Below are 71,010 nucleotides of genomic sequence, written 5' to 3'. Positions count from 1 at the left end.
AGTTTAATATTGACTCAAATTATAAATGTGAAATTTGTGTTGAATCAAAACTAACGAGAACATCATTTCATAGTGTTGAAAGAAGTAATGAATCTCTCGACTTAATCCATACCGATTTATGTGATTTAAAGTTCATGGCCACGAGAGGTGGTAATAAATATTTTTTGACTTTCATTGATGATTGTACAAAATATTGTTAATGTATATTTGCTTAAAAGCAAAGATAAGACAATTGAGAAATTTTCCATGTACAAATTGGAAGTTGAGAATCAACTTAATAAGAAGATTAAGAAAGTGCGAAGTGATCGATGAGGTGAATATGTTGAACCATTTGATGCCTTTTGTGCACAACATGGAATTATTCACGAAGTCACTTCACCTTATTTTCCTCAATCAAACGGCGTTGCCGAACGTAAGAATCGCACTCTCAAGGAGATGATGAATGCGATGTTATTGAGTTCTGGGTTACCCCAAGAAATGTGGGGGGAAGCGATCTGGTCTGCAAATTACCTTCTGAACAAGATACCCCGGAAGAAGAAGGATAAGTCTCCGTCTGAGCTATTTATAGGAAAGAAACCTTCCTATAAAAGCGAATGTGGGGGTGCTTGGCCAAAGTTGTTGAAATTGATCTAGGGTTTAAGAAAAAGATTAAACGCTTCGGGAAGCGGCGGAATTTTAAAAAATTTCTTTTCAAGTAAAAACAGTTTTTACTAACCTAGACAAAGAAGCAAGTACATGTAATTAAAAATCAATATGAGCTAAGAGTTTACTAACCTTTCTTGAAGCTTGAACTTTGAAGAAGCTTTTGGAAAGTTCGCAACGCTCGTCTCCCCTCGCAGCACGTCTCTCTTTCTTTCCTCGGCACCTCGAGCAACCACGAAAGTTTCTATCACTAAATCACTCGGAAAGAAGGAATCAGTGAGTGGGCACTTTAAAACACTACGACTTAAGAACGAGTCTCGAAGTCGCAGAGCTAAACACTAGGTCGAGTGAGGACCTAAGTGCCAAGACAAGAAAAAATCGAAAATAAACTAGAGACAGAGAGAGAGGATTTTCGGCCAACAATGTCTAGAGAGAGAGTCTCTCAATCTCTAACTTATGTGGGATGAGAAAACAATGAGAATGAGGGCCCTATTTATAGGAGAGGGATTACCTTCAATAAGGTAGTTTCCTCTTCTACAAAATATCACATATTCATGAGCAAAAAACTAGTTTCCTCTTTACCCATGTTGGGCGCCCAACTCATGCCTTTAAAGGCTTGGATTTGTTTCCTATTTTGTTCCATTCTCTAGTTGGCCGATTCCCATGTGCATCCATATGCAAATTTGTTTCCTCTTTTTCTTTTGGCAAGTATCTAAATACATTTATGCACAAAATAAACTCTCTTCTCTTGGGTTTGGGCGTGTAAGACTTTCTAGAAGCCTTCTAGATTTTTCTTCATTTGTTCATGACAACATGAGAAAAGCCCATTAAGAATTTTCAATAAAATTCTTATGAAATGAAATTAATTCACAAGGCCCAATAATCAAGTTATGGCCGAGTGACATTAAGTCATCAAATGAACTTGTCAAAAAATTTATTGACATTCATTTCATCATATGTCTCAAAAGACAAAAATACCCTTTTGACTATTTTCGTTCTTGTTTTGACTTAGCTTCCAGTTTAACTATTCCTATCGATGTGATTCGTGACAGTGACCTCATGGACCCAAATGAACAAAGCTTGAGCTAAACACTTGGACTCAAAAGTTCACAAACCTTTTCCAAGTTTAGCTTAATGCCAACTGACTCCACTAAAGAGCTGACACTGAAAATCTCTCGGTTCAAATGAATTTGTTTTCTACTCAAGAATTCGACCTAATTATAATGAGCGGATCCACTGAATATTATCTATGTTTACCCTTCATGAATGTCATCAGCTAGTCGGGATTTACTAAATTACCATTTTACCCTTCTAGCTGTTATTTCCTCAACTCCTTTGTCGCTTGTGAATAAGTTAGAAACAATGCATTGACGAGGAGCTAACAAGTCACATTGTTTCATCCAAAAGAGTCAGGACTCAATTTGGACACTGGCCAGTTCATTTATTCACACTCCAAGGAACAAAGCATGAGGTGACATACATTGCATTTCAGCAATCTTGTACATGAATTCCATATCTATGAGAACTTCACAAAGTTACTCATGACAGACTCACAACTTAGTACTTCACCAATAGGCCTTGTTCGGAATCACATAGTGAGTCCGAACTTTGACTTTCTCAAATGAGAATACTAAGGTGTGAAATGGCATGTCTCATTTCAGGATTAAGGTAAGCATGATGCAATTCATACATAGTGACTTCGAGACATAAGAGGTTAAATGGTTTGTTCTTATATTGTCTCTAGAAGTGCACTGGTCAATTCAGTACCTTCGGAAGATACCTAGAAGAACTATAGAGTCCCCAACTCTCAATGCCTCATAACCAGACATCATAGATTCTTCTAACAATCGTACTGAGGTCAATAGTCCTTTGACCCTAAGATTGCGAATATATCGTTTTAAGCAAACTACGAAGAGTTTGTTCATGCAAATCTACATTTGTCTCTTCGTAAGTTGTTAAGTTTGTTTATGGACTAAAAGACTAAGGTTTTATCATAAAGCTTCAAACAAAGAAAGAATGAATGAACGTTTCAACTTTATTAATGAATAGATAGGCAATTACAAGCAAGAGTCTTCATGAGACTTTATTACATCAAATGTACAAAATAAAGACTACAAATCTTCTTGTGGGCGCCATTGACAACAAACTCCCACTTGACTCAAAGAAGGTGTGTGTAGTCCTTCATGCCTAATCCCTCACGATGTTGGTCGAAGACCTTGTTCGCTAGGGCCTTGGTGAATGGATCTACGAGGTTGTCCACCGTTGAGATCTTCTTCACTTACACGTCTCCGCGCTGCACGATCTCTCGAATCAAATGGTATTTCCTCTCAATATGCTTAGAGCGCTTATGGCTTCTAGGTTCCTTTGAGTTAGCGACAGCCCCACTATTATCACAATAAAGGGTCATGGGCTCGTCGACGTTTGGAACAACTTCCAAATACTTAAGGAACTTTCTAAGCCATACAGCCTCTTTGGATGCTTCACAAGCAGCCACATATTCTGCTTCCATTGTGGAGTCAGCAATGCAAGATTGCTTAATACTTCTCCACACAACAGCTCCACCATTAAGGATGAACACAGATCCCGAAGTGGATTTCCTGGAATCCTTATCCGCTTGAAAATCGGAGTCGGTATATCCCGTCATAGTCAGGTCAGTACCTGAGTATGTAAGCATCAAGTTCCTAGTTCTTCGAAGATACTTAAGAACATGCTTAACAGCAATCCAGTGCTCGGGTCCAGGGTTGGATTGGAAACGGCTAACTACGCCAACGGCGAAACATATATCAGGTCTAGTGCAAAGCATAGCATACATGAGGCTTCCTACGGCAGAGGCGTAAGGAATCTTCCTCATGTCTTCAATCTCTTGTGCAGTCTTGGGAGACTGGTCCTTAGAGAGTGAAACTCCATGCCTAAAGGGTGTTTGACCCCTCTTGCAGTCTTGCATCGAGAAGCGATCCATCACCTTATCAATATAAGATGCTTGAGAGAGCGACAGGGTCCGGTTTTTCCTATCTCGAAAGATTTGGATTCCCAGAATGTATGCGGCTTCTCCTAGATCCTTCATATCGAATTGCTTTGCCAGCCAGACCTTAACCTCAGATAACTTACCCACGTCATTACCAATGAGTAGTATATCATCGACATATAGTACCAGAAACACAACTTTGCCTTCGTGTATTAACTTGTAAACACAAGGCTCATCTATTGACTGTTCAAAGCCGAAGCTCTTTACAGTTTCATCGAATCTAATATTCCATGACCTAGATGCTTGCTTTAGTCCATAAATGGATTTAAGCAACTCACAAACCTTGGTCTCTTGACCTTCTTCCACGAAACCGTCTGGTTGAGCCATGTAAATGCGCTCGTCAAGATTGCCATTCAGGAAGGCTGTCTTGACATCCATTTGCCAGATCTCATAGTCGAGAGCTGCAGCTATGGATAGGAGTATGCGGATGGATTTAAGCATCGCGACTGGCGAGAAGGTTTCTTCATAGTCAATCCCTTCTTGTTGGGTATAACCCTTCGCCACAAGTCGTGCTTTGAACGTCTCGACGTTCCCATCAGGACCCCTTTTCTTCTTGTATATCCACTTACACCCTACGGGTTTAATCTCTTCAGGAAGGTCTACAAGTTTCCAGACTTTGTTGACATACATCGAGTGCATTTCAACTTTCATGGCGTCAAGCCAAAGGTTTGATTCAGAACAAGCCATCGCTTGGCTATAGGAAACAGGGTCATCCATGTCGGAGACGGCTACAAGAGAGTCTCCATAAGACATGTACCTGTCAGGCTTTTGAGTAGCCCTCCCACTACGTCTAAGTACTACTTGACGAGATTCTGATGAGTTAGGTTGTGTTTCAGTTGGGGTAAGAACAGTTCTTACAGATGATGTAGAAGCTTCCTCACCCAACTTTTCTTCAAGCACAATTTTGCTTCTAGGTTTTGCATCTTTCATAAAGTCCTCCTCGAGGAAACGAGCATTCGTGCTAACGAAAGTCTTATCGTCATCGGGACTATAGAAAGTAAAACCTTTGGTTTCCTTCGGATATCCTACAAACAGGCACAATTCTGACCTACTAGCCAACTTGCTAGTCTTTTGCCTCAGCACGTGTGCAGGGCAACCCCAAATTCGGATGCGGCCAAGATTCACTTTACGGCCAGTCCATCGTTCATAAGGAGTACCAGGAACCGTCTTGGACGGAACTTGGTTCAGAATGTAGGCGGCTGTTTCCAGGGCATATCCCCAAAAGGAAAGCGGGAGTGATGAGTAACTCATCATTGATCTAACCATCTCCATAAGAGTTCGGTTTCTTCTCTCTGACACTCCGTTTTGTTGAGGTGTGCCAGGCGCGGTAAGCTGAGAAGCGATACCTTCTTCTTTAAGAAAGTCATCGAACTCTCCAGACATATACTCACCACCTCGATCAGATCGAAGGGTTTTGATCACTTTGCCAGTTTGCTTTTCCACTAAAGCCCTAAAGACCTTAAATACGTTAAAGGTCTCGGATTTGTGTTTAAGCAAATAGACAAACCCATATCTTGAGTAGTCATCAGTGAAGGTAACGAAGTATTCGTATCCTCCACGTGCCTGTTGGTTGAGCGGACCACATACATCAGAATGTATTAGTTCCAGCAACTCAGTGGCTCTTCGACCCTTATCGGAGAAAGGTCGCTTAGTCATTTTTCCTTCTATGTAGGATTCACAAGTAGGTAGTGAACCTATTGCAGAGGCTTGGAGTGGACCATCCCTCACAAGTCTCTTAATCCTATCTAGACTGATATGACCAAGTCTTAAGTGCCAGAGGTATGTTGATTTTGTTAGATCGGAGGATTCAGAAAGTTTGATCCTCTTTGGCTCCCTAATTAGATCGTTATCTATTTTGGTGTCTAAGAGAGAAGGTTGAGTAGGATAGATGTAAAAAAGACCATTCTTCATACATGCATCAGTGACAAAAGAATTAGAAAAAGAAATACGAATTCCATTCTTTATAAACTTTAAATAATAATCTTGCTCGAAAAGTTGAGCAACAGATACTAGGTTTTTCCCAAAGGAAGGAACATAATAAACATTATTCAAATTTAAAGTTCGATCTTCAAAAGATAGCGTCACGGATCCCACAGCCTTCGCAGACACCACGCTCTCATCACCCCACTTGAAGCAGAACTCACATTCCTCTAAGCTTTTGGTTTTCTTGAAACCATTCAAGGAACAAAAAATATGGTTAGTAGCAGCGGAGTCAAGAATCCACGTTGATACATTATCAGCTACTAAGCATGCTTCGGTAACTAGTACAATACTATGTTCCTTTGCTTTGAGATAGGCAGGACAGTTCTTTTTATCGGCTTTGTAAGGTCTGTTCTTAGTTCCAGAGGCGGAGGCCTTTTGCTCAGTAGCATGTGCCTCTCCTTGATTCCTCTTTCTCTTAGTGAGACCTACAGCAGTGTGAAGTTCCTCCATAAGCTTGGTAACAGTATACTCTAGCTTGTTTATGAAGTAGTTCATCTTGGAGGTATCAAGAGATGCGGGGAGAGTTTCTAAGATCATATCTATGATGTTCTTCCCATCAATCTCAGATCCTAGGATTTCCATTTTATTCAGAAAACTAATGATCAGTATCATGAAGTCTCCAACAGGAGTCCTAGCCTGCATATGACAGTTCATAAACTGTCGGACTGCTTGTAGCCTTGTTTGACGCCTTTGCCCTCCAAACATCTCAAGGAGATTGTAGAGCATGTCAGCGGCAGTCTCGATGTCACGATGTTGCTCTTTCAGCATATTGTTCATAGATGCCAAGATATAGCACCTCACAATCTCATCGGATCGAAGCCTGGCCGCTAAGGCGTCATTGTCCTCTTGAGTTGAATCATCATTCGTCAGAGGAGGACACGGGGTGGTGAGTACCCATTTGTGCTTGTTAACGGTAGGTATTATGTCGATGTTACGTTTCGAATCTACGTAGTTTTCGTTTTCGAGTTTGATCGAGGAAAGAAAGATAGAGAGATGGTTGAGAGACATATTGCCTATATAAGTTGAAACAAGTTTATGATTAGTCTTTGGTTTAGGATTTAAGTTTTATTAAGACTTTTATAAAATCCAAAGGTGTTATAAACCAAACGATAATTTACTCCCTCAAGAGAAGGCCGCAAAAAGTCTCCTTTTATAAGTAAATGACACATCATTAATGCTTAGCCAAGATGTCAATACATCAGCTTTGACTAGCCACCTTGTAAATTGGTTTGATCACTCACATCCTTTCGCAGGGCCTCGAGGGAGGATTACTAGGGATTGAGCCTAAGTGTGCAACCAACCACTTAGTCCAAAAGATCAACTTTGAAAAACAATCCCCCAAGGGGAGGCCTTGCCATCATTGTCTCACTCTCGGACGTAGCTCATTGAGCAATGATCAGAGCAAAGCGCCCTTGAGTACTCTCATTTAAGAGAGGGCCACGAGGGTGACTCTTAGTCCGGCGACACTTGCACTTTTCATTAGTGTTGGGGATCGTGGGTTACAAACAACAAGTATAACCCTCCCACTTAGTTTTTGAAGTTGGTTCATCGACTCTTATAAGTTCGGAAACAGATTTCCTAGTTAGAGAGCGACAGAGCGGACAACTAGAAGAGAATCCTAGATCGACATGTTCAGAGTAGTATTAGTGCATAAAGGCACAAGGTACATACTCGATCTTTTCCTATTTTCTATTTCGGGAAAGTGCGTGAGGGAAGTGTGAACTTCAACTCACTCGAACACTTGAAAGTCTGAGATTACACATCTTTTTATTTTTCGGCTTGTCTACAAGGAGACCTCCCACTCAAATTTTCAAGAGCATATAGATTTTGAACATATGTGATATAGATATAGTTTTGAAAACATTTTGAAAATTTATTTGATTTGGATGACAAAATATTTTCAAGTTTGAAAGTGAAAACGGTTTTTCAAAATTCAAACTAGTTTTGTAAAAATTCAATTTCAATTAATCTTTCAAAAATCAAAACTTTTAATCTTACACATCATGTTTATAATCATATGAAAAACATTTTTGCTCAAGAAAGTTTTCTCATTAGAGTTCTATAACTCATGGTAGTGGGGTTTGAAAATCCGGATTTCTAAAAAACTGGAGTTTCAGACAGCCGCGCACCTCAGAGTAAAATCGCCATATCTGGCGGCTCCAATGTACTTTTGAGCCGAAACCCGTGGCATTGGACAGAGGACAGATAGAGCTTTAATTTGATTCAAGAATCATTAAATTTCGATTTCTGAGCAGAGAGTTATGCCACTTTTAATGCGGGTTTACTCCAGCTCGAAGAAAAAGAAATAAATTAAAGCTTGGTCCTTTTTAGGTGCGAAAAAGAATCGAGTGTAACGGAACGTTTTAAGATGTTGTTTAAAGCTTTTATTTGTGTTTTATTAGCAGGGTAATAACATAGAATAAAAGAAATAACAACAAGCATAAAACGAATACGGTAAATAAAAGAAACTAGAAAGACAAGGTAACTAGTCACAAAATTTACCGAAATTTCTCAAACTTTTAAAACACGTTTTTCAATATAAAAAATTAAAAACTTTTAGAACTGATTCTAATGTGTTTTAAAAACATCCCAAACTCATAGAAAAACAACATGCTTTTTAATTTAAAGACAAGAGCATTAAATTAAAAAAAATCTAAGATTACAATTCTAACTTGTCACAAAATTAGTAAACTTTCGAAAACGATTTTCAAGCTCATAATTTTAAAAACATGTACATGCTAATCTTTGACCATAGCTCTGATACCATTTGTTGGAATTGATCTAGGGTTTAAGAAAAAGATTAAACGCTTCGGGAAGCGGCGGAATTTTAAAAAATTTCTTTTCAAGTAAAAACAGTTTTTACTAACCTAGACAAAGAAGCAAGTACATGTAATTAAAAATCAATATGAGCTAAGAGTTTACTAACCTTTCTTGAAGCTTGAACTTTGAAGAAGCTTTTGGAAAGTTCGCAACGCTCGTCTCCCCTCGCAGCACGTCTCTCTTTCTTTCCTCGGCACCTCGAGCAACCACGAAAGTTTCTATCACTAAATCACTCGGAAAGAAGGAATCAGTGAGTGGGCACTTTAAAACACTACGACTTAAGAACGAGTCTCGAAGTCGCAGAGCTAAACACTAGGTCGAGTGAGGACCTAAGTGCCAAGACAAGAAAAAATCAAAAATAAACTAGAGACAGAGAGAGAGGATTTTCGGCCAACAATGTCTAGAGAGAGAGTCTCTCAATCTCTAACTTATGTGGGATGAGAAAACAATGAGAATGAGGGCCCTATTTATAGGAGAGGGATTACCTTCAATAAGGTAGTTTCCTCTTCTACAAAATATCACATATTCATGAGCAAAAAACTAGTTTCCTCTTTACCCATGTTGGGCGCCCAACTCATGCCTTTAAAGGCTTGGATTTGTTTCCTATTTTGTTCCATTCTCTAGTTGGCCGATTCCCATGTGCATCCATATGCAAATTTGTTTCCTCTTTTTCTTTTGGCAAGTATCTAAATACATTTATGCACAAAATAAACTCTCTTCTCTTGGGTTTGGGCGTGTAAGACTTTCTAGAAGCCTTCTAGATTTTTCTTCATTTGTTCATGACAACATGAGAAAAGCCCATTAAGAATTTTCAATAAAATTCTTATGAAATGAAATTAATTCACAAGGCCCAATAATCAAGTTATGGCCGAGTGACATTAAGTCATCAAATGAACTTGTCAAAAAATTTATTGACATTCATTTCATCATATGTCTCAAAAGACAAAAATACCCTTTTGACTATTTTCGTTCTTGTTTTGACTTAGCTTCCAGTTTAACTATTCCTATCGATGTGATTCGTGACAGTGACCTCATGGACCCAAATGAACAAAGCTTGAGCTAAACACTTGGACTCAAAAGTTCACAAACCTTTTCCAAGTTTAGCTTAATGCCAACTGACTCCACTAAAGAGCTGACACTGAAAATCTCTCGGTTCAAATGAATTTGTTTTCTACTCAAGAATTCGACCTAATTATAATGAGCGGATCCACTGAATATTATCTATGTTTACCCTTCATGAATGTCATCAGCTAGTCGGGATTTACTAAATTACCATTTTACCCTTCTAGCTGTTATTTCCTCAACTCCTTTGTCGCTTGTGAATAAGTTAGAAACAATGCATTGACGAGGAGCTAACAAGTCACATTGTTTCATCCAAAAGAGTCAGGACTCAATTTGGACACTGGCCAGTTCATTTATTCACACTCCAAGGAACAAAGCATGAGGTGACATACATTGCATTTCAGCAATCTTGTACATGAATTCCATATCTATGAGAACTTCACAAAGTTACTCATGACAGACTCACAACTTAGTACTTCACCAATAGGCCTTGTTCGGAATCACATAGTGAGTCCGAACTTTGACTTTCTCAAATGAGAATACTAAGGTGTGAAATGGCATGTCTCATTTCAGGATTAAGGTAAGCATGATGCAATTCATACATAGTGACTTCGAGACATAAGAGGTTAAATGGTTTGTTCTTATATTGTCTCTAGAAGTGCATTGGTCAATTCAGTACCTTCGGAAGATACCTAGAAGAACTATAGAGTCCCCAACTCTCAATGCCTCATAACCAGACATCATAGATTCTTCTAACAATCATACTGAGGTCAATAGTCCTTTGACCCTAAGATTGCGAATATATCGTTTTAAGCAAACTACGAAGAGTTTGTTCATGCAAATCTACATTTGTCTCTTCGTAAGTTGTTAAGTTTGTTTATGGACTAAAAGACTAAGGTTTTATCATAAAGCTTCAAACAAAGAAAGAATGAATGAACGTTTCAACTTTATTAATGAATAGATAGGCAATTACAAGCAAGAGTCTTCATGAGACTTTATTACATCAAATGTACAAAATAAAGACTACAAATCTTCTTGTGGGCACCATTGACAACAAACTCCCACTTGACTCACACAAGGTGTGTGTATTCACACCATAGTAATGCATATAGATTCCTTGTGTATGACTCAAAAAACCCCGATATACACAACGATTCGATTATGGAATCTAAATTTTTTTTGTTCTTTGAACACGTATTTCCTTATAAGTCTAAGGAAGATGAATCGAGTTCATCGAACTAATTTCTTGAGGATATTGAGTAAATAAATCAAGATAATGATGAAGAGTCCGAAGAAGAGATAGAGTCTGACGGACTTAGACGAAGCAAGCGAGCGAGGGTAGAAAAATCATTTGGTTCTGATTTTTTTCACCTATATGGTGGAGGCTCCACCTCTAAATTATAAAGAGGCAGTGAACTCCGTTGAGGATCACTTATGGAAAGAAGCCATAAGAAGTGAAATAGACTCTATCATGCAAAACCACACTTGGGAGTTGGTTGATCTTCCTCCTGGAAGTAAAACGCTTGGATCAAAGTGGATCTTTACGAGGAAGATGAAAGTCGATGGCTCTATTGATAAATATAAGGCACGACTGGTAATCAAATGGTATAAACAACAAAAGGGTGTTGATTACTTTGATACTTATTCTCCCGTGACGAGAATAATATCTATTAGATTGATAATTGCAATTGCCGCATTACGCAATCTTGAAATTCATCAAATGGATGTAAAAACTATCTTTCTTGATGGAGATCTCGAAGAAGAGATCTATATGAATCAACCTAAGGGTTGTATTACACCTGGACAAGAAAGGAAAGTCTGTAAACTAGTCAAGTCGCTTTATGACCTTAAACAAGCCCCAAAGCAATGACATGAGAAATTCGACAACGTTATGATGTCAAAAGGATTTAAGATCAATGAGTGTGACAAATGTGTGTACATTAAAATCACTGAACATGGATATGTGATTCCGTGTTTATATGTAGATGACATGCTCATAGTGGGAAGTAATGATTGTATGGTCCAATCCATAAAAGATATATTGAACTCAAGGTTCGATATGAAAGATCAGGGAATTGCTGATGTAATTCTGGGGATCAAGATTACCCGAACACCCAATGGGATTGTACTGGGTTAAACACACTATGTTGATAAAATTCTAGACAAGTTTAGAAAGGACAATTCTGGAGTCTCGAGAACTCTCATAGACATTAGTCAACACTTGTCTAAGAATAAAGGTGAGAGCATATCTCAAATTGAATATGCGAGGGTGATAGGCAGTCTCATGTACTTGATGAGCTGTACGAGACCGGATTTAGACTACACCGTGAGTAGACTAGCTCGGTATACGAGTAATCCAAGTGTTGAACACTAGAAAGCAATAGTAAGGGTAATGAGGTATCTACGATTCACTCGTGATTATGGTCTACACTACACTAGATATCTTGAACTCATTTAAGGTTTCACTGATGTTAGTTGGATATCTGATATTCAAGATTCGAAAGCCACGAGTGGATATGTATTCACTCTGGGAGGTGCGGCTATATCTTGGAAATCCTCCAAACAAACTGTGATAACGAGATCCACGATGGAGTCTGAGTTTGTTGCATTGGACAAATGTGGTGAAGAAGCTGAATGGCTAAGGAACTTTGTGGAGAATATTCCTAATTGGACAAAACATATGCCTGTAATATGTGTATATTGTGATAACCAATCTACTATTGGTAGGGCACATAATGTGATGTATAATGGTAAGTCTAGACATATCCGTCGATGACATAATACCATCAGACAACTTCTCTCGTCTGGAGTCATTAGTATTGACTATGTTAGGTCCAAAGAGAATATTACGGATCCGTTAACCAAAGGGTTAAATAGGGACCAAGTAGAGAAGACATCTAAAGGAATTGGGGTAAAGCCCATGGCAAAGGAAACCCAACCATGATGACTGGAGATCCCAAGATCTTGGTTCAATGAGACAACCTAATTGTCAAAGGCTATGTGAGGTCACTGTGGGGGAAAACCCCTAGTCCTATTCCTATATTAAATAGTGACACCCGTACGAGGTTAAACTTTGAGTTTTTAATGATTCTATGAGATTGGATATCTGAGATTCCGAATGAGTAATGCAAGAATATTTTTTATAAAAGAGTCACCTATGTGAGAGAGAGAGAAATGGGGCCGCTTAGAAAGAGAATTAATTGGGCTTAATTCTTTAGAAACTCTTGCAAAAGCAGGCGAATGTTCAGGGCTAAAACGAACATAACCATGAGAACTGAACCTGTGTCAGGGAGATATCAGTGGGCGATATGTTTATCGTGTATACAAAACGACTAACAGTTCAAGGACAATGTGTCTACTGAGTAGTCAGTGAAGATGGCATATCTTTCTGAGGGAAGGTTCAAAGGCTCTGCCTATCTATCCTATATTGGTATTGACCGTAGAATCTATCACCACATCGAGTCGTGTCTTTATAATTGTCATCTTACAATTTCATTCATGTGGGGGATTGTTGGAAGACTTGGTATTTAATACCAATATAATGGTTGATTTGTGAACCAATTTGAGTGGGATCCACTAATCGGAATTTGATAATTCCAAGTGCTATATATTCCTTATACCGAAGGGTATAAGATTGAATATTTATTTGTTTATTTGCCAAAATCGGACCTAGAATGAATGAGAAATTAATGCTCAAAGTATACTAAAAGAACACATTTGTTATGTGTAAATGAAGTGGAAAACAAGAGTCCCACATGAGTGGGTAAGTATGAGTGTATATATACTCTCTTATTTCTTTAGTGGTCACGCAAGTGCAAGAGAGGAGCGTGTGAGTGGGTTATCTCTTAACCCCTCACGCGCACACGCACACGCGCGCCGCCGCCGAGCAGAGTCGGGCCACGCTGGGCTCGGGTTTCGGGAATGTCTCGGTCTCGGGCTTTCTTTTTATTACAAATTTCACTTCTCTGAAAGTTTTAATTTCTCAAATAACTCGTGCGTTATGTTGGGAATTAAACTTGTAACCGTGCATTAAGGCTTGGATGGTTTGTAACTGTGCATTAAGGCTGAGCGTTTTGTAACCGTGCATTAAGGCTTGGACGGTTTGTAACCTCTCATTTATCACGAGTTATAGAGCTTTATTGTATCCGTTTTGAGCTGTTGCTCAGGGTATGTGTATGCCTATAAAAGGCTGAGCTTTCTCTCATTTCAAACACACCGAAAAAACAATAATTTCCCACTGTTCCCGAGCTTCATTTTTCCCCAAAAAGTTTTTCATTTTGTTTGTCTTGGTGATAGTTCTGACACAGGTTCTAGTTCGCCGTCGATACACTAAGTGATGCCTTCGTGTGTCTTGTTCGTCGTTATATCCTGGAAGGCTGTCGCTTACGTAATCCTGCACCTGAGGAGGGTGATAAAAAGCTTCAACGAAACCGTACAACGGGCCTCGACTTTTTCCTGCCGACTTCTTCTTCTTTTTCGTTACTATTTCTGGTTTTGTGTTTATGAATTGAGCTACCCTATGTTTGTAGATTATTTGACGACCATGCCCTGAAAATTCAAGTCGGTAAGCCAAATTAAATATGGCATCAAACACAAATAATCATTAAATCAGCGTGTTTAATAGAACAAGATCGATCATTACAATCACACCGTAGATTAAATAATACACAGGTGTTTTTACTTTTCTTGATCAACTACGGAGTAACACTGCTAATGATATTACTTCTCTCATATATCTCTTATCAATCATACAACATATTGATTGTTTGAATTATTTTTTGTACCTTTTTCTCATTTTCATTGTTTTTAAGCTTTAATTAATGTATGGCCATATATGCATGCCCTACTTGATTTGAAATAAGGAAGGAACATAGGGTATGCATATATATATGCTGTCTCTAGAGAACGTATACAAGTTTTCCACACAGAGAGCGATGTAAATTAAATGTTGATCAACGTGGGATGTGTATATAATTGATATCCACGTTGTATATTTTTGCTTTTGCACCGCTTTTACATTTTGTCACTATATCAGCAGATTATGCAAATAATAATAATGAATCCTGATTCCCTATCTCTTTTGGTGTCTCATTAGAGGTCTTTTTTATTCAATCATGAAACATATCATTAGTGAATAATTGAATAATTTAACAAATTTTTTAGTAATTAAACCACTAAAAAATAATGAATTATTAAATAATAAATCTTTTATTAATTATAAATAAATAACCATTCGGATAACGTGTCATCATGTGGACAATTCGAGCATTTTATATATATTACATTTGTGTATTAAGTAAATGTGAGTATTTACGTAAATTTGCCTAAATCAATAAAAATATATGACTATTTACTTATAATTAACGAAAAATTAGCCATATGACAATTTTGTTACATAATGTATATATATTGACAAGTCATAATTTACTTAATCGGATGTGAATTACCCAAAGATCAGATTGCCATTCAACAAATTTATAATATTCAACAATTTATGTAGTGATATTTATAGTATTCCTTAAAAACGTGAATGAATGAACAGTATAGTACTCGGAATTTAAGATGACGCCCTTTTCTCTTGACGTATAATAGAGATAGCGACTATTCTATTCTCTATATCCTTACCTTCTAGCTATAATTATGTCTAGTATCGCAAGAAAGGAATGCGCTGATATTAACATTTAATTCTCTTGTTGGCCAGCCGTGTCCTACCATTTTATTATTATTATTATTATTATTATTATATAAAGTAGAAAAAAAAAAAACTCTACTCACAAAACACCATTCAACTGTTTTGGTTATTTTTTTTTAGAAAAACTTTTTTTAAGCAAAAATAAGAGATTGGACCCTAAAACAAGTAGTGTTCATGCGTACTGATTTAAATATCTCCAAAAAAATTTAAATACATTTTTTTCAAACCTAAATATTTTTGGACATGTCTTTATATATTTCTTCATCCAGATTAATATATATCAATTATTCCGCAGCAACGCACGGAGGATACTGCTTGTATATATAAAGAAGAGTTAGGGTATACTATTCACCTAAAATTGATTCATTATTTATTTTATAGTGTAATGACGAAAATATACCCTTTATAACTTTTGAATTCACATTTATGTCATTCTTAATTGTCCGTACATAATTATTTTATAGAAGATTATAAATTACATAAAATGCCATTGATATTCAGACAATTTGGATTATTTATGTCAGCTCTGTAGGTTTAATATGATAGAATTATCCAGAAATATCTGAATTGCTTGCGTCATTCAAATATCTGAAAATTTCTACAATGAGTCTTTTTACATTCATTTTAGCTTATATATAGCTACACCAACCACATTCATTTACTCATCAAATCTGTATAGAAAATTATTATTATTATTATTATTATTATTATTATTATTATTATTAAAGTAGAGTACAAAATCACTATTCATTCTATAGTGTAATAACGAAAATACTCTTTGTAATTTTTTAACTTACATTTATGCCATATTGTATCAACGCGTGGGTATTTTACTTATATATATATAATTTGTGTGATGGATTAATTACATAATTTTCTCTTGAACTTTTACGCGTTTAACAAAGTACATGTGTCGTCATGTAAATGTATTTAGCCACAAACTTACTATGATACCCCTCTTTTATTTATTTATTTGATTTTTCATGGTTTTCTATTGTTAATAATAAAAATAATATTTTTTTTCTTCTCGAATATGCAGATGTATCAAGCACATATGTCTTTGTTGTTCTTCATCCAACACGCATCCTTCTCTTGATGTTTACTCCGCCGCCGTTCATGGCGGAGACGACCCTTAACCAACCATGTGGCGGCCGCCTTTCTCTCTCTCTCTCTCTCACGCACATATACACACGCAAATCGTTGTGTTCGTCTTCAATAAACGCTTGCTGATTCTCTTAGTGAATCAATTCCACAAACATGATCAGAACTCAAACAATGGAGGTCCTTCAACGGAGGCCACAAAGCAAGGGTATCACTATCGGACGGCCCCGCTGCTCAAAAACCATTATTCTCACTAATTCTATTATTTAATCAAATAAACAGAAAAAAGAAGAAAAAAAAATTGAATGATCATTCTCTGTAGCACGGGCGGACGGTCAGAGAATTCCAAACTTGGGGAAGAACCAGCCATGGCGGTCGGTCGGTATTAGAAATCTCACATTGAAAGTGAATGAAAACTAACAAGTGCTTATAAAAGTCATGGGTTACTACTCTTATTGTCAGTTAGTCTTAAGATGGAACATCATAATACTTTCACACGGTATTAGAGCCCATTAAACACAAAACGAATATTCAGTCCAATCGTTGTGATTCGGTCCAAGATGAACGAACGCAAAAGAGCCGCCATCCTGAGGGGGTATGTTAGGAATCCCACATTTAACGTGAACCCGACCCAAGTAAAAAGGGGCTGAGATGGAGGCTCGCGAAACACTGACTCTCCGGGCTTGTGCGACGTGAAGGAGAAGAAGCTCCACAACAGATTATTTAGATTCGTCAGGATTAATGGTGGATCTTGAGGTCCTTAAGTTGCGTCATTGTTTCGTCTAATACTTGTGTTGTGCCTTAAGGTCCCATATTATTTTGTTTCGTCGGGATTAATATGTGTGTTGTGTTGTATATATGATAGACTGTATGTAAAGCAAAATCAATGCTGCGAATCAGATTATTCATTTAAAAAAATAAGCTGTATACACTACTACAAATTAACATATTGGGTGCGGAATGGTATTAGGTGCGACATGTCGCACCTAAGCCCATATTATGTGCGACATGTCGCACCGGATACTCGTCTGGATGACTAAAAATTTCGCTAATGTTTAGTGTTATTCGGTGCGACAATGTCGCACCTAATATGAAATTGTCGCACCTAATACCTTTAGGTGCGACAAATGTCGCACCCAATGAGTTTTAAAATTAAATTTGTCAGCGAATCCCGCCGAATTTTTTTTTGGATCTGGGATTTCATATTGGGTGCAAGGTTTAAAATATCGTCGATATCTCCCGATATATCGCTACCGAAGACACCTCGGTAAAAAAACTTCAATAAATCGTTTCGTTTTATAAAATATCGCTTAAAAATCGGGATATATCGACAAAAAGTCAAAATATCGCGATATTTTAAACGTTATAAAACGCAAAATATCGTCCAATTTCGGGAAAATATCGTCCGAAATCAGGAATAAAAAAAATTTACAACTTTAAATAATCCCAGTTTTGAGCGGGCCCAAATCACAATAAAGCCCAATTCACAAGGCGTTACTATTTGTTGAGGCCGGAGATCTTTTTCATGATTTATAGGGGTTTTAACTAACACATTTTCTTATTATAAATCGATGTGGGACATTTGAAAATAAGCAATTGCCTATGTTATCACTTGTTGTAACTTGTAAACTTGTATCTGTCTATGTTCGCACATCAACTTTTTATTTCTTTTTAATGAATATACCTACTTTATTTGACTTATGTACATTACCTTCAAGATTATAAATACTGTATATGACAATGTACAGTTTTTATTTTTAATAGATTCGTGTAAATATTTTATAATACATGTAAGTGTATATATAATCATATATATGGAAAATACTTATTTATATATGTATATATTTATTACAATTTAACTATATATATTTGTAAAATAAAATAAAAATCAAGCTTTTGAATATATATATATATATATATATATATATATATATTAATATGTAGCATTTAAGAACTATTTTATCTTTTAAATTTGAATATATATATTTTAGATTTTTTAAAATTATATTTTGTTATAAGATTTTTGTCGATATATCCGTCGGTATCCGATATATCAACGATATATCACCGATATAATCGGTAGTCGGTATTTAAATTGTTATAGAATATCCGTCGATATATCCGTCGATACTCGATATATCCGTAAAATCAGAACCTCGGTATGGATATCGGTAACGATATTTTGAACCTTGATTGGGTGCGACATTGTCGCACCCAATATGATTATTAGGGTTTTAAACCCGACTTTTCTCATTTTTTCACACATTCACTCACTCTCTCTCTCTCACCGTCTCACAAGGTCTCTCTCTCTCAACCAGCCCCCGCCGCCGTCCTTCCCCGCTCCGCCACTGTCGGCCCATCCTGGTACGTCCCCATCTCTCTCTCTATATCTCACCAGCCGTGTCTCACCGTCTCACTCTGTCTCTCTCTCTCTCAGCCAGTCCCCGCCGCCGTCCCTCTCCGCTCCGCCGCTGTCGGCCCTCCCAGGTACGTCCCCCTCTATTTCTCTCTCTCTCTCTCTCTCTCTCTCTCTCTCTCTCTCTCTCTCTCTCTCTCTCTCACTATGTCTCTCTCTCCCAGCCTGCCCTGCCGCCGCCTGGACCAGCCCCTTTCCCGCCCGCCCCACCGCCGCCTGGACCAGCCCCCCGCCCCGCCCCACCGCCGCCTGGACCAGCCCCCTGCCCGCCCGCCCCACCGCCGCCTGGACCAGCCCCCCGCCCCGCCCCACCGCCGCCTGGACCAGCCCCCCGCCCCGCCCCAACGCCGCCTGGATTTTGTAATTTTTTTAATTTAAAAAACATATTAGGTGCGACATTGTCGCACCTGATATGTCGCACCTAGAGGTATGACTATTAGGTGCGACATGTCGCACCTACTACCTTTTTCTACGGGTTATCCGGTGCGACGCCGTCGCACCTAATGTCGCACCTAATAAACTTTTAGGTGCGACATTTGAAGTATTCGGTGCGACATTCGTCGCACCGGATAACGTTTTTTGTCCTAGTGATATATTGTAAGTTTGCTAAATAAATAAAGAAAAATAAATACATAAATTATTAATAGATTGATTATATGTTAATTGATCTATTTACCCTTAATTTTTAGCTCACATGACATGTATTGTGTTGTGCCTTAAGGTCCCAGGTTATTTTGTTTCGTCGGGATTAATATGTGTGTTGTGTTGTGTATATGTTAGACTGTATCTGTATGTAAGGCAAAATAAATGCTGCGAATTAGATTATTCATTTAAAAAAATAAGCTGTTTATATTGTAAGTTTGCTAAATAAATTAAGAAAATAGAGAAAAAAAAATGAGTACATAAATTATTAATAGATTGATTATATGTTAATTTATCTATTTACCCTTAATTTTTGGCGCACATGACATGTACATGTTGAAATTCTGTTAAATTTTAAACCGAAGGGGTAATTGTGAAACAATTTCAAAGATTAAGGTAAACATTTTGACACAAATTATATTTACAAATTTTTGTGATATTTACAAATTTGGACTAGGGTAAAATGATGGAGCGAAATGGGTCACACGTTTAAACATGGACAACATGATGACACTCCACATGCATGGTCGCAGAGGAAGGTAACTTGGCCTTGGCAGCTAGCGAGGAGTGGCTACAGAAAGGTTTTGTTCAAAGAATATGGATAAACAGAAACACATTAAAATATAATATTCTTATTGCTAAATTGTCTTTTCCAAAGTCCATTGAGTATTAAGGAATTTGAGATTATTTGTCATTTACTAATTATAAGCTGTAATTGTAATATAAAAACATAATATATATATATATATATATATATATATGTATATATAGTATGTTTGGTAGTAGGATAATAATTATATATGAAAAAATAGTGCCCATGTCCAAAGTTTTATCATTTATTATCGAGGCTATGAACTCTATTTGTGACATGGAATGGATAAACGCGTTACTATTTCTTCCAACTTCACTAAAACATTTGGCAAACAAATTTAAATAAATAATATAAGTAAAATATCACAGTAACTTAATTAGTCTAGCTATTTTTATTCAGTTATTAATTAAAGCTAATCTGAAATTAATATTGCCGCACATTATATTTTCTGAAAGTGTATTAAGAAATAATTTTGTCTCATGGTCGCCCTAATAATCTCAAGGCCTTGAATGCATAAAAAGGATAGTATATGAACCCCTCTTCAGAACCGCCTTCTCCTTGTTGCGTGACTGCTTATTCTCATCCCGTTGAACTCAATCCCACTATAAATTTTGTCCAGTGTAAAATGCATTACTCTAATTCATATTTAGATTTATTGATAGGAAAATTGAGGAATTACATGTATATCTCGCCTCACAAGGGATATCTTGTCACATTTAGATTGGTTGATGTGTGCTGATAACAAATATGACTTATTTCAAATGTATGACTAAATGGTTCCTATTTCTTATTATCTAGTTACAATATTTTGTTTTTTCGATTTTATGACAAACATGTCATGAAAGATGGTATTTAATGACGAATATGCCGTAAAAAATTATAGTAAAATAAAATCTTCCTAACGGATGATGGAAAAAAGTCGAAATAATCTCTAAATAAATTTCAATTCTATAAAAGCAAGTTACATTCGACTCATAAATTGAATTGCGAATTGCTACAAAAACTCTTCTAACTTGTCATCTCATTCGCATTGGGTCCCGATTGGTGTTACTCTGCTTGGCAATTTGCAACGGGGACTCTAAAAATCGTAGATCACAATAAGAGCAAAATTTTGTCGGCTATTCGAGAGATATTTGGGGAAGCAAAGAGCATTTAATTTGGTAAAATAAGAGAGATGAGAGAGTCAAGGAACTCTGCGGACTTGCACATCCTTGCATGGTTGGTTTGTGGAACATATATATATAATATATATATATATATATTATATAAATATATAATATATATATATATTATATATATATGATGTGGCTGTTGTTGTCGGATTACGTGATCTTTACACCTTGTTGTTATTTGAGGAATCAAAATCAACAAACCATGATTCTCAAAATAGTTTTAAAAATCTAAAATAAAAATCAAATAACCATTTCATCATGGCGTGTGGTACCCTCAAATTGTTGGGCCTATTATTTTGTAGGCCCATTTAGCTTATCAGTACCACGTCGCTGTCTAATCTCTGGCCCAGCAATTCCAGTTTCATACCCTGACCCATCAGGTTTTGATTATTCATGTCGTTTTTGCGGTCCACATCTAAAGCAACACTAGTCACCACTTTCATTTTTTTTTCTTTTGGTATTTTAGGTAAATACTCGACTTAATACGTGCATACATGATATAACTATTCGTAATTTTTTACAAATTCAGAACTATAATTTTTATATGGAGATTGTAGTTTTACTTATTTACGTGGTTGTAAGACCTTAACCATAATGATTGAAGAGCATATAAGTACTATAACGACTTTGTAACTTATAAATGGGACTTGGTTCTAGCCAAATCTTAAATAATCAATAATTGAAAATTTTCATGGTGTTCAAACTCGTGCGATATATTTTTTTTTTTCATAAAAGAATACCAATAAGACATACAAAATATCAAGCACAACATTAATTCTTACAATAATATTTCCGACTTTAAACCTGGACTAACATGAATCTCTCAAAAAATTCATCTATTCGCCTCTCTTCCATTGTTCTTTAAAGTCTTGCAATAGAACGTATGAATCGTATTTTTAGCTATCGAAAACACTATAGGGTTTTCCCACAAGACAAATCTTATAGCCAAATATATTGGTTGATTTATAAAACCGGAGATTTTCCAAGTTGCAGTCTTCGCGTATATGACCAATCTTGTCAAAAAAAAAAAAAAAAAAAAAAAAAAAAAAAAAAAATTGGTAGTTTGTGGTGTTGGATTGTGAACTAGGTTTAATATGTAACGTTTCTCATTTATACGTTGAGGCCCGTCCGAAGAGGCTTTGACACGTATAGCGTGACTCGCACGTAATCAAATCCATCACGGCTTCTATTGTTATTAATATTAACGAAGTTATACCTGAAAACCGAGGTTCAAGTTTAGGTCATCGTTCATAAACAATGTTTTTAGGCACGGTTCAAGCTATTTTTGAGACCTAAAACATCTTTATTTTTTGAGACTTTTTTAATCTATCTAAGTTTATCATTAATCATTGGAGTCCTAAAGCAGTTGATCAACCTTCCTCGAGGTTAGGCCGGTCCTGATTATTGTCTCATCTTCATTTGTGATGTTCATCTCACCCCACCTAATGCATAGTTCATCTATAAGATTTTATCGAATAATTTGCACTAAACATTGTCCTAGCGAAAGATATTCAAAACTGGTATTATTTCTCACAAGTTTAGCTTGATCTGTCACTGTAATTAGAGTAAATGAATAATTCCATGACTTTGTAAGATAAATTTAATTTTTATGTGTATAAATATATTAGAATTAAGTTTGTATATGTACAAAATGGCATAAATTTAAAAAACTATACACATGTTTACCAAATTGCCGTCAAAATTAATAAAATCCTTTAATACCACCACATAGCACCGCATTAATAGTTCAAGTAACTTTTATTTTATTATATTTTTTAGGGAGTACCGTTCAATGCGATGAAGTGATGTGAGATTCAATGAAACAATTTTATTAATACTAAGGATAATTTGATAAAAACATGCATAGTTTATATTTTATATGATTTTAGACATATAACATTTTAATTTGACCTATTCTCACACATATAAAATAAAATTTATCTATTTTAAATGCATATTTCGTTCTCGACATAAATCATCAATAAATGACTAGTAATCGTTGGGAAATATTGAACAACTATTACAATGGCTTTTAACTCAAAAAGGGAGTTTCAATATTTCAGGTTACCTACTAGTCTCGGCGAGAATTCTAATGCAATGTTGTTTTTAAATTATATTTAGCCATGTTCTTTGGTGAATTTATTCATTTTTTTTTTATTTTGGTGAAGTTAAGTACCAAATATTACACCAAATTAATAACTAAAACCTGTTAGATTTCATAAAAATTATGGATTGAAAGTTCGAACGGCATTTAAAATGCAATATTGGCCCTGTTTGGGATAGTTTTGTTTTAAAAAAAATGATTTTAGTTTTTTTTTTCAAAAACTAACAGGTGTTTGGTAAACTGCTTGTAATAAAACATGATTTAGCGTTTGGTAAAATATATATATTATAGTAAAAAGACTAAAATAGACATGTTCTTAAAAACTAAATAATATTTATGAATAATATTTTTTTCTTAAAAAAAATCAAAGAGAAAAAAAGATAACGTTGATAGGTGCATGTCGTACGTAGAAAATTCCTAACATCCCAACTAAATCCGAACATGTTCTTGAGTAGTTTTGAGGTTTAACGTGTGTTTTGAAGGTTTTCAGGTCAAAAATGGGATTTCTATGATACTTTGGGCAAATCTGTACAAATCGAGGCATCCGGGATCGAAAACGAGTCAAAAACGAAGGAGTCAAGAAGACATCCAAACCTCGCGCCGCGACCCTCCTATCGCGCGCCGCGAGGTCTGGAAATCATCCCGAGTCATCTAAAAGCAGCTTGCGCGTTCCGCGAGGGTGTGGAAGTGTAGACCTCGCGCCGCGACCCCCAGACCGCGCGCCGCGAGGTCAAATAATTTTAGCGTCGAAAGTCTCCGAGCGTCAATCGCGGAACGCGACGTCCCGAAAGTATCTACCTCGGGCCGCGACCCAGGCACCGCGCACCGCGAGGTGCGCCAAAACCAAAAGAGTAAACGCATTTTTTTAGTCAATCTGAGCCGTTGGATCAAGTTTTATTACCCAGTCTGCTCCGAAAATTAAGAGAAACCCAAGAATTTCGACCTAGGCCTATAAATACACTTCTCAATCTCTTGTTTAGGGATCTTAGCACTTTTTTTTTTATTGTTTTCACAAAGTGTTTAGGAGAGATAGAGAAAAAGAGGAGAGTCGTTCTTCATCAATTCGCGCCAATTACAGTTTTATTATTTTCCTTTACTCTTGAACTCCCATATTTTAATTTGCAATTGAGTTTTTAATTATGGTTTCTTATTCCTATTCACTTATTCTCTTTTTGTTTTCTCGCTACGCTATGAACTAATTTTCATTAAGGACTATGGCGTAGCGGGTTTAGGATTCGGTTATGGATATGATTTAATATATTGAAGTTCAATTTTCATTCTCTACTACTTTGCTTAATTCAAATCCGTTTTAATGCTTGATCGAGAGTAGCTACCTTGTTCATGATTTTATACTTCAACTTGATGCTTTAGAAAAATTAGGTTGTTAGTGTTTTGGTTTGAATTACTATGATGCATGCCTAGGCTAGAGATAGTTAGGTTGTCTTAGAATCGTGTGAATGCTCTTGATATTAATGCATGTTGTTGTTAGGGATTGAGATCGAGAGAAGATTTTCCTAATTTTGACATAGGTTGTTAGATGCTCGAGAGAGATTTAGCCATATTATTCTGTGAGTATGATTAGCAAAGAGTAGTGAGTTGATTATTGATTGTGCATGAAATTCGTGTATCAAAACCGTTGAATAAACCCGTGAAGACTTGGTCCTTAGCCTCTTCGTCTGCTTACAACTGTTATTTGAGTGTTTTGCTATTTAATTGCTTTAGAACTTGTCAATAATTTGTGACATCTTTCCATCTCCTCTTTAGTTCAATTCCTACTAGTTGATTTGTTTGCTAATTAAGATTTTTCCTCGTGGGATCGACACTCGTACTTAATTCACTATATTACTTGAGCGACACGTGTACTTGCGCGCGTAAAAATCACAACAAACGTAACAAATCATTTTTTTTAACAAGTTTCACTCTTAGATAGAAAAAAAAGATGAGGCAGAGAAAAAAGTTATGTATTACGGTACAAAAATCCTCACAATTTACGAGGGGAGATAGAATTTAGAATATCATACTGGCCAAAGTACATATGAATTAGAAACACTTTGTACGATGATATTACAGTAATTTGTATAGCAAACTTAAAAACATTTTTTCCAAAAGCTAGGAATCTTAGGTTGTGTTTGGTAGTTAACTCAAAAAGTTTTTGTTTTCTGTTTTCTAATTTTTGTAGTTGTACTGAAAAAATGTTTTGTAGTTGTTTTCAAAAAGCTGTTTGGTACAGTTTTCATTTTTGTTTTTGAGAAAGTAAAAAAACGGAAAAAAGTGTTTGGTATAGTTTTCATTTTTGTTTTTGAAATAATGAAAAGAGAAGATGAGGAGAAAGATGAGAGAAGAGAAGAAATTTTTTTTCAAAAACACCTTTTATTTGTTTTTAGTTTTCTTTACTTTTTTCCAAAACAACTTCAAAATTTTTTGAAATTTTTTTCCAAAAACTTAAACCAAACATGTTTTCAATTTTTGTTTTCAATTTTTTCAACTCAAAAACTAAAAAAATTGTTTTTGAGAGGAAAACCAAACATGGCCTTAGCTTTTCCATCTCGTGTACAAAATCTAAAATCGTTTTTGAAGTTTTTTGTATAAACAATTTTGCCAAACACTGAATAAGCAGTTTAGTTTTTTCTAAAAACAAAAATAAGGCTTTTTAATCTCAATCAAATACAGCCATTATCCGTTTTCTTTATAATCATTTCTTAACCTAAACAATAATGATTAAAACTCTTTATTTATGTATTGTGAATTTGTGTAATTAATTGATCAGACTCGTTGCCAACTTGCCATGCCTCTAAAATGCAGGCCCCCGAAAAAAAAAGGGGGGTTTAGATTAACATTAAAATAAAATAAAAAAAGGAAAAAGAAAACAGAAAAGATGATTTTACACTTCACTACGTCACCTTCAATAAATATATTATAAATCGTAATCAGCTCTTTATAATTTATCAAAACAAAAGTAATCAAAGACTTTTCTCTTCTAATCTTCCACAACTTCTTGGTTGGTTGAGAGCTTAGGTTATGGACCCATGTTCCTAACCTTGAATTTTATGAAATTAACTGTTTGCAAAAGTCTTCTTGAGTGGGTCCAATAACATGATTTTGCCTAGTTCTCCCACTTTATTTTATAATCTAAATATCTAAGAAAAAGTAATTAACCGAAAGTTTTCCATGATCATGGGAATTATTATTATTATTATTAAAATATGAAGGGGCAAGGGATGAGCATAGGAAAAATCGTTAATCAAAGTAAAAAAAAAAAAAAAAAAAAAAAAAAAAAAAAAAAAAAAAATTACTTGATGTTCAATTTAAACTTTTAAGAAATCGTAATAATAGTGTTTTTTGAGCGCAGTGTTTTTGAAATGGTGGTCGTTTTAATTTTTTTTAAATAATATTTTTTTTCAAAGTATAAATAAATATTTAAGATTATTTTTTCTTATAAATGAAACTGTAAACAATAAATAAAGTCAAATAGAATACAAAATAGTAAAATTAAGAAAAGACTAATTATTTACAACGTGAAAAATATTATTTTCTTGATGAAAATTATAAACATATTATTTTTACGATGAATTTTAAAAACACGTTATTTGAACTTCATCATTTATATGGCTATGCCATCCCCTAAGTTGCTGTTAAATGGAAGGATCTTTATTTTGGTTATACTTTCTATATTTTGTGTTTATTTATGAATATTATGTTTAATGTTTCAGTTTCATAGGTATAACTTATTTAATATTATTCGCAATTTCTCTATTTTATTTATGCATATATTATATGTATTTTTCTAGTTATATGCTTTTATATTATTTCATCCTCTAACCATTTTGGACACTTTTTTTTTTTTTTTTTTAATTCTATCATACGTGTAATTTTCACGATCAAACAACATTTAAAACAAAGGTTAATTGCCACCACCTCGAGTTTGTTTTTTGTTTTTTTGTTTTTTTGTTTTTTTTTTTCGGATACCTCCACAAGTTAAATCAAGCTGATGATGGTTATATACTTTTATATATTATTTCATTTTCTAATCATTTTGGACACTTTATTTTCGAAAAAATATATGTTTTGAATTAGATCATACATGTAATTTTCATGACCCCGACAACATTTGAAACAAAGGTTAATTGCTAGTGATGGTTATATAATTCTATATTATTTCATCTTCAAATCATTTTGGTCAATTTTTTTGTTTTTGTTTTATATAAATATTTGAATTAGATCATACGTGTAATTTTCACGACTCGAGACAACATTCGAATCAAAGGTTAATTGCTATTGACCTCCACAAGGTACACCAATCTGGTGATGATTTAGTAACAATGTTTATATTATGATTTGAGCCCTAAATTTAACTTAATAAAAAAAAACCCAAAATAAATCTTAATACAAGAAGTACATTTACTTTATCGTTGTAGATTTTGACTATAGCTCAAATTAAAATTGTGTTTACAATTCTCTTTTGCACTCTCTAAATCAATGACGAAAGTATAAATAGAGAAAAACTATGAGTAAACCATACAAGTTCGAAATTTCCAAAAATATTCTCCATTAAATACTTTTACAATATAGGACATGTTTGGCACAACTTTTTTAAGTCAGTTTTTGTTAGTAAAAACCAAACTGCAATTCGGGTGTTTGGTAAAACCGTTTGTAAAAAAAATTTCAAAACCGCTTTTTGAAAACGTACGTGAGTGTAAAAAGCTAGGAATCCTAGCTTTTAGAAAAATCGTTTAAGCCTCCTGGTATACAATTACTTAAATGTCCTCATGCATTTGTCAAATCCCGAAATTAATCTCCTAAAATCTCTCTAACTAATCGGACACATCTATGGAAACCCAGTCGCAAAGAAGAAAACGTGAACATATCCTAAATTTTCTCAACAGAATTCTCACATCAGATGAAATAGTGAAAACGTGAACAAATTTCATATTCATAATTATTAGATGATAATTTCACATAAGGTTCTGAAAACGTGAACATCTCCTGAAAATTTCACATCTCCGAACTTCAGAAAATACAGAGCCACACGAAAAATAAAACTTGTACAATGCTAACTCCAAGCTATTTATCCTAATCACTCTCTGAATATTTCTCGTGGTGAAAATCCTGAAAAGAACAAATCCAGGTTAGTAGTTTCACATTATTGCTCTAATATTTCTCCTTGTGCACTGTTAATGGTGGAGCCTAATTTGAGGAATTGGAAAAAGTCTCACATCAGAATTCCAGAAGAGGCGTGGAATGGGAAGAAGGTAAACCTTTCTTATTTGAAAGTGTTTGGTTGCTTGTCTTATGTTCGTATTGATGATGCTTCTAGAAATAAACTTGATCCGAAATCTAAGAAGTGTGATTTCATTGGTTATGGTGACACTGAGCTCGGCTATCGTTTCTGGGATACCGATGCAAGGAAGATTGTTCGGGGCAGGAATGTCGTCTTCAACGAGTAGACGATGTATAAGGACGAGCTGAAAGGGAGCTCGACGAGCAAAGCTCATGAAGGTGAGAAGTCGACGATCGATCTGAGAGACTTCTCGACGACCTTGCTGAATGAAGATGCTTCAACGACCGAGGAGAGATCAGTCTGAACTGAACATGGTCGTGAAAGTGAAGACGATTTTGGGTTAAAAATTGACGATCGATCTGAGAGACTTCTCGACGACCTAGTTGAATGAAGACGCTTCAACGACCGAGGAGAGATCAGTCTGAACTGAACGTGGTCGTGAAAGTGAAGACGAGGTTGATGAGGATACCGAGCTCGAGGTGAATCAATGGACTCCAGTGACCGAGCTGCAGAGATCGAGTAGAGTGAGAAAACCGGTGCACAAGTTCTCTCCGACTCTCAACTACATCCTCGTGACAGACAGGGGAGAGCCGGAATGCTACGAAGAGGCAATACAGGTCGATGCCTCGACCGAGTGGGAGCTCGCCATGAAGGAATAGATGGATTCGCTGATCACGAATCATACTTGGGAGCTGACAGGGTTACCAGCTGGGAAGAAAGCACTGCACAACAAGTGGGTGTACCAGATAAAGGAGGAGAGCAATAGAAGCCAATGGTTCAAGTCGAGGCTGGTGGTGAAAGGTTTCCAGCAGAAGGAGGAAATCGATTTCACAAAAATCTTCTCTCCGGTCGTCAAGCTCGTGACGATCAGAACCGTGATGGGGTTAGTTGCTAAGGAGAATCTGCATCTGCAACAGATGGATGTGAAGACGACATTTCTTCACGGTGATCTCGAAGAAGAGATCTATATGAGGCATCCCGAAGGCTTCGAGGTGAAAGGAAGAGAAGAGCTCGTGTGCAAGCTCCAGAAGAGTCTCTACGGGCTGAAGCAAGCCCCACGGCAGTGGTACAAGAAGTTTGACAACTTCATGAAGCGAGTTGAGTTCGGCAGGTGTAAGGTCGACCACTGCTGCTACTTCAAGAGATTTGAAGACTCTTATGTGATTCTTCTGCTCTACGTCGACGACATGTTGATCGTAGGTGCCAACCTACACGAGATCGACGAGCTGAAGAAGAGATTGTCCGAAGAGTTCGCGATGAAGGATCTAGGAGCCGCGAAGTAGATTCTCGGGATGAGAATCAAGAGGACGAGAGAGAGCATCGAGCTCTCACACAACGAGTACGTGAAGAAGGTGCTCCAATGCTTCAACATGGAGGACGCCAGGTTGGTCAGCACGCCAACTGGACAGGCACTTCAAATTGTCCAAGCAACAGTTGCCAGTGACAGAGGACGAGCTAGCGTACATGGACAAGATCCCTTATGCTTCAGCCATCAGAAGCTTGATGTACGCAATGGTGTGCACGAAGCCGGACATTGCTCATGCAGTGGGAGTTGTGAGCAGGTTTATGAGTAACCCGGGAAGAGAGCACTGGGAGGCTGTGAAGTGGATCCTCCGATACTTGAAGGGCAGCTTGAGTTCAGCGTTGGTATTCAAGAAGTCCGAGCTGGGACTTAAAGGTTACGTCGACGCTAACAATGGGGGCGGCATCGATAGCAGCAATAGCACGCCCGGGTACGTCTACACATTTGGAGGGACAGCTATTTGCTGGATGTCAAGGTTGCAGAAGATTGTCGCCTTGTCGAGCTGCGAGGCGGAGTATGTGGCCATCACCGAGGCCACGAAGGAGATGATATGGCTGCAGACGTTTCTGCGCGAGCTGGATCAAGACCATGACGGGAGTGTGCTGTACAGTGACATCCAGAGCGCCATTCAGTTGGCGAAGAACCTAGTGTATCATGCGAGGACGAATCATATACAGCTGAGATACCACTTCATCAGGTCGGCGTTGGAAGATGGTGTATTGGTGCTTGAGAAGATCGCAGGGAGTCATTGAATGTGAACCACTATAAATCTTTTGTGTCTTTTCTTTGTTATTTTTTTATTTTTCGTTTTTCTGTTTGTGAGAGGGGTTTCGATGAAGGAATCCCAACATGCACAACTCTCTACTAGATCAAAGAACAGATCAATTAAAATTCTGAAAACATCTCTGTATTAGCAGCTTGTTTAGCAGTTTCACATTTTCGCTTTAATTTAAATTTAGAGCTAGTTTAGCAGTTTTACATCGCTGTATTAGTAACAACTTGTTTGGTCAAATCATAAAAGATTTATATTGTTGGTATTAAATTAGATTCCATAATTAAACATGTTACACATGCATTAAATCTTTATAGTGTTAGTAATAAATTAGACTCCATAACTAAACTAAACATTTTACGCATGCGTTAACACTTTAAAAAGACATTCAGTCTCATAATAAAATCATGTTTAGTTTATTTACTTTTACCTTTTGTAGTCATAGACTCACAAGTCATAATGTTATTTGAACGTCTCATGAAAACGTTCTATAATTGGATTTCATAATTAGTAAAATAAAAATATCTTAAACATAATAGGTCGAGTGGCCCGAGATTTGTACTATTGATCTTTACTATTCTTTTACTTTATTTATTTATGAAAAATTATACGAACTAGGCCACTTGAAATGTAAAAATTTCAAAATAGCCAACGTTTAAAAAATCTTAACAAAAAACCCAATTTTAACATATATGGTAATTTAAAAAAAAAACATTATACCAAATTTGCCTTGTTAATAAAATGTATACTTTTAGAACAATTAATAAAATCTGATATATATATATATATATATATATATATATATATATATATATATAGATACACATACATACATACATACATACGGATGACTTGATTCTTCATGACTATAATGCTAATTATATATGGCATTTTTCTTCCTTAATATATTCGCAATATTGCTATACAGTTATGAAGAATATATTAAGGAAGAAATATATTAATTCAAATCTTGCAAATACATACGCATAAATTTACATGAGAGATATTGATAGTTATGAGAGGTCTCTCTATGATATATTTGTAATATTTTCAGACTTTTGAGGGTTAAATTTGTATAGAGATCTCTCAAAATACATTGTACAGAGATTACATGTTAATTCAAATCCTTTTTCCATTAATTCATTTGCAAATCTCTCTCTCTCACCACTTCCATGAACATTTCTCTCTCTTTGTACATGTCGTGACGCGTTTTCCGACGAAAAAGACCTCAGACCTGGACGGCAACAATGCTGTTTTTGACCATCGGTTCTCTGATCACATTTTTCGCGATCGAAAATTAAAAACCTATTTTCGGCTCGATCTCATCTTGGGTGACATCGTCGCCACCCATGCCCTCTCGTTCCTCATCCCTAACAAGAACCCCAAGAAGGAGAAGCCCTCGGGTCTGTGAGAATCAAAGAAAAAGAATGAGATATTGACTTGGAAGAAGAAAGAACAAGGTTTATTTTGAATTTTGAAAAGTTAATTAATGTAAATTTTCGTTAATTTTTTGTCAATGATAGTTGATTATTGTTAATATGCACTCGTATTCATCTTCGTCTACATATTTTTTCTTGGTTTTTTTTTGCAGTTAATAATGGTTAATTATATTAATTTCGGTATACTTGTGTTAATTATGTTTCAGTATATTTTTGTTTATTTTTGTTAATGTCGTTAATTTTTTTTTGCAGAAACGCAACTTAACTAAATCTGGGAGAGTATGACGTAGCCTTCAGACCCCACAATGAATGACAAAAATCGGAGCAATGTTAATGGAGAGAGAGAGAGAGGAATGAAAAACATGGATATGGTCAACTAATTTAATTACTTATTTTTATTTTTTAATTTTGAAATTTAATAAAGGGTATTTTGAATATTTAATTATTATTAATTTTTGTTAATGGTTATTTTACAAAATTAATAAAATTTTGACTATTTAGCAAATTTAAGTTTTGCTTTTGACAAGTTAGCTATAGAGCCATTTATTTATCTATTTATCCAATATTTTTTTGGCGGTCCTATAGAGAATTATTGCTTGATCTATATAAGTGGTTTTTATACAAGTTTAATCTTACAATGCGAACCTTCTTAATGAGTGTTTAATCATATTTTAATTATACCTTACTTTAAAGGGGATTTTTCTTTCTTTCTTTCGTTTACCTTCTACCAAACAGACAAGAATCAGTAGATATATACATAGGAATATTTTAAAAGTTAAACGTAAAACTCGTTCTCAATTAAGCCAACGATTATTTTCAAGCACGTAACTTTATCAAGATCTTCATTAGGAAACGGATATAGGAATTTATTGAATTGTAAGTTTATAACCGCGTGACGTTCAAGGAATCAAATTGTCGTGACATACAATTGCGATAAGGATAAAAGAAAAATAAATTTAGATAAAATCCACATTATCCAAATATGTCCAGATATATACCAATAGTAACAATAATTAATATTCATAGAATTAATGAAGGAAGTTAGGAAACTACCTACACATAAAATAAATAAATGTTATAATTATACGCTGACATATCTTAATAAAATACAATAATTAGGAATTTTTAAGTTTAACCTGCTCTAGAATTTTTAACGAACAAAAAAAAAAACTCTCTCTCTCTCTCAAATAGCTAACGATAAATTTTCTTAAATTTTGTTTTTAAAAAAGGAAAAAACAGATCTCAACTCGAATCGGAGTCTTAAAACTCTCTGTCACTGCCATTTCGTTTTTTTAAGCTCAGATCTGAAGATTCTCTCTCTCTTTCTCTCTCTCTCTCTCTCTCTCTCTCTCTCTCTCTCTCTCTCTCTCTCTCTCCCTCGAGTCTCGCCACGTAAACAAGTAAAATAAATAAAATAAAATAAAATACAGGCCTGTCTCTCAAGTCTCGAGCAAAAACAAGAAAGAAGAACAATCTCTCGCCTCTCTCTCTCTCTCTCTCTACTCGAATATGGAAGCTTTTGGTGGTGTTGAATGAGATAGAGAGAGAAGACGAAAGACAGCAACGATGAGCCACCGTAACACCAGGGAGTCGCTGATCGGAGCGAGGAATTACCCGGCGGCGGTGCTCTCGCAGCACCGCCGCGGTCACAGCATGACTCTCGCCGGAGCAAACAACAGAAACCCGGTCTCCGACGAGAGCCACCTCGACCTCTTCTCCAAAAATCGCCGGAGTCTCTCTGTTACTTCCTCCGACGAGTCCTCCGATGGTACATTTCGCTGCCTCTGTCCGATTCGTCTTTATATTGACCAAACTGCCCTCGGTGAATCTGTACGGTCATCGGACAGCGTCTTCATTGGGCGGCGATAATACGTTTATCCGGAGAATAAGAACATCCGATAAAACGCGTCGCGACTAAAATTGCTAATCCGTTTGATTATTATTTAGTTAATTTTTTTTTTTTTTTTTTTTTTTGTGGTATAGTTTCAGTAAAACTGGGAAGATTATCAGTTGGATCGGCGAAGATATCGAGAAGTGGAATTGACGATCTGTTATCTGCCGCTGATGGAGGCAAACACGACTACGACTGGTCAGTTTCTTTCGTATTATTCGTTTCTCTTTCATTAATTTTACTTTTCTTTCAATTTAGATCTGTTTTCAAGTCTTTTTCACTCTAATCCTTTTTTTTCTTCTCAATATTCATTTTGGATCGGAATATATTTAATGTAGATATCTAGCTAATCTCGATTCTATAATTAATGAATAAAAAGAAAAGAACCAAATGAAGAACAAATTTATGATCTGATCACTGATTTCAACTGAGATTATTCTTGGATATGGATTTGAAAAACTGGACCGGTGATCAATTGTGTTCTTTTATTATATACGGAAAAAGGCAAAATTTAAGGATAGGAAATTTTCAGCTTCTAGATGTGGACTTCTCAAACAGCGACATACATGATCATATTACATGGTCCAATACTAAAAAATATGAGTGGAATAATTTACAAGTGAAAGATTTTCTTCTTCGATTGAACACGCTGTGTTAAAAGCAAGCATTGTAAGCAAGCATATACTCAAATTCCAGTCAAACCAGCAGATTCTTAGAGATCTGATGAGATATTCGTCATCTCTGCTCTTTGTGTAAGAGTGACTGATATAATTATGCTTGAAATCGACATATCTGATCTGTTTTCTTTGCTCTAATTTACGAGTAAGAGTAACACTTTTTTTTTTTTTTTTTTTTTTTTTTTTTTTTTTTTTCACAGGCTTCTCACTCCTCCTGGAACTCCAACAATGTTTCAGTCATCGGAGGGAAATGAGCCTAAACGAACCGTGGTGGCTCCGAGAGGAAGTTCTCTTGCTAGATCAGCATCTACAACTAAGGCTTCTAGGGTATGTTTCAGATTTTATTAGAGTATTTTGAGGGCATAGGACAAATATATAATTCCGAAACGGACTAAATAAACTCTGTTTTCAGCTCTCTGTTTCGCACTCGGAGAACAACCATCCGTCAAGACCGGCCAGAAGCAGCTCAGTCACTCGCTCGTCGACCTCGAACTCAATGTACAGCGCTTACACTTCAAACAGAGCCTCCACGATACTCAACACGAGCTCGGCCTCCGTTTCGTCTTACACAAGACCGTCCTCGCCGATGACCCGCTCTTCGTCCACGGCCCGGCCTTCGACCCCGTCGAGCCGGCCATCGCTTTCACGGCCCACCACTCCCTCGAGGGCACGCCCGGTGGCCCCGGTCAACGCCCCGTCCGAAAGAAGCCGGCCGGGTCAGCAAAGCTCGAGGCCTTCCACTCCGAGCTCGAGGCCGCAGATTCCGGCGAACCTGACTCCCCGAACGGCCTCTCGCCCGTCGACTCCGACCCGCCGGAGCTCCGTTCCTTCTCTCTCCCCGGCGTCGAGCCCGTCGCTGTCGACCGGGAGTCGAGCCGTGTCGTCGAACGGGCGTGCCGCGGCCGCTTCGTCGCGGCCGAGCTCGCCGAGCCCGCGCCTCCGTCCTCTTCCCCACCCGGTGGTCCCGCCGGATTTCCCTCTCGACACGCCGCCGAATCTCCGGACCTCGCTGCCGCCGGACAGGCCGGTCTCGGCCGGGCGGTCCCGACCCGGCGCGGCTTCTTCGGTCACGCCGAGAGGGCACTCCGAGCCCGCCGCGGCTTCTTCCAACCCGCCGAGGAGACATTCCTCGCCGATAGTCGCGAGAGGAAGAGTCACTGCGCCGGAACCGACCGGAAGGGCTCGTCTCCACGGCGGGAACGGACACCTGTCGGACCACGAGCCTCGAAAGGGCGGCGGCTCTCACGGCCCCGATATGTCCCTTAGGAAGCCTGCAAAGTCGGCAGCCTCGCTGTCGGTCTCTGCGGACGCCACGGGATTCGGGAGGAATATCTCCAAGAAATCTCTGGACATGGCTATCAGACACATGGTACGCGAAAAACTCTCTCTCCTTAATTATTCTTGTAAATTACATGTCATAGAACGCAGACAAAGGCAAACAGCTTATCTACGGTATGTTTGGAATCTGGGAAAAATGTGTGGAAAAATTGAAAAATCCAAGCAAAATTCGAACATGTGTGGGAATACCCAAGATTTCCTTAGACTTTCATACATGATTGCAAATCTTGATTTTCCCTCGTATTTTCATTCCAATTTTCATTTTCCATCGTAAAATTGGTTCATACATACCCAAGTGTATAGAGCTTTTGTAAGAGAGTTACCATTTAAATTTATATTTTCTCTAAAATGATATGATAAAAAAAAAAACACGTCTTCCTGGTGGAGATGCTTTAAACCCTGATTAAAAAAAATTTACTTGCACAAATTATACGTATGGTCTTAAGAACCGAGATTCTGTAAACTCTGATACAGGATATAAGAAATGGAGGTAGTGCGAGGCCGCTTTCGGGGACGACCTTGTTCCCTCAGAGCATCCGGTCCTCCGCGGCCCCAAAAAGCCATTCCGTCCGCGGCTCAAACTCTCTGAACGCTGCCAATGGAGGCTTACATGCCAGCTACAACGGGCTCGTCCTCGAGAACGGAAACGGGAACACGAACGGCGTTCATAGGCCCGGGATCGAGAACGGAGCCGAACCGGACCGGCGAAACGGAGCGAAGCTGAGCGAAGTGGACATATACGAGAGCTCGAGATACGACGCGATTTTGCTCAAAGAAGACTTGAAGAACACAAACTGGCTACACAGCATCGACGACCAAACCGATTCGGGCTCTATGTTTGATCACGGGTTCGAGTCTCTTCCGGAGCCTTTCGGACTCTTATAACCTCTGTGAAAGTTAATGGTGTTCTCTCGTTCATTCCCTGTGTTATTTTTTCTCTTTTGGGCTTCTTCTTCTTTTTTCCAAGTCTTTCATTAATATTTAATTTTTTTTCCCCTCCCTTTATTGTATGCTACGGTACCATATCCACGAAATTATTTGGTTTCTTTATATAAAGAAGAATGGAAAATCTGGCGGGTCACTCCGAACAGAATGAATGAAAACGCAGAATGTGTTTCAGCTGAGAGAATGTTTGTTCTAGTTTTATGTACTTCTCAACTTAAGCTCCCACTTTTAACTCTCATTTCTCTCTCAAATACCCAAATCTCAATCAATATCATGTCTCACAAACCTCAACAAAGTCCACTATCAGTCCAAAATCAACCTTATTATCATCAATATAATCTTCGAAGATGTCATCTTTATGATTCGATCGTCTCCGTAGACAACTACAAGCATCGGACCAAGATGACAAAGTTGTTGGAGAACAAACTATCGAAAATGTTCAAAAACAGACCAATTTGTAGCCTCGTCCATCCAAAATTGAACATGAACTTTAAACCCCCAATGAACGTAGAAGAAAAACTGTTATAAACACAATTTTCTCTGATTCACCGTCAAGTTATTGAAATATTTTTTTTTTTGTTATATATGCTGTGTTAATTATTTTCTCCCGATACTGCTATAGCTTTTCGACAAACGTGACAATTTTAAATATATTTTGAAGAAGAAAAAGATAAAATTGATGAAAGTATATGTTTGAGAATTTTTATCGGTCTTTTCTTTCGATATATGTGGTCGTGGAGAGCTAAAGTGAATCACGTCAGCGTCGTAGTTCATGATAAAGATAGCGAATGCAAGTTGATCAAATAAATAAGGGAAAATAACACATTTATACCATGTGTTTTAGTGAAATGTCGAGTTTAACCCTCAGTTTTCAAAAAAGTCGAGTTCATACCCTCTGTTTAACTAAAATAACGAAATTATACCCTCTGTTTAACTAAGATGACGAAATTATACCCTGAAATAGACAACAGTGCCACAAATATTCTTTTTATTGATTTTTCATTGACGTTGACTATAATATTTATATATAAACACCAATTATCTTTATTCATTCGCGCCATATATGTAATTTATTTAAAAACTAAAAAATAAACAACAATCTCTTAATCGTGAAGAACACAGAAAGAGGCAAATGGGTAAACCTCGATAGTTGATAGTCATCAAAATCGCATATTCGAACAGAGAATCCATGATTTAAAGTTACAATTCGAACGCGGAATGAAGTCATTTATTAGGAGTTACGAGTTTTATTATTTAATTTCAATTTAAGACTATTTTTATTTCAAAATTGAGAATTTGGAAGTTAGAGCACTGATTTATATTTGATTTGGTTTTTCTTATATAAGAGTTAATATCAATGAAAGGGAGCTTTGTGACGCTGTTATTCATTTCAGGGTATAATTTCGTCATTTTAGTTAAACAGAGGGTATAATTTCGTCATTTTAGTTAAACAGAGGGTATGAACTCGACATTTTTGAAAACCGAAGGTTAAACTCGACATTTCACTAAAACACAGGGTATAAATGTGTTATTTTCCCAATAAATAATTATTTCTTTCTGAGTGTACATGAGATAATCATAGTGCCAAAACTATTTTTGGGAGTTATTTTAGGGGGAATTTCCTTAACTAGGGCAATTTTCCTATTTTTTTAGGAGGAACAATGGAAAGTACCTAGAAGAATTATTCAACAACATTGGATCACGCAACCTCAAATTCTCAAATGATTAGTCTATTATCAGATAAAATAGAATGTTTAGAAAATCTTTTGCACTCACCAAAGATGTGCCACACATCATAAACAATATGTTAAGTTGGGAATTAAGAAGTTTGAGCCTCGCAATTGTAAAACTTCGAGATTTTGTAGGCTAAATAAAGGGACATTTCCTTAATTAGGACTAAATTAAGGCCCATTTCCAATTTCCTATTTTTTTCAAAAATTTACCAAATTAGGACTAGTAAAAAAAAATATATTTTACTCGATGGGCTGAGCGGGAAAAGAGAAAGAAAGAGAAAAAAAAGAGATTTTATTGGGGAAGATGGTAGGTTGGTAATTAGTACGAGGGTATAATAGGTAGAATTTTGTGTATCTCTCATTTGACTTTTTTTTACTAGTCCTAGTTTGGTAAATTTTTTAAAATAGTAGAAAATTGGAAATTGACCTTAATTTAGTCATAATTTTGGCAATTTTCCCTGAATTAAATGGTTCAAATGCAATTACATAATGGACTAAAAGGTAGAGTAGTTCAAGTCCATTTTCCATATATTTTTCTTGGGGAAATTACATCCTTACCTCGAATGAGATTCAAAATTTCCCAAATGCCTCCTTTTTTTAATCCTTCTTTGAATACATGGCGAGCTAAATATTAGAATAAAAATACTCTCGAGATTACAATTAATATCTACATAAACTCTGCTTCGTTTTCTCTAGTAGTCTATCTCCTTTATTCTCTTTGCAAAATAAGAATGAAGTGAAGGAGCGTGCTATTCTCGGAATACGAATGAAGTGAAGTTGAAGCCTAGAAATAAGGGTAGCATAGAAAATACAGGCAGAGAATAGTGTATTTTTCGAATAAAAATGAGTACAGTACTGAATGAAATAGTTTTAAAAACAAGGCAAGTAATATCCACTATTTTTTTGCACTCTACTCACAAGTCACAGGTGATGCCCAAATGGAAGAATGAGAAAAACTCGGCTAATTGGTGTATGAATCTGGGCATTAGCCCTTTTATGTAAAGGGTTATACCACAATTATGACCCTCCCCTCTCTCTCTCTCATGGCTATTTTTTTTTTAAGTTGCTGAATTCTCACAACGTTCATTTTCGTTCTCACAGAATAGTTTGAAGATTTTTTTTATTATTATTATTTGAAGTATCTGAAAATTTGTTGGGAGATTTATTGACATTTTGTTAATTTATTGACATGGATATCACTAAATCGTTTGAGAATTTCTTTGAAGATTTATTGACATCTTTGTCTATAAATTTTATAAATGTCAATAAATCTTCAAGAAATTCCCAGATTATTTCTGAAGAAATTCCCAGATTATTTCTGAAGAAATTCTCAAAAATTTTAAAGATTTATTAACATTCATGACAATAAATTGACAAAATGCCAATAAATCTTCAAACAAATTTTCCAACTTCTTCAAATGAGAAAAACAAAAAAAATCTTCAAATGGTTCTATGAGAATGAAAATGAACTTCATGAGGATTCAGCAACTCAAAAACAAAAAAATGCAGCAGAGAGAGAAGAAAATAATTTTAAAAAGTAAATATACAAAGTAAATAGTCATATTTTGAATTAAAAGAGACCATCGAATTTTGGTCCAAAAATAATAAGCTGGGCTTTTATCGCACAAATGCCGGCCCAAATACGAAACACACAGTAGGAAAGACCATCTTCAGCAAAAGTAAAACATGCAAATATCACACAATCACATGCATATTTTTGGCATTATCGGACACCTGGCGTGTTTTGCGTATGTATAATTAATCAATCTCTCTTACTAAAGAGTATCTTTAATGGTTTCTTGCTTAAGAATTATAGGGATTTGCTTGTAAATATAAAAAATGTTTAGCTAGTTGCTTAACCATTGTTTTGCATATTGGCTATTGATTTAACTAAGCAAATCTAAGCAAATTAGCTAATTTAAGCTAGTTGCTTAACTATTTAGCTCTAGAAAAATCTATGTGACAAAAATACTATTTAGCTAAGCAAGACATTTAGCTAAACCATTAAAGATGTTCTAAATTATTGAATTCCTTTTAGTGATACCCGGTTAAGACTTAGGACTAAGAGTTATTATATAGTGTATTTCTGAGTGAAATATTAATCTCTTAGTTAATTAGACCAACTCCACCCGATAACACAATTTTCTACTCTATTTTATAGTACATGTCACATCAAACACTACCTCATCTCCAACCGAATTCTATTTTTTACACCAAATTGAAATATTAATTTTATATTCAACTTTCTCTTATTTATTTCTACACCCTTATATTTATTTAATATCTTTTAATTATACCACTTATTCATTATTTAATAATGAAGTATTACTCCATAAAATTATTGAAAATACAAATTAACACAAAGTAAACTTAATATTTATTAAACACAAAATACAATACAAAACAAATAACATAAAATAAAATAAAAAAAAGTACAATTACACATCTGAATTAGAATATCTCTCCCACAATTGGTCGATCAATGCATTTCGGAGCGTGATATGTGCATCTTTGTCTCTTATTTGTCTGTAGCGGCTGAAAAACTCATGAAATCGTGTATCATCATTCTCCGCTAATTCAACCCTCAATGGTGGCGTTTCTATGTTAACTTCAATGGGCACGTTGAGATCACGCTCATCTTCTATTATCATGTAATGCATAATTATGCATGTAGTCATTATATCTTTTAAGACATCTTTTCTCCAAAATTTTGACGGTCCCGCCACAATTGCAAACCGTTCTTGGAGAACTCCAAAAGCACGTTCTACGTCTTTTCTACAGGATTCTTGCTTCATTGCAAAATATTGTTTTTTTTCGGCCACGGGGTTCTCCAATAGTTTGAACAATAGTAGACAATTTTGGATATATACTATCAGCCAAATAATAACCCATATTATACTCATTTAATTTCCATGTATGATATAATGAGCGGGAGGAGCAATACCTTGAGTGAGATTGGAAAATAGGTGAGAAGACTCTAACACGTTGATGTCATTGTTGCTTCCCGGCATGCCAAAATAAGCGTGCCATATCCAAAGACCATAATCAGCCACAGCTTCTAGAATAATTGTAGGTTTTCCGCTACGACCCGTAAATTGTCCGACTCACGCGGTCGGGCAATTTTTCCATTTCCAATACATACAATCCAAACTACCCAACATTCCCGGAAAGCCACGTTGTTGACCTACATGGAGAAGTCTAGCAACGTCATTAGGAGTTCGTGATCTTAAATATTGCTCAGAAAATACCTCCACCATTGCTCGGCAAAACCTCTTCAGGCTTTCAATTGTCGTGGACTCTGCTATTTTGCAGTATTCGTCTGTGGCATCTGCCGAAAGACCGTAGGCCAGCATCCGAAAGACATCAGTTATTTTTTGAAGTGGTGACAACCCAAGTCTGCCAGCACGATCCAACCGTTGTACAAAATAGTTGTCGTGACTTTTAACAGCATCCACTATTCGGAGGAATAAAGAGCGAGACATTCGATACCTCCAGACGAAACATGGCCTCGTTGTAGAGCGGAGATTCTGAGAAGTAATCATTGAAAAGTCGCCGGTCTGCACTCTCTCGATCCCGATTGATGAAAACATGTCCTGGAATCGAGCCTTCTACGTTGGGCTCAATGGTTTGGTCGGCGGCATGTTCGTTGAGAATTTGCATGACCGTGATTTTATTTTGGATAATTTGATGACATATAGCATCCTCATGCTCATCAATTTGAGCCATTTGAAGTTGAAAATCATTATCAGAGGAAGAAGATGAAGAAGATGATGAATTAAAATTCATTTTGAGAGATGAATGATGACAGATGAAGTGTGTTAGAGAATGTGAATTCAAATTCATTTGAACTGAGACTATTTATAGGGCGTTGAGTGTAGATGCCGATTTGGGAAGCGTGAGATTCTTGATGGGTGATGGCATTGAGTGGTCACATCACGTCAGAACCCGGAAAGCGTGAGATTCTTGATGAGTAGTGGCATTGACTGGTCACATCACGTCAGAACCCGGGAAGCGTGAGATTCTTGATGGGTGATGGCATTGACTGGTCACATCACGTCAGAACCCGGGAAGCGTGAGATTCTTGATGGGTGATGGCATTGACTGGTCACATCACGTCAGAACCGAGAAGCGTGAAAGCTTTGATGAGTAGTGGCATTGAATGATCACATCACGTCAGAACCCGGGAAGCATGAGAGCTTTGATGAGTAGTGGCATTGAATGGTCACATCACGTCAGAACCCGGGAAGCGTGAGAGCTTTGATGAGTAGTGGCATTGAGTGGTCACATCACGTCAGAAGTCAGGAAGTGTGAGAGCTTTGAGTGAGAAAATATTCTAGAAATAGTATCTTCCATAAGTTGTGTTTTCATCCAAAAAATTACTGAGCCTTGAGTACGATACATTACAAGAAAATGACAAGTCGAGCTTCCGGATACTCTCTTGAAGAAGACCGACTTCTTTGTCAAGTTTACATGGAGATTTCTCAAGACCCTATCATTGGTATATACCAATCATCTGATAGGTTTTGGAGCCGTGTTGAAGACAGCTATAACAATGCAAAAAAAACCAACTTCGGAGATGCGTTCGAAGCGATCAATTCAGTCCAGAATCCAATTAATTGAGAAAGCTACAAGGAAAATGCATGCATGCATTCGGAAAATTGAGAATAGACACCCGAGCGGTGCTTCAGCTGAAGATATTGTGAGTATTTTAGCTATTTGTTTTTAATATTATGTTATTGTAATTGGTTATATCGACTTGCAGATGGATCAAGCTAAAGTGTTGCTTTCAGATGATGAAAAATTCAAGAAAGGTTGGAAGTTTGATCATGTGTGGAACATCATCAAGAATTTTGAAAAATTTCAAGACGGAGCCTCAAGTGCGAGACAAACATCTCGAGGTTCGTGTTCTTTTTCGGAGTCCGAACAACAAACTCATGAGTCGGTTAGACAACCATCTCCTTCCGAGCGACCGATTGGAGTGAAAAAAGCCAAATTAAAAATGAAAACGGATGACAAAGTAGCTTCCTCCATCAGCAATCACTACTACAAAATACCTTTTTAGAGTCGCTCAAAAAGCGACGCGTTATATTTTGGGCGTCGCTTTTTGAGCGACGCATATGTTAGTGACGCCCAAAGCTTTGGCGTCGCTTATGACCGAGCGACGCTCCACGTAAGCGCCACGTTGGATTGGCGGGTACAAGCTAATGAGAGGCTGAAAATATGTACCAACAAATTTAATAAAATGTTTATTAAAAAAAAAAAAACTCTACCGAAGCCGACGACGGCGACCGGACGAAAGAGGGGCGGAGGGACCGGCGGCGACTACGGGCGCGGAGACGGATGTAAATAACAACAAATGCACATCCTTCACACCGAAATCAATAAAAAAATAACCTAAGAATCTTTACTCATAATATCATGAAATAAAAAAAAAAACAAAAAAAACCTAAAAAAACCCTAAAACTAACCTCTTACCCGTGCGTCACGACCGAAAACGTTCACCAAAACCACGACGCCGGCCGGAGTAGAGTGGTAGAAATATGTAATGGTGGTGGAGGTGGTCGGTGGAGATGTGTTAATGGTGGTGGAGGTGAGTTTCAATGGAGGTATTTGGGGGTTTTGGAGAGAAAATGTCGAATGAAGAAGATGAAGTGTGAAATAACTGTTGTGCGAAATACTTATGCATTTTTTTTAAAAAAAAAGGGGGGGCGTCGCTCGTTTTTTGAGCGACGCCACGCCACGTGGCCCAATAAAATTAAAATGGCTTCATTTTAATCTTTTCCACGTCAAACGAGCTCCAAAAAATAATGTTATGCGTCGCTCAAAAATGTACCCGACGCAAATATAGCGACTTCTAATAGGTATTTTGTAGTAGTGAATGTTGATGAAGGAAATAAACTACTTCTTGAGCAAATGAAGAAGTCAGGTGATATGAGGGAACGCCTCTTAGAAAGTATAGATAAGGCTAATAATTTGAAAACAATCAGAGAAGAAAATAAAATAATGAAAATGAATTTAAATAAAATATCAGATCCTCAGGTTCGTGCATTTTGGGAAGCTGAACAAGCCAAAGTTTTACAAAAGAGAGCTGAACAACAACAATCTCAAACACCATTTTCCAATTCTGATTCATATTCACAATATTTCACCGGTCTTGGAGGATCCGGCGCTAATCTTCCCGACTACTAGTTTATGTATTGTAAATTTATGTTTAATTTTATTTTGTTGTATTTTTATTTTTATTTTTTTATTTTAATGTTCTTTTTTTTTTTTTACATTTCGATGTCGTTGTAATGTTATTTTATTTATCTTTTAATATTAATGTCGTTTTAGTTTTTTCCAAACTCCAAATATTAATGTTGTATTTGAAAATAAATTTAATTAATAATTTAAGGATAAATATGATATAATTTTATAAATCAATACAAATATATAAATTATAAATTTTATAGGGACTAAAAAAATATTTTGGGGTAATGAATAGTATCACACCATATTTGGCGTGACACCAAACTGAATAAGTATCCCACGCCATAATGGCGTGAGATAAAGGGTACGATTGGAGTAGATTCATACGCTATTACTATCTTTTAACGTCCGGGTGGAGATGCTCTTAGTGATACCCAGTTTTAGTGATACCCGGTTACGATTGAGAGTTATGATACAGTATTTCTATGTGAAATATTAATCTCTTAGTTAATTAGTGATACCCAGTTTTAGCGATACCCGGTTAGGAACTATGATATAGTATTTCTCTGTGAAATATCATCCACTTAACTTATACTATAAAAATCTATCTGACCTTGTGTATAACTTGAACCCAATTAATTTTCTATCTTAATTTAATTCCTTAATGAGGTCGATATTTGGTTTAAAGAAATTGAAACAAACAATTCAAGCACTTTGAAGATACGTACATCCGGGGGACCAGCTCCTTCCATATATTATATATACATACACATTCTGTATATATATTTATATTTTTTACTATTAGACGTTATAGTGGTGTATGACACACATGCAAGTAATGAATAGAACCTTACAAATTTCAATTATGTAGTGATGACTGATATATATATATATATATATATATATATATATATATATATATATATATATATAATGCCATAGTCAACTAACTTTCACATCAGATCTTTAATTTAATTTTTTTCCTTCTGTAAATCATCATCCAGATTTTACGGACATATAAAACTTAGGTATTTGTATAATCTCATGCACATTTTCAGGATCCACATCATTCCGCAAGAAAAGCTTTCTGCGATTTGTGATTTAACAACTTGAGCTTAATATATGAATATTATTTAAACATGGGGGTAAGAAAATAAAATTGCAAGTGTACATTATACTTAATAATATGAGTAGAAGGTAGCCTAGCTACAGAAAAATTCTAATTATATATTTAATTACTTTAACATTGTTGCACATTACAGGAAGGAAATGACCAAAATATTGTATATGATGAAAAATACAAGAAACGTTAATCAATTAATTGATTAATAAGCCACCAAATTTAAAAAAATTGTTAAATAGTCAATTTTTTTTAAGCACATAGTCAGTATGGTGATGTGTCATTGTTTAGACGTTTTTAGCATTTTATTTATGCCCTTAAAGTCTGATGATTATTTACAATTATTAACAAATATTTACAACTATTAATGTCTTTTTGGCGTTGTTAATAAATTTCGTGGCTATTTACTTAAAATTTACCGAAAGTTGACTATATGATAAAACTTGAGTTTTCATATGTCTATATATCTAGAGAGCCTAAAGATTAATGCATGTAAATGATGAAGTTATGTTGTTTATAATGTTTATTTTACTTTATTGTTTCTTATTTATTATATATATATATATATATATATATATATATATTATTGTTGTTTTTTTTTATCAACATAACCGCACGTCGATTGATTTAGGATCGACCTATGATCGTACACTAGTTTTAGGGTGGTGAAATTCTCGTATTTGTCGTCTTTGTCTCGTCAGAAAGTGATTTTTGGGTTTTCGTCACATGAGAAAAGAGAGAAATGTGAACTAACATTGTAAGAGATTTTTACCAATGCACGCTTCAACACTCAATATTTGTTTGGGGGTCTAAGTGGGGTTTGGGGTCAATCATCTCGTTGTTGGGAAGAATGAGAGGAAAGTAGTAGTCGTTCGCGAAGTCCACTGCGAATATGCTTGCATCAAAAGGTAAAGCCACATCCTTCACTATGGCATGGACCTCGGGGGTCAAGGTTTGAGCCACCCTCCTTAGTTCTTGGAATCAAGTCATTATGGTGGCGTTCCCACATGTTTGAGCAAGTCACATTGTGCGACCTCTTTTGTTGGACGCCTAGTCGATGAGAGCGATTTGTCGGGGAGACGAGTTGGCAAGGACCAGCCCCGTCCCAGCTAAGGGATTCGCTACCTCAAGAGGGTGTACAATCGCTGGATTCTCCCAAGTGTGCATTAGGTTGTTGTCTCAAGTTCTCGTTGTTGCGATACGTCGATCCTGGGTCATGGACGCGCATTGGTTGAGAAAATCTTCGTGTGTCACTGCTATACGTTGTGTTTGTTGGGGTGAAAAATCACTTCAAAGAAGTCTCGATAATTCGCGATAAAAAGGTCGATTTTAATTTAGAGATGAGCCTCGCAATTTCGTAACTTAGATTAAATCCAATTATGAAATTGAGAATAAATGAAATGAATGAAATAGAGTAAATTGAATGAATGAAATATGGCTATGGGTCTTTTATTAAATTGAAATGACAAATGAAAAAGATAAACAATTGAAATGGTGAATAATAGTAGTAAATAACAAGATAAGGCGAGCTCGAGAACAGTATAAGCGTAAAAGATTGATAGGCTTAATGTAAAACGTGCCAAAATGTGCTCATTAATCCCCTTTTGAAGGAGTTGAGCGAGCTGACTTTCGCCAAGGTGAGATCGTGAGATGCGGATGCGGCTGATCTTCACCAAGGTGAGCTCGAGCTTAAACTTTGGGTTTCAAGATCACTCCCTAGGCCTGGGCCATATTAACCTAATTTAGGCACAAACAAATAAGAACTAATAGAGGATGAAGTCCAACACCAATAATGTCCTCCCTAATTCTTAGGTGAGCAAATGCGGATTGGTGGGATAATTACGTTTTTGCTTCGAAGATAGAGCAAAATTTCTGCGAGGTGGCAGGACAATTTTTGTGGCCTTGACCTGATCGCCCTATGTGCCTCATGGAGTTGGTGAGATTCATGAACCTCTCTCCTGCCCGTGGAATTGATATATATATATATATATATATATATATATATATCACGTCTCGATGGCATCATCGCTAATCTCGTGGCGGGATTTAGGGTTTCTCCCTCATTGTGGTTGTCACAAAATGTTTGCTCCAATTATTGTTTGTCATATCCTAATGAGGCATACTCCGGGGAGCCTTGTTTGTTGACGACGTCCTCTAGGTTGTGCCCTCCTATCCTCACTACAATGTCGGTCTCGATTTGTTACATTCCAACATCTTGGTAGCCGCGAATAAGGCCATAGAAGGCACCCGCTTGTGAAACATTGTTTTCTTGGGCCAGTTCAAGCCTGAGTGTCGACTGTGACACTTCCTGCCGAATGGGGGCCTATCTCAGAGATAGCTAGGTGGCTCGCCACCATCGTAAGAACGCTTTGAATGGAGTTTGACCGTCGGTAGACCGTTATTTTTCTATAAGGGGAAAATGAGTTTTTCGGTGGAGAACTTATGGTGTATTCACAAGCTTCCTTCTTCTAGTGTCAAAATATTGATGTTGTTTTTTGTTCAACATATGGTTCGATCTAGGTCCGGACCCTATGATCACATACATGTTAAATAATAATGAAATTCTCTAACTAACTCCTAGTTAGCTGATAAAAGAGAGAAATATGACTAAAAGGGTGCAGATGGATTTCACTCGACGCGCTCTGACGCTCAATACTAATCCGAGGATCTTAGCGAGCTGGGGGGGGGGTTCTATGTCTCGTTTCGAGAGTAGAGATAGAAGTATATTTTTTTAATGAGGGAATGTGAGGTGAGAAAGATGCTGATTATTTCTAAGGTTAGAGAACTTACTTGTCTTGTCTAGAATGATGAGTATTTTTAGGAGTCAACAAGGCTAAGAGGGCTTGCTAAGTCTTGGAGGCAGTTGGGCCAATGAGGCCTCCCATTTGACCGAGGACCTCCATTTGGTCAAGGATCATATATGATCGAGGATCACATTTTTTAGTGTCTTTTTTAGTGAGGAAATTGAGGTGGGAGAGAGACATAGTGATGGGTATTTTTAGAAGCCTAGGAGGCTTCAGGGGCTTGATGAGCTTTGGAGACAATTAGGCCAAAGAGGACTCCCGTTTTGCCGAGAACTTCCATTTAGTCGAGGATCACATTTTGGTCAGGACTCCATTTTGGTCGACAATCCCATTTAGGTGTTGGTTCTAATTTTTTAGGACCCCATTCTGGTCGAGAACCCCATTGTGGCTGAGGATCACATTTTGACCGATGATTTCAATTTGATAGAGGATCCCATTTTTGTCCTGGCTAAGTCTTGATACAAGCGTGAAATCAGGTTGGTGCCTTTGTCTTTGAACTTTGACCTTGAGCCCCTTTTTTTAATAGGAGTGTTATTTTTCCATTATGAAAAATGATGCCATAACTATAGCAAAAAATACGATTATATTTCTATTTATTGTATAACATATAAGCACGGAAGGAGCTAGAGGAAGAAGTTAGGAGGCTATTTGAAACAAATCCTTAATAAAGAAAATCTAAAATTGAAAATCCATTTATGAAGAACTTGCCCAAAAGATCTCCATCCCTGCATGTAAGGTAGTTTTCTTAATCTGTCACTTTCGTTTCTCTTTATTAAGGATTTTACAATTTTAACATGAATGGTATAAAAAATTATAATGGGTCTAGTATAAACAATATAAATAAATAAAAACCAGTATAATGAGAAACGCAACCAAATATAAATACAAATATTTCATTAAATAGACTAAAACAATAGCAAATAAAAATAGTTTACAATATATTGTCATAATATAAAACTTAAAACATTTTGGAAATAGCCTTAATCTCAAATAACACAAAACAAAATATGCTTGCCTCCAATTTTATCCCAGAAATTTTCCTGTCTCGCTTATTTTATACAAAACCAGGTTATTAATGATAAAACGAAATTATTATATAAAAAAAACTATCAAGCGTATCATATGATGTCAAATCAAAATTTATATGTCCTATGTTATATTACAATTAGTCATTCGAAACAATTTATGTAGGATCATGTATTATCGAGCGTTATAAATGCGTTAATTTAATTTTTTTTTTTCTTTTTTCTTTTAAACATGACTATAAAGTATAAACAATTCTAGCAATGAAACCTTCATTCTCATGTAGGAGTAGGACCACAGGCGTTTGAGAATTTATTCATTTACATTTAATACGCAGTTTCGTATTTATCTACCCAACTGTAATCAATAAAGTTTCATTTACATGACATGGCTGGATTTGATATTATAGGATAAATAAATAAATAAAAGTAAGAATAGATCGTTTGTCGGTGCTACTTCAATCTTGATTTTAGATTTTAATTTGACAATTTACAGATCTGTTACTAAATTAGATAAACATTTGTATGACTGAAAATTTACTTTCCATACAAAAGTATAGAAATTGAATTTTAAGTTCTTATTTTAAATTGAGACTAGTTTCAAACAATGTCGAATTTGATTAAATAGTAAAATGTACCGAATTAAATAAATATAATTTTAGGAAGGAGATTAATTCATATGCGTATATAGAATTTCTGTAAATGTCCATCATATGTAGAAAACATTAATGCCTAACAAAAGTAGTTGTGTATATATACCAACCACCTCAATTATATATATATATATATATATATATATATATATATATATATAAGTGATATTATTGGTCAAAATTACGTAATATAGGTGACACTATTGACCAAAATTATATAATTTAGTACAAAACATTAAGCATTAAGCTGAAAGATGATAAATCCTCCACTTGTAAGGGAGTGTGCATTTCTGCAGCTTAGGAGACTCGAATCCAAGATCTCTCAATCAAAATATGTGTGAAATTATCACTAGACCAAGCTAATTAACACAACCTCAACTAATTCTTGCCCGTGCATTTGTTGCCTTGTGGGGCACTGCTTCTTCTTCTTATTATTATTATTATTATTATTATTATTATTATTATTATTATTATTATTATTATTATTATTATATAAGTAGACAATTTCTAGTGGTAGCTAGCTATGTGACTATGTCTAGTGGTTATCTCTCACATATTTCGACTGAGAGGTTTTGGGTTCGAACCTCCTAAACTGCAGAAATGCATATGTCCTTACGGGTGGATGATTTATCTTCTTTCAGCTTAATATCTTCGTACTAATTAATTATGTAATTTTGATCAATAATACCACATGCACTTGCACTGCTATAATATATCATGTAATCTTGACTAATAGTGACACTCTTAAAAAAAAAATTAAGTAGAAAATTTCTAGGGACCTAGCAAAACAACATCTTATAAAGTGTGAGGAGAGGATGAATCAATCCATGCAATTCGTTTTTTTCTTCTATCATAAATCTCGGTGAATCGATTTTTTTTAATATATTTTTTCTTCTTCTTTCCACTTTTGTTTTGGTTGAATCTGGTTTGATTCATTCTTTTATTGATTTTGTTCATTACCTTTTCATTGTTTGTTTATGTGATACGTAAATATCAATTAATGCTAAACATAATTTACAATGTTAATTTAGGATGAGTGATTATTTTTTTTTTATTTATTAAAAATCAAATTAAAGAGTGCACCATTTTTTTTCTTTGTTTTTCTCCTTTTATAATGTACTATCATTTTTAGCTTTTATATGTATGATTCGTAATAAATGTAGATTATTTTCGCTAGAAATTTTGAGTGTTGTTACATGTATTGGTTTTTTTGTATTCTGGCAAAACTGTCTCGAGATGTTCTCAGAAATGTTATAACATTGAGTTGTGACATGTGCTGTTTTATAAAAATCGTGACAAATTCGATTATGTTGATATTCTGTGCAAGTATTTATTTGGTTTTATTCGCTTTCGATTTTCTCTCCACCGAATTAGAACTTGACGATCTAATTGGAAAACTTTAGCAATGCGTCAATTGTTAGGTTTTGACTCCTATAAAAGAGAAAGTCTGCCCATATGGATCTTTTTACGCACTTAGAATTTGTGTGAGAGTTCTTGAGCGGAAGCACTTTATTATTTGTGTGGTTTAGTTCTATCTTGTTCCTTATTGCCGTTGTTCGTGCAATTGACAAGATTGAGTTTTGTAATCGTGGTATTGTAGACCGTATACTGTTATAAACGTTGATCAACCAGTTGGTGAGTGTGTTGAGAGTGGAAGAGAGGAGACTCGGTCTCATGGAGAGCTTGAGTCGGGATTCACTAAGGTACTTTTTAAGTAGAGTATCTAAAAGATGACCATTTAGATTGGATCGGTTGTACTTATTCTACAAGTAGTGAAGTTCATTTTCACTGGGATTGCATCCATCCAGACGTATGCATGATTTGCCGAACTGAGTTACCAATTCATTGTCTCTTGTTTTACAGGTTTAATTGTTATATTAATATAGTAAATTAATTGGTGTTACATAACAAGTTTAGAACATCATTAAGACATCAAGAAAAAATAGATATGCTTTTTCATTTAGCATATATTGTTGTATCGTTTACAATATTAACAACTCTAAACACTTTTACAAGTTTATAGATTTCAACTTTATTAACCACTATGAACATATCTAAATCTAAGTTTAGGGGTCGAGAGGATTGTTCCGTATTTTAGTGAGTTTACTTTTATTAATTGATTTGTTACCATATTTGAGTGGTTTATCTCTAAAATTTTAGGGATTTGAAATTAAAACGCGTGTTAGGTGGTTTCCTTATTTTTTTTAAATTTTTTATTCAATTTTTCGGTAAACAATAACCTAAAGGATAAATTTATCAATTTGAGGATGTATATATTAGTTAATGGATAACTTACAATATAAACCAATCTTTTCCTATTTTGCTAACTCAATTACGTTACCCACATTGGTTGATGTGGAGAGATCTAAGCAATTGCGATCCGTTGACCATGACAAATATAGTTCTTTAAATTACATAAACAAAAGTATAACAATATTCTCATAACAAGATAGTGCGATGTTATCTATATCCAGTAAAAAAATGATGCCCATTTGACAAAAAAAGTGGCGACAAACATAAAAAAAAACATAGAAAAATGTCAACACCGTTATGAGGACGATGTAGAGAAAGTGTGAGACACATAGATATTGTGTTAATGAGAAATCTAACGCCTCGTTAATTTTGATCATGTCAATCGTCGATGACACTAGAAAAGATTATACATGCTACATTGTCGACCTCGTCGTCGTTTGAGCTGTCAATCCTGACATTTCCTGTTGGCGACGATCCACGTATGACCATCGTTAACAAGCGACTCACAACCAACCACCACCATCACAACCACCACCATCACCACTATCACCATCACCACCATCAACACCATCACAACCACCAACACCACCACCATCACTGGAAACCCACATCGGATGGAGTTCTGCCATTCCTTGCCACAACTGCCCTCCATCGTTATGCTACATTATGGTCTCATCACCTCTTCCGAACTCACGCGTACCATACATACAGAATTTGTATTTATGTTTTTTTTTTTTTTGGGAATTTTCTTTTTATGTTATAGTTAATTTTTTTTAATTGGTAGCTAAATATTGTCAGTATTATTTTTTTTTAGTAAAAGGGCTCTTCAATTGTTATATGTATTCAAAGTTAAAAACGCTTAAATAATAAATAAACTTAAATATTTTTTTTTTTCAAAAAAAGATGAAAAGTGGATCACAAAGACTCAAATATAGTAAATAATTGTGAATCACTCGTTTTAATTGTGTGCTTAATATTTTTTTAGTTAAAAATTTAACATAATTAATCGTAGTTAGATGAAAATGGCTCTACAATTTTTCTTCATTAATTTTTTTTTCTTCAATGTTTTTTTTTCTTTCTATTTTTTTCCTTATTTTTGTTTCCTTAATTTTTTTTGGGAGAGTTAATCATATAGACCATTTAAAGTTTAAACCACTTATCTTAAAATTATAGCTGAATTATTTAAAAATTAAGAAAATAACCCAAAATAAAGTAAAATACATGCGTCATATAATATGGATATCTAGACATAAACTGAACTATTTGTTTTAATATATATATATATATATATATATATATATATATTTTTTTTTTTTTTGCTTCAAATTTGTTTAATATTTTAATGGTTGGAGACTTGGAGTATAATTGTAATAGAGGGTAGTCAATTACTAGTTACAATAATTGTTTTTCTTCAAATTTTTTTCTTTTCTATATGTTTTCTTCAATACATTTTTTCTTTCTCATTGCATTTACGTTATATAATTTATATGTTTAGAAAATATAGCAACAAAATAAGTGACACCACCTAGACATTTAATTATGTCACTTTCACATTTACAATTTCACACTCACTCCCAGAAGTGGAAGCCTTCACTTTGCATTCAATTGTGTCACCTAGCCCATTCCAATATTCTCTCTTTTTTCATTATTTATTTAACAAAAAATTGGCCAGATAAGCCTTAAAAGCAGTGGCAATTGTGTTTTAGCCAACGTTTGGTTAATTTTTTGTAAATGGTCATTGCGCCTACGTGGCAGGAAATTAAATGTTTTTTTGTTACTGAATTGCCCTTATTAATTGCGCATTCATTTTTAAATTGAGGCAGTTTTAATTTGAAATTTGAAATGTACTAAAATGGTTTTTATTTTCGGAATAAACTTTTTTTTTTACTGTAGTTATTGCATTTTAGTTATGTTGGACGTGTGTTTTGGTTTGTGTATATCGGCATTAATGGTAATGATTCCCGAAATTCTGGACGTGTAAATGGAAATTTTCACGTTAATTGATTTGTCAGATTATTTACAATACAAATAACCTGTAAATAAATTTTATATTTATTGTCCATTAACATCAATTTACATCTAAAGAAAAAAAAATTAAAAATGAAAATGAAAATATTCTTCACCACACCACACCGGTGAGGTTAGTGACAGTTTGTTTGGAGTCCAAAAATGGCGGCCGCGATCATCTGAACCTCCTCGATCCCGAGCCGCTCGACGCCGAGGAACGCGAGGCAATCGTCGATCGATTCCCGCCGCACCGATCCGTACGCGTGGACGCACTCTTTCTCGTAATTCGACCGGTTCATCCTCTCCGTGATCTCTCGAAGCTTCTCCACCGCCGCCGGCTCGACGAGCTCGACGCTGAAATCATCGCCGAGGCTCGCCCCGCGCTCGTGGAACCTTCCGGAAGGGTCGTCTTCGTCCCCAAAGGCCTCTGAGTTATCGTCGTCGATGTCATCATCGCCGTCGTTGGAGGCGAAGGAGAGAGGGACACCGCGGCGGCTCAGGACGACGTCGTTCTTCCGGTCCCACCGTGGCTCCGACGGTCTGGGCTTGGGGTTCGGGACTGTGACGGTGATCGACGACGCCTTGACGGCCCGGCCATAGGTCTGGAGTAGAGTCTCTGGTTCTGCTCTTTTTTTTTTTTTTGGGATTTCGTTTGAATTTTGTGGTTGAATGAGAGAGAATATTTGTGTATCTTTGGTATTAATTAAGGAAGAGCGTAATTATGGCCTTGATAACCGCTGTAGTTATTAGCCGAAATTTTGATTTAATTAATTTATTTTGAGGCTGTATGGGCGGGAACGGTTATGAGGACATTTTGGTATTTTTGTACGTGTAAATAAATTGGGCTGGCCATTTACCCAAAATTAACAGAATGTTGGCCATATCCAAAACTGTATATTTATAGTAGGCTATTTAGCTATAATACCCTTTATTTAATGCGCAAAAACAAATTAAATTAAAACTAAAATAATTTATCATAGGGTATAAAACTAATTAATTGTGGAATTTAAGACAAACACACGCGGAAAGTGATAGATAAAAAGAAAAAAAAAAGAAAAAAGAAAAAAGAAATGGAAATGCTTTGGAAGAAGAAGAATAATAATGATGACACGACGAAGAGGAAGGAGTTGAAGAAGAAGATGAAGGGAAAGAGAATAGTATCGAGATCTGTGTGTGTATGAGTCCACTGAGTCACGTTGTTGTTGAGAAGCTTGCTTGAAGATGAAGCTTCTTCAATGCCGGTACATTATCTGACCGTTGAATTTAACACACCCAGAGAAAGAGTTTTTCTTCTCCTCTTTCTTTTTTTCTTTTTCTCTTTTTCTCTTTTGGCTTTTTTTTGATATACTTTGCTCGGAGAGTATTAGTGAAGATTTTCCGTTAAAGCCATTCCTTCTTCTTCTTCTTCTGAAGTTCTACGATTTGTTTCTTCTGAGACGCCATTTTCGAGGTCCGAGTTCTGGGTCGTCGCATTGTTCGTTTATTTTCAGACATTTCATGAATTCTAGGTTTTTCTCATCTCTCTCTCTCTCTCTCTCTCTCTCTCTCTCTATATATATATATATATATATATATATGGCATTTTGGAAATTTGTTTTTATTCTTAGGAAAATATTGAAAAAAATTAAGCTTCTCTAAGAAGAGTCAGTTCAGAGGTTGGCTTGCTTATCTTTGTCAGCTTCTTTAACTCGTCATTTGGGTTCTTCCAAAATTGAAACTTTTTTTTTTATTTTTTATTTTTTTTGTTGAGATAGATAGTTTTTCTTCAACTATGGGGATGATAAATAATATTAAATTTTTATTTATTTGTTTTACCTTTCTGGAATTAAGGCGTTTCAATTTTCAATGCTTTTGACATTGTTACTCATGTTTTGAAAGCATAGTCATTTGTGGTTTTCCACACACAAAAATTGGATCTTTTGAGTAGTTCAATAATCAATTCAATGTATCAAACTGTGAGAAAATAAATAAATTTTAGAGAGTGTCGATGGTTTTGTCCGCCAGATATTATTAGATTAATTATTATTATATTTTTTTTAGAAAGACAAATTATTGATTGCCATCTCGTCTCTAATCTGTAGATGATCTCCTCTACTTGGAATTTGAACAATTAATTTTTCTAGACTTAAGTGAGTTGTCTTATAGTTCTTTGCAGATTATTCAGTTATGGCTTTAATTAGGCAAAAGCAATATAGTGAGACCAAATAATAGTATTTTGAGATATACTATTGCTGCTTTTTTTTTTTAGAAAGCTCAAGTCATTTGTTTTTCAAATCTTCTGGTGAAATTATATTTTTAACTTCTAGCTATGTTTTCATGGATGATCTATCAGAATTGGATGTAACAAGAACGCTTTGGATCTATGTTGAAAAAGCTAGTCTTTCAACATTTGTAATTATATGCTTTTTGAACCTCTCTCTCTACTCTCTAGTGGAGTAGAATTATGCTTTCACTTTAGCAATATTTTTTTTGTGTGTGTGGGGAATTTTGCTTTCAGTGTTTGAGATAATGTTAATTATGTTAAAAATACTATCCCTGATACTTCAAAACTACTTTGTGGTAGCTATAGTCATTTAAGCAAAAAAAAAAAAAAAAAAAAAAAAAAGCGTCTTCCTTTTTTCTAAGTTGGCATAGAGATTTTTAATTTTTTTTTCCTTGCTCAGATTCTATCATTTACTGGTTAGTATTGTTACTGATTTCTTGAGTACTTCACAAGAGCATTCTTTGTCACAAAGTGTTTTGTTTTGGGTTGAAATGGTTTAAAAACGAATGCTGTACCAAAAAAAAAACTACATTTCAGGGAAAGAAGAACGCTGAGATGAAGAAGCCAAGCTCATTCTACACAGCTTTACTTTTCCTCGCATTCACACTCATCGCCGGAACACAAGGCGACATAGAATCGGACAAAGAATCGCTACTCGACTTCATCGCCGATGCCCCTCACGGACGCAAACTCAACTGGGACCCCGACACTCCGGTCTGTGGATTCTGGGTCGGAATAACTTGCAGCCCAAACGGGTCCCACGTGATCGCGGTCCGTCTCCCCGGAATCGGATTGATCGGTCGGATACCACCCGACACTCTCAGGAAGCTCGACGGCCTCGAAATCCTGAGCCTCAGGTCGAACCGGCTCAGCGGGTCTCTCCCGAACGATCTCCTCTCGATTCCTTCGCTCCGGTATGTGTACCTCCAAAACAACCGATTCTCGGGCGAAATTCCTTCGTCTCTGTCGCCCCGGCTGACCATATTGGATCTTTCGTTGAACTCGCTCACCGGAGAGATACCCGAAACCGTTCGGAACCTAACCCATCTGACCGGGCTCTACCTGCAAAACAACTCTCTCACCGGGCCGATCCCAAACGCCCCGAGGCTGAAGCGACTGAATTTGAGCTACAACCAATTGACCGGTCCGATCCCACAGGCCCTCGGAGAATTTCCCGCCTCGTTTTTCGAGGGAAACCCGGGTCTCTGCGGAGCGCCTCTCGGGCAATGCATATCTCCCTCGCCTTCCCCGGAGCCCAGTCGAGTCAGTCACGGGTCGAAACGGGAAAAGCTGAGCGTCAAGGCCATCGTGGCCATAGCGATCGGGGGCTTTGTTCTTCTCTGCCTCGTGATCTTCCTCGCGATTCTCTGTCTGAAGCGGAGGAAAAGGACCCGAGAGCCAGCGACAGTGAAGGCGAAGAGCGGGGATTCATCGCAGCCGGCGGCGGCGGCGGCGAAGAAGGAAGAGGATTTCGGGAGCGGGGTACAAGAGGCGGAGAAGAACAAGCTGGTGTTCTTCGAGGGGTGCAATTACAACTTTGACCTCGAGGATCTTCTGAGGGCCTCGGCGGAGGTGCTCGGGAAAGGGAGCTACGGGACGACCTACAAGGCGATATTGGAGGACGGGACGACCGTCGTTGTCAAGAGGCTCAGGGAAGTCGTCGTCGGGAAAAAAGAGTTCGAGCAGCAGATGGAAAACGCCGGGCGGGTCGGTCAGCAACACGAGAACGTCGTTCCTCTCCGAGCCTATTACTATTCCAAAGACGAAAAGCTTCTCGTTTACGACTACGTCCCTGCCGGGAGCTTTTCCGCGCTGCTACACGGTATGATTTTTTTTTTTCTTCAAAAAATTAGTCAAATATGCCACTGAAAGTCTAAGAGTTGCTAGATAGCCAACTTTTTATAAATTTTTTGTAAATAGCCACCTCAACTTATTTACGGCACTAAAAAAACAAAAATACCCCCCGTCTATTTTGGGTTTTTTTGTCTTTTTGAGTGCCGTAAATAAATTGAGGTGACTATTTACAGAAAAATTAACAAAATATTGACTATTATACGAAACGAGATAAGTCAAATGACTATATATCTAAAAGACTCCTTTTTTTAAGTCTCGTTCGGGTTTACATTGTTGTCTTTTCCTATCTCGGGATATTATATGATTCCTTGCATTACAATCAATCTTCTCGCTCTCTTTTTAATAGAAACTTTATTATTTCAGTAACATACATTGAATTTGCTTATGCAGAAGTCTTAGCTTAGCTAGTTCTTGATATTAATATGCACTACAATTTATGCATTGTGCTCATGGAAATTTTGATCACTTGAAAAATTAAGTAACCATCCATTGAATGTGCAGCGACATTGAAGTCTTTTGCTAGGTCATGATATTACGACACCCTGATTTTTTACTTCAATAATTTCCATTTTGTATTGAAGTCTTTGTTACTACTAGCTCATAACGTTATGGCTCCCTTGTTTTAAATTCAATAATTTCCATTTTGTATTCAAGTCTTTTCTAATACTATTATGATTCCTTGCACGAAAAGTTACCTTTTCCATTTTATTATATTAAAAAAAAAAGAGTTAGTCTTTTGCTAGTTCATAATATTACAATTCCTTAAACTAAAATTTTGAATCTTTATCAGCAAATTAAAAAATAAAAACAAAAACTCTTGCTAAAGCTCATGAAATTTCATTTCCTTGCATCACAAGTCACCGTTTTTTTTCTTCTTCTACTTTTCTTGGACAGGAAGCAAAGAGAGCGGAAATCCGGCGCCGGACTGGGAAACTCGGCTGAAGATCATCCTCGACTGCGCGAGAGGGCTGGCCCACATCCACTCCGGCAAGCTCGTCCACGGAAACATCAAATCCTCCAATCTCCTCCTCTCCTCCGGCGACCCCTCCACCGGCCGAGTCTCCGACTTCGGCCTCGCCCCGCTGGCGAGCTTCCCGGCGGTCCCCACCCGCAGCACCGGGTACCGGGCCCCGGAAGTTTCCGAGACCCGAAAGTTCACCCAAAAATCCGACGTGTTCGGGCTCGGCGTTCTCGTCCTCGAAGCCCTGACGGGGAAGTCGCCGGCGCAGGGCCCGCCCGACGAGGCGGTGGACCTCCCGAGGTGGGTCCAGTCGGTGGTCAGGGAAGAGTGGACCGCCGAGGTTTTCGACACCGAGCTCATTAAGTTCCCGAACATTGAGGAAGAGCTCGTTCAGATGCTCCAGATCGCCATGGCCTGTGTCGCTAAAGTCCCCGATATGAGGCCGAGCATGGAAGATGTCGTTAGGATGATCGAGGAGATTCGGCCATTGGATTCTGGTGCTAGCCGGCCCTCGCCCGAGAACAACCCCGAGCCCGCCATGTGATCCGAGGGTTTTATTTATTTATTTTTTTATAATGATGGTGGTGATGAAGTCTAATTGTGTGATTCTTTTTCACTGCCGTGCCGGTTTTAGAGGGTGACATGTTAGATGTTAACTATTTATTTGGGGTTATTCTTTTTCATGACTGATAGGAAGGAGAAGAAGTTTGTTTCTAAAAGAACAATTGTCAAAACTTTTGCTGTATTTGTGCTTTCTAAGCTGTCCTGTGGAACTAATTATGTACTTTTGTGTAAATGTGATATTTTATCAGTGAGCTATTTATTTTATTTTTAGACCTTGATTGTGACAAAATGAAAATATTTTTTTTTGGGTAAATTTGAGCATTAAAAATTACACGACGTAAGCCACATGAGATATTGGAATTGCATTTTAGCCAACGTTTCTAAAAATTGTGTACTGATTATGTTGGTGGTTTTCGGAAATTATTAAATTCCTCGTGACTTACGAAGAATTTCGTGTCAAACCCAAATTCGGAGGTCCAACGGGCCGAGCCACGAAAAAGCCCATCAAGGCCCCTCCCCCCCCGAAGGAAGCGCGCAGAAGAAAATGGAGTGCTGCGCCATCCATCCGGCGCGGCGCACATAAGACATGGTTTCGGGGCGCGCACGCAGCAAGCAAGAGCACCGCGCGCCCGCGCATTGGATGATGCGGCGTGCCAGTGCGCGGCCGCGCCGCACGCCCGCGCAGTGCTCCCGCTTGCTGCGTGCGCGCCCCGAAACCATCTCGCGCGCCCAAAACCTGCGGCCCGCTCCCCGAGGTGCGACCAGAGGCTCTCCTAAGCCTCCTCATTCGCTATAAATACCCCCTCTCAGTGAAGGGGAGGGGCACATTCATTCTTCCTCAAGATTAATCGTTCTCAGAGTTCTGAAACGCTGCCCGAGACTTTCTGAGCACAATTTCCTGTGATCGAGTGCTTAATCTAGCGAACAAAGTTGTGTCTGGGATTTTCTACTGAAAATCCCCTACGTCTCTAGCGCACAAGTTGCACCCGGGATTTTCTACTGAAAATCCCCTATGCGTCCAACGCACCAGCTGCGTCTGGGATTTTCTATTGAAAATCTTATGTCCAACACACAAAGCTGCGCCCGGAATTCTCCACTGAGAATCTCCTACGTCTCTAAAGAGAGAAAACACACATTCTTTCTTGGGTTACTCGATCCTAGAGTCCTGAGACGTCGCCGATGACTCCTCTTTGCTTCGTCTCCTCTGTCGAGCACACCCTCCAGGCTCCGCACCTCACACAGCGTATACACACTTTGAACTACGTTCTGACTTGATCCTGCAACACGGGTACATAGGCAGCTCACAAGAAGCACAGTCACACCCCCATTCATCCTCTTCTCTCCTCAGGGAACGCCTTCGACTGGAGGAACCTCAACTTGAGACTTTCGAGTTCACACCCTTGGCTCGGGTTATTCACCAAATACTATTCCAAAAGATTAAGTGTTTGAGTGATTTGGGTTATGTGTTTACGTGATTGAAGATTCACGTGCATTGAAGACTGAAGTCGTCCAGGAATTGGCGTGCGATTGAAGAATGGAATTGAGAGGGGTCTCAAATTCAGGGGGAATCCATGCACTAGGTAATCACTCATGGTAATAGTTTCTAGGGCTTTGATTTTTTTGTTGTAATCATATAAGACATTGCTTGTACTATTGACTACGTGATAGTGAATTCATTTCCACTGACTGTGAGCCCCCAGACGTAGATGACATTGCACCGAACTGGGTAACCATATTGTGTCTTCTCTTTGTTGCACTTATTGTTGATTATCCATTATCTGGGTTTAAGCAAGTTGTCGGACACATTGTCTATACATTGTGTGTGACATCTTGTCATTCTAACTAAAAAAAAAATTCTAAAGTTATGTTTTGACTTTATTTCCTTATATTTCTTCATTTCTCTCTTACGCATTCTATTTTTTTTTCTTTCCTTGATTCAGAGTCGAGAATTTGTTAATGATATATAGTTAGTATTGATCTTTTTTTATTGTTTATAATTATTTTATAACAAACATGTGTTTATATTAGTTGGTCTTTCCCCATGTTTAAAGGGATTTATAGTAGTTTACAACACTCATTTTTATTGAATATATTAGGAATTGAACGTTTATCATAAATAATCAAAACCATCCATAAATGTAAAGTGTTTATAATGGTTAATATTGTTAGGAATATTGCCCACTTGAAGATAATGAATAAATGATTACTAAATTCGATAATAAGATTACTTTATTAGCATTATATGATTAGTGGGTTGAGTTCTAAACAATTAGAATCAATAACAACTATCTTCCATAGTCTCCGTATTAAACTGAGTCACGTGCTGGGCATCTGAGTTCGGGCGGTGAGCTAAAACGAGGTCGATGACTGATATACGCCTGGAAAGCTATATCTAAAGTCATATATGTGGAACACATAGGTGAAGGCTGATCACTATGTGGGAGCATTCTACACTTGTGGTAAGTGTACGACTTGGACATGTCTTGGTGTAGATGTGTCGTTTAAGGACCGTTACGACACACTAACCGAGGCCACTATGATGGTCACAGTGAAACTTGATCTAAATCCTGAAGTGATCAGGGACACTGGGTTATGTTACTGAGCTCTTTGACTCATTCGCTAAAAGGCTATTCATGCTAATCATAGCTTATGTCTTGGGAGTTTTCTCAGAGCATAATTCGAGTGGGAAATGATTTACAGATACGGAATCCAGCCTTCCTGAAAGAAGGTTAATGTTCACTCACCTAAGGGTTGATTCCATAACCGATAGATTGCTAGCACTTTCGAAGTAAGTAACGTTCGAAAGAATCTTTCGCTGGGGAAGCAACAATGCTTAGGGCTAATATGTATCAAGAGAAGTATAACGGAAAAAATTGACTTCTCTTGACACGGGTTGAACCTGGAGGATCTTGATCACGAACTGACTATATCAGTGGACACTCGTCACGATGAGTAAATATAATTCTAGTATAAAGGAGAGTTCAGTCTTGGCTTACAAGGTGGAGTATTTGACCAAGATTAGACGAATCGATGGAAAAAGAGAAAAGGACTATTTCGTCTTTTTCATCGGATTTGTTGAGCTTCTATTACTAGGTCTATAGTCCTCGATCCGGCTCCGATAAAGGCGGATAAGAACTTTCGTATAATAATGTTTATCATTATTAATCTCACTTGCTGTAATTGTGATTGACAGCATTAATTCTTCAAAACGGGTATTCGCAGAATTAAATAAATATTTATGGTAGAATTGTTTATTTATTGTTTGATCAAGTAAATAAACAATTATTAATTATTTGTTTATTGTTGGACCAAGTAAATAAATGATTAATTGAGTTTTAAGCAATTGGGCCTTACACACAAGGAAAAGTCGAATTAGGTTTTTTGGCACTAGGGTTTGCGCAAATCTCCTTGGCCGTGTGCCATCAAGTTCGAAAATTCAAAATTGGTATTTACCAATATTTTATCTTTAGTTGTTTAAATAAAGGAGAGAGAATAATATAAGATACAAAAAATTGGCTACGTAAGTCACCTAAACTATAGGAATTGTAAATTAGCCAACTTTTGGTAAATAATTTGTAAATAGCCAACTTGCATACGTGGCAGCCTATTAAGTACCTAAAATATATGTTTGGTTGTGTTAAATAAGGCTTTTATTAATTTGTTAATAAGTTTACTTGGCTATTTACAAGAAATTAACCAAATGTGGGCTATATCTCAATCCACTATATCCGTGTGGCTATATAACTTAATAACCCTATAAGATATTGTCATATATTCTCTCCTTATTTAAAGGAAAGTATTTAGGAGAATATATGAGAATATATTTAAAGGGAAATAATATATTCTCCTTTATTCTCTCACTAAATAAAATATCCTCTATTTAAATAGAGAATAATATCTCATAGATATTGATCTGATGGATGAGAGAAAAAATATGATTCACTTGTTGAGATCCAAGGGCCTAGATTAAATCCTCTAGTGTGAACACAATAAAAATAAATAATATATTCTGGAAGATTCCATGAATATCTCCTTTTACTACTATAAATAGGGGTTCATTAGAAGGCAAAAATTAATGATTTTGAATATCTCCTTTTACTACTATAAATAGGGGTTCATGAGAAGGCAAAAATTAAGGATTTTGACCTAATAATTTCGTGGTCCTCCCTTGGCCGTGCGAAATATTCTGTCTCTCCCCCTCGGAAATTCGTTTCCATTCTTAATAAAATAAGAGCGAGATCTCGAAACACCTAGTTTCGTGATCTAGTGAGATAAATACTGTGCCCACTCATCTTTCTTATTCGTCTCGGAGATTACGTTTCGGAAGACTAAGGTGTCATCCTCGAGTAATTCATCAAGACGACGCAAGGAGTACGCGATTGGTTTGGGAGCGTTCTGTAGCTGAACCGAAAATCAATGTAAGTATTCGTTTCTCGCTCAAATCGGTTGCTTGATAAATATGCTCTCGTGAATTAAATTAATTAAACATAACTACATCTTGTTAATTATAACCATAATTTAATTAGCTTATGATCAGCGTAATTAATTATTTTTCCGCATTAATATGGTTATATGGTGGAATCATCTCAAACGAGTAGCATCAGAACGATTGTTCGTGTCTGATGCGCGCCTGATTCTCCAACAAATATCAGTTAAACACAATTCGAAAAAAAAGTAGAAATAAAAAACGGGAGAGTGAGCATACTAGCCCAATCAACCCACCAATATTAGGAGAATAGCCCAAATTTGAATAAATTAAGTGAATAGCCCAATTAATATTTCACTACCTAAATTACCTTCATATATAAGAGCAAAACTCAATTTTCCGCCTAAACCTAAACTCGTTCTCATCTTCGTCCATTTCACGCCACCGATCCACTTCACGCCGCCGATCCATTTCACGCCGCCGCGTCGTCGCCAATCGTCATACATCCTCGTTGCTGATCCCTAACGTCGCCGACGAGATCCGCCATAGACGCCGTCAAGATCCGCCATAGATGGCGTCGATTCCGTCGAGCTCCGGCGGCAGCGATGCTCGGAGAATCGACGGCTCAGATTGACTCGAAAATCGGCGGGGGGAGAGGAATCGGCGGCGATGGAGGGGATTGAGGAGATGCACTTTGTAAATTCGCGAATCGGTTAATTTAATTAACCTACTGGAGTGAGTTAGGTTAATTAATTAACTGATTCGTGAAGGATTTGAAATTCACAAAAAATTTACAAAAATCATAACTTAAGTCAATTGATATTCAAAGCATTCAATTAATTAACCTAATTCCGAATTCAATCATTTAGTAAATTAACTTTACTAAAAAAAAATCAAAACTTAAACTAATATTCAACCAATAAGTTAATTAATTAACCTAACTCACTCCAATAGGTTAATTAAATTAACCTATTCGCGAATTTACCAAGGGCGTTATGGTCGGAGCCGAAAATATGAGCTATTTGCTTAATAAAATGAAACTTGAGCTATTCCCCCAATAAGAATGACAAACTTGACTAGTTACAACAAATTTCACATAAAAAACAAATATTATGAAATATAAGAGACATCCAATGAAATAATTTGTGAAATCTATGATACTACATAATAAAAATCAGCGTAAGCACCTTCTTCTTGAACTCTCTTAATTTATCTATTTATTATTTTATTTACAACAAGCCCAACGCAATTAAGGTTTAATTGTCCAAATAAGCAATTCAGTTAATTTGAATTCCATTGCTCCCAATAGAAGCATGTATATAATTGAATAGATTGAAAATGTAGTAGATCTTCTTAGTCTAAATAAAAAAACACAACTAATATTTACAAATATAAATTTATCATCATAATATTTAAAAATATCATGCATTTAATATTTTTTTTTCACATGTTTATGTATTTCATGATTAAGAACGTACCATTTATATATATTTATTATTCGATTCAATGATTTTTTTTCTATTTTTATATTAACGTTTTTATTTTATTTTATATGATCTTTGTTACTTTTTTTTTTTCATTTATATATATATATATATATATATATATATATATACACACACACACACACACACATATATATATATATATATATATATATATATTAGATGAAATATACAGTAATAAAGAATTACAAATTATTATAAGGATATATCTGTCATTTTTTTCTAGACATTATATTATTGTCAAATAAAACGCAATAATGTAATACTATAAAGAATCTATTTAAAATATTTTATTTTACAATAAAAAAAAAAATTTACTGAAATTTCGATGTGATTCATATAATGAGATTTTTTAAAAAAAATTGTAATTATATTGGAGTACCTCATTATTGGCATTTTAAAGCAACCATAAATAGATGGGATCACTAATTAAGCAAAGATTTAACTTAAATAATATAATATAGAACAGCGAATTCAATTAGTGAATCAATGACTAACTTTAAAGGTGATCTTGATGTATCACCAAATGTTGGACAGCTGTAACCTCTCCAATTATCATTGATCACCACTACACTGATTGAGTGTACAGTAAGACAGGCATTTTAACTGTTTAACATTTACTGCTCGACTCATTAGTAAGACAATAAAAATTAAATAATACCGATATTTTTGGTCTTTGCGATAAATTTTTTATTCAACATATATTTTTGGGGTAAATTTCTTGATGTTTACATTATCTGCGATATATACGATTTCTATGCGGTTTTTGAAGCATACGTCGATGATCTCCTTGTAAAAAGTCAAAAAACAGCCAAACATACTGAGGATTTAAGAAAATCTTTTGAGATTATGCGACAATATCGAATGAAGCTTAACCTAGTAAAATGTACTTTTGGTGTCTCTGCAGGAAGATTCCTTGGATTCATCGTCCACAAACGAGGGATAGAAGTGAATCTCGGGAAGATCACCGCTCTATTGGACATGAAACCACAACAAAATATAAAAGGAGGTCCAAAAGCTAATAGGATGCATCGTAGCGCCAAGCCAATTCATATCTAGATCGACGGACCGAAGTGTCAGCTTCTTCGATGCGTTGAGAGGCTCAAGAGAGTTTGAGTGGACCGAGAAATGCAACAAGGATTTTGAGTCCTTAAAGGAGCACATCGCTTGGCCTCCGACCTTAAGAAAGGTGGAAGAAAGAGAGCCTTTGAAAATATATATGGCCGTCTCGGAACACGTTGTAAGCTCGGCCTTGATGAAGAATGACAGAAAGCATCAGCTTCCCGTATATTACACATTTAAGCGCATCAACAATGCCGAAGGAAGATATCCAGAGCTAGAAAAACTAGCCTTTGCTCTCATAACCGCCTCCAGGAAATTAAAACATTACTTCCTGGCACATCCCATTATCAGTACTGACAAATTTCTCGCTCCGACAAATCCTCCAGAAGCTAGACGTCTCGAGAAGGCTCATGAAATGGTCAAATGAGCTGACTCAGTAAGACATCCAATTCAAACCTCGGCCAGCCATTAAAGGGCAGGCTGTGGCGGATTTCATCGCTGAGTTCATGTACAGACCAGTCGAGTACCCCATCTCGAAAATACACGTAGACGACGCCGCAAATGAGAAAGGTGCTGGAGTAGGAATTGCTCTCACCAGACCAGACGGATACAAGGTAAAATTTGCTTTAAAATTTGTTTTTAATGCATCTAATAACGAGGCCGAGTACGAAGCCATGATTCATGGACTAGAAATAGCTAAAGATTTAGAAATCAAAAGGCTAAAGTTGTACTCGGACTCCCAACTGATAATTAATAAAATAAAAGAACCAATTTCACGCAAAAGGTAAAAAGATGTCGTAGTATGCCGAAAAAGCTCATAATCTCATACAAAAGTTCGAGAGCTGTGAGATCACTCAGATCCCCCGGACAATGAATGAAGAGACAGACGCCTTGGCCAAATTAACCACTCAGGGGTTAGCCTCTAACCTTGTTCTGTCATCTAAGTCCAGCGCCCAAGCATCGATGAAAGAGACCTAGCCTTTTAGATAAACCAACACACATCTTGGCAAATACCGATCAGGGAAAATTTGAAAGATGTGACCTTACTCGAAAGCAAGTTTGAAGCACGGTACATCCTGGAAGGAAGCACACTCTATACGCGAGGGTTCTCTAGTCCTTTGCTGAGATGCTTAGACAAAGACGAAGCAGAATATGCTCTCAGAGAAATCCATGACGGAATTCGTGGGAGTCAAATTAGGGCAGAAGCGCTGGCGCAAAATAATCCGACTGGCCCACCGTGAAGAAGGATGCTCGGGACATGGTACAAAAATGCCAAAAGTGCCAAAAATTCTTGAACATCCCACATCTCCCCTCATTTCATTGACATGCCCGACACCATTCGCATTACCAGTGGGAGAAAGAGGTTACAGGTACGCCATTGTAGCTATTGATTATTTTTCAAAATGGGTCGAGGCCGAACCCTTGAATAAAACTACTACTCACAATATAGAAAACTACTCAACAGAGGTAAATACCAAAAACCTTTGTTCAATTCTCGATTTACTAGAAGAAAAACGAGAAAAAGCTTGATTAAGAAATCTAGCTAACCATTAAAGAATTGCTCAGTACTTTAACAGGAATGTCCGACACCGCAAATTCGCGATCGATGACAAAGTCCTTCGAAAGATTTTTCTCCACACCAAAGTGCCACAAGAAGGAGCACTCGGTGCAAACTGGGAATGACCGTACATTATCAAAGAAGACTTCGGGAACGGGGAGTACCAACTACAATAAATGAAAGGAAACATGGAGAAAAATCTATGGAATGCCGAGCACCTTCGCCGTTTCTTCATCTAGTTTATGTTTTTCAAAAAATTTAAAAAACGGCTTGGTCACAAAGTTCTGTACTTTTCATTTTCAAATAATGGCATGACTCGTACATTACGATGTAACTTGACATATCAATACATCGTTTTTTTATTTTTTCTTTCTTTGCTTTCACATGAAAAGTGTGGTCATATGACAATGAGGCTCTATCTTTTGTAGGTGAGCTCTAGTCGTATAGTAACGGCTGCCGATAACGTCCTTATGATGTTTATTTCCCATTAATCCATGGTTACAAACCGTTCAAAACGTCCAGCCTTTTAAGGCACCGGATGTTACAGATTATTCAAAATAGTCTTAAGCTTCTTCCAAAATGCTAAAACGTTTAGTTATGATGAACATTTATTACTAAATAAGCCATTATTGCAGGGATTCAAAATAGTTTGTACCGAACTATTTTAGAATTCGCAAAAATAAAATTTAACACTTAGGCAAGACAAGTATATAAAGAGTTACAGAACTCACTTTATCAATTCATGTGCGATTTGTTGTATTTTCCATAAAAACATATTTTTTTAACACAATTTGAGTATCAATTCTCATTTTTCACGCCGCTTTTTTCAAGCACCGTGAAAAGCCTTTAACATCACCATTTACTACAGGTTGTAAGAAATAAATAAAGGTGTTTTTTTTAGTGCGGTGGAAAATCGCCGTAGTAGTGAAATATTTCACACCCCTTGCGAGGAGGAATAACAATATATTTTGAGACATCATGTGTCGATGAGTGCACTCAACTCAGATATTTGCTACAAATAGAACCCTCAAATTAAAAACGAAATAGTTTTTTTATTTTAAATTTTTCCAAAACAGGTTGAAAGCAAAGTACACCTACAATCACATAACAAAATAATGAGAGCAGGCAGGCCCTGTAACGAATTGAATGAAGGCACGTGGGGTTAGAGGCTACACACCACAGAATGCTGGCCCCAAAATAATTCATCAACGCAGTGTTATACAGTATCGAAATGAAGTGAATTGAATGAAGGCACAATGAAAAAGTCTATAAATAGAGGCTGGATGATGAGTCATAGCATAGCAAACGCAAACGCAAACACAAACACAAACACAAAGCGATGACGATGAGCAAAGGAAGTGCGGTGATTCTCATGGTTCTCATGGCGTTAGTGAGCTCGTCGGCTGGGGAGACTGGTGAGATCAGCGACGGAGTCGTCTTCGGCGGGAATAGGAAGCTGGTCCACCTGATGCTGCCACGTGAGCAAGCCAACTGTAATGTTCAGGGCCAGCCTTGCACTCCCCTATATTCTTCTTGCTGCCCTAACCTCTGGTGTATTATAACCCCTGCGCTGGTAATTGGGATTTGCACTTAAACAGCCTGTGTTGCTGATATCACGGTCCAAGAGCACTAAAACAACATGGTTTGGCTACTGTTTACGTCTACGTTACTTAATTACTGTATGTGAAAAATAAAATGGCCGACTATGTCTACTCTTTCCACCTTCGTATGCTTCAATGTTTTAGCTATTTCTACTCTTTCTATATTTTTATATGCTTCAATGTTTTATCACCCATGCTTTTAATGAGAAATAATGCTCTCTCTCTCTCTCTCTCTCAATAAAATATGATTTGAGGAGATGGATTCCTTGTTTAGCGATCTCCAACCTGGCTTTAAGACGGACTCTGATGACGTGAAACTAACATTTCAATAGTCTTGTTATAGAACGGCAATTCAATAATATTAGGTCATGGAAAACAAAGAAGATACCAGTGGTGGAGATGAGTCACGATTAAAAGAGATATGAAGAAAACGATATCTAACGATGAGGACAAAATAATTTACAGAAATGTCATACTGACGTGACGTACTTAATTCGGCATGCTTAAGGGGGACTGTTTTATATCACTGAATCACATATTT

The 71,010-nt window shown here is 36.5% G+C and overlaps 2 protein-coding genes across 3 annotated transcripts; both read left to right on the top strand.

Moving 5' to 3' along the window:
* Positions 1-33,258: 33,258 nt before the first annotated feature.
* Positions 33,259-37,052, top strand: LOC149405240 (serine/arginine repetitive matrix-like protein). The gene is made up of 5 exons (XM_089606976.1): positions 33,259-33,811; positions 34,027-34,132; positions 34,812-34,938; positions 35,024-35,980; positions 36,424-37,052. The coding sequence occupies exons 1-5, from the start codon at positions 33,610-33,612 to the stop codon at positions 36,832-36,834; spliced, it is 1,803 nt and encodes a 600-aa protein (XP_089463102.1). The 5' UTR covers positions 33,259-33,609; the 3' UTR covers positions 36,835-37,052.
* Positions 37,053-55,638: 18,586 nt separating this feature from the next.
* On the top strand, positions 55,639-60,589 carry LOC149405239 (putative inactive receptor kinase At3g08680). 2 transcript variants are annotated; one of them, XM_089606975.1, is made up of 4 exons: positions 55,639-55,916; positions 56,089-56,183; positions 57,476-58,760; positions 59,687-60,589. In XM_089606975.1, exons 3-4 carry the CDS (start codon positions 57,494-57,496, stop codon positions 60,295-60,297), a joined length of 1,878 nt encoding a protein of 625 aa, XP_089463101.1. In that variant the 5' UTR covers positions 55,639-55,916; positions 56,089-56,183; positions 57,476-57,493; the 3' UTR covers positions 60,298-60,589. The 2 variants fall into 2 exon arrangements, with proteins under 2 accessions (XP_089463101.1, XP_089463100.1); XM_089606974.1 differs by lacking the exon at positions 56,089-56,183 and having other exon boundaries at positions 55,640-55,916.
* The last annotated feature ends 10,421 nt before the right edge of the window (positions 60,590-71,010 follow it).

Source organism: Urtica dioica, chromosome 2 (genome assembly GCF_054948205.1).
Source record: "Urtica dioica subsp. dioica isolate 48M chromosome 2, U.dioica_male_clone48M_v1_H2, whole genome shotgun sequence".
NCBI lineage: Eukaryota > Viridiplantae > Streptophyta > Magnoliopsida > Rosales > Urticaceae > Urtica > Urtica dioica.
Note: the sequence above shows the minus strand (reverse complement) of the source record. Positions and strands in the feature narration are given on the sequence as shown.

Bases quoted from the DNA above. Each gene is read 5' to 3' on its own strand.
- LOC149405240 (XM_089606976.1), top strand. From the start codon at position 33,610: ATGAGCCACCGTAACACCAGGGAGTCGCTGATCGGAGCGAGGAATTAC. The intron at 34,939-35,023 runs GTATGTTTCAGA...CTCTGTTTTCAG, and splicing joins CTACAACTAAGGCTTCTAGG to CTCTCTGTTTCGCACTCGGA. The intron at 35,981-36,423 runs GTACGCGAAAAA...ACTCTGATACAG, and splicing joins ACATGGCTATCAGACACATG to GATATAAGAAATGGAGGTAG.
- LOC149405239 (XM_089606974.1), top strand. The intron at 58,761-59,686 runs GTATGATTTTTT...TTTCTTGGACAG, and splicing joins CTTTTCCGCGCTGCTACACG to GAAGCAAAGAGAGCGGAAAT.